The 72,089-nt window shown below is 36.4% G+C and overlaps 3 protein-coding genes across 3 annotated transcripts; 2 read left to right on the top strand and 1 right to left on the bottom strand.

The window, feature by feature from the left end:
• Positions 1–35,837: 35,837 nt before the first annotated feature.
• LOC131060321 (beta-galactosidase 8) lies at positions 35,838–68,000 on the bottom strand. Its single transcript, XM_057993498.2, has 19 exons — positions 67,375–68,000; positions 67,114–67,209; positions 66,582–66,694; positions 65,761–65,827; positions 65,490–65,582; positions 65,052–65,195; positions 64,628–64,716; positions 64,327–64,432; positions 64,064–64,151; positions 55,055–55,173; positions 53,442–53,606; positions 49,783–50,000; positions 49,357–49,466; positions 41,805–41,914; positions 39,033–39,143; positions 38,561–38,671; positions 36,915–37,126; positions 36,396–36,741; positions 35,838–36,267 (listed from the first exon to the last, which is right to left on the bottom strand). The coding sequence occupies exons 1-19, from the start codon at positions 67,552–67,554 to the stop codon at positions 36,160–36,162; spliced, it is 2,586 nt and encodes an 861-aa protein (XP_057849481.2). The 5' UTR covers positions 67,555–68,000; the 3' UTR covers positions 35,838–36,159.
• Positions 56,967–58,257, top strand: LOC131859858 (uncharacterized). The gene is made up of 3 exons (XM_059214051.1): positions 56,967–57,617; positions 57,733–57,965; positions 58,066–58,257. Exons 1-3 carry the CDS (start codon positions 57,529–57,531, stop codon positions 58,239–58,241), a joined length of 498 nt encoding a protein of 165 aa, XP_059070034.1. The 5' UTR covers positions 56,967–57,528; the 3' UTR covers positions 58,242–58,257.
• Positions 58,333–59,279, top strand: LOC131060322 (uncharacterized). Its single transcript, XM_057993499.2, has 2 exons — positions 58,333–58,725; positions 58,834–59,279. Exons 1-2 carry the CDS (start codon positions 58,336–58,338, stop codon positions 59,158–59,160), a joined length of 717 nt encoding a protein of 238 aa, XP_057849482.2. The 5' UTR covers positions 58,333–58,335; the 3' UTR covers positions 59,161–59,279.
• Positions 68,001–72,089: the final 4,089 nt, after the last annotated feature.

Genomic DNA, 72,089 nt, shown 5'->3' with positions numbered 1-72,089 from the left:
AAAGAGAAGTATAAGAGAATTTTCTAGGTGAAGCATAATTGAAATATCTTTTTGTAGTGCAGTTTTGGTAACTTTTTGTTACCCTTTGTCCTTGACGTCAAAGGGGGTAAATATGGAGAAATATGGAAAAATAAGGAGATATTATCTAAGGGGGAGTTATGGTTAGTTTTTGATGTACAAATGTATAGATAAAGCAGAGAATAGAGTATTGGTGTTTTGTCATTAATGACAAAGAGGGAGATTGTTAGAAATATATATTCGGTTGTCTTTGATGTCAAACTCGGTGATCCAGATTAGTCTAGATATTGTAAGGCAACGTTCAGAGTGTTGGCAGTGCAGAGTAGTGGAAGATACGTATGTATGTTGAAAATATGTTTTTCGGTAGATTATTGCTCTGGAAATGTGTATTGTCAGTATGTGGATATGTTTCTCATGGTGTCTAAGTTTTGGTTTTGGTTGTGACAATTGAGTTTGTGCTCTAGATGTATATTTAGTAATGACAATGTAGTCTAGCAATATTCACTTGACTTGTCTTAGGATTGCAGTGCTTTGCATTTTTGTCTTGTTGCAGATATGATAACACAATTTTGGTATGCTAGTAGGCAAATTGCTTAAGATTGTTGTATTTAAGTTTTGGTGCTCCGAAAGTATATTCGATTGTGTAGTATTTGATAGTTTTATGTGCTCCACATTCCTCCAGTTTTTGGTTTCTAATGATGATCTTTTGGTGATCTATTGTTTATGTCTTTAACTTATTTATGTTAAGTTGGATTATGCCCTTTGTGCTTTGAAAGCCTGTTCTTGCGGAAGTTTGAGGAAATGTTTATTCTAGGTTTGACCAACCTTGAATGTTTTTATCTTTGTTTTGCTCTAGTGCTTGTAGCATGTGATTTGATCGTTGGATTATCATTGGGGAAAGTGTCTTTGAAGCCGACTTGGTGTATATACCTACCGATATATATATATATATATATATATATATATATATATATATTTGTGTGTGTGTGTGCGCGCATTATGTTTTAATTGTAATATAGTATGTGGAAGGTGTGTATGTGGGAGAGATAGAAAAATGAGTATGAAGATGAGAGATTGAATTGTGAAGAAAAGGAAAAATTGGTGTGACAGTAGATTGGTGCGGGTGTATTTTGGATGAGTTGTAGAGATTCCTAGCCAGATCTATTGTAGGCAGTTATTGTGATATTTGAGCTTATCTGGAATTGAACTCATGCATATGTAGATGCAATTTTCTCAGTTCATATTTGTTTCTCTTAGAAATGAGCCTTCCGACAGTAATCCATTGTAATATGAGCAATCAACCCTCCAAGTAGTGAGCCCTTCGGCAGTGAACCTTGTAATCCCATATTATATTATCTTGAGAGTTAACCCTTTATGTGGTTTTTTCCATTTGGGTTTTCCACGTAAAAATCTGGTGTCTCTCTTATGGTTGTGTATCTCTTGCATTTTATTTATGTTGCATGTATCACTTTTAATCTAAGGTTAATTGAGATCAACTTAAGTTTCAAAAATTTAGTTTGTTTCAAAAGGGAGTACTAATTACCCCCCTCCTCCCTCTTAGTATTCTGGTTTGTTCAACAGTCTTCCAAAACTAGAGCTTGATCGTATATCACCACTGGAACTAAAGCTCTTGTTGAATTCTCTTGTATTTCCTTTTACATTTCCTTTTGGAAAATGTCTATTGTGAGTTGAAACTCTTGGCATTGCACCTCGAAATGTTGATTTGTATTATGAAAGCAACACCAACTTGGCAAAGCAGTCTTAGTGATAAAAACTTAATTAGTGAGTCAACTTTCGATATTTGGAGGAGTGTCTATGGGAGACGACACATTTTCATTATTGGGCATAGATTCCATGTCCTCCTTTGAAACCCTTGATTGTTACTACAAAAACCTCTATTGTTGTTTTGGAATCCTTGGATGCTTGATTGGTTGCTACCTTCATTTCCTTAATTATTTTGGTGTCCTTGGTAACTTCTTTGCATGTTTTGAATCTAATTATTCGGATTGCACAAGAACATGACCTTAGTTGATAACTTCTTAACTTGTTCAATTAGGTCCTTCATTTCATCCTTCTCTTCTTGAGTTTTTGAGGATGAAGTTGAATCCTAGAGATTTACTGGTGTAGCTAGTGCATGGTACTTGAGAAAGAGGTGCTCCTAGAAGGAGTACCAACTGATTAGTTGGAGTGGGAATTGGATTCATGACAAGTGTGTGATGAGCCAACGCGCGAATAATTCCTTAAATTTGGTTGGGCATAGTAGGAGTTCCTAAGTAATTGAGTGGTCTTGAGGTAGCTCCTACTCCCAAGTCATTGCTAATTATGATTGTTGCAGCATATGCTTCTTTTAGATTTGTTGGGGTCGGGTTCTTCATTTTGACAAACATCATTGTGAGGTGATCTAAGGTTGCAAAATAAATGAGTAATGTTGTCGCATTATTCAAATTGTATAGATCTTGAAACCTTGTATAGGCCTTGTGAAATATTTCATTGAAAGTATTGATTGGTTCATTTTCTTGTCTTTTTACTTCTACAAACTGTCTATATAGATTCGTTGGAGAAGTTGGTGCCTTGAATTTTCCCAAGAAAGTATCCTTCATTTCTTGCTAATTGTGAATAGAGTCTATTGGTGGTTGGATGTACCAATATGATGCTTCATCATCAAAAGTAGATGGAAACAACCTGCAAACAACATCTTCATCTTGGATATTCCTATTTTGAAGGGGATCTTCAAAAATCTTGATATGTTCATCTGCAATACAGTCCTCATGTCATTATTGTAGAATTTGGAACAAAAATGCTCTTGGTTCTTGAGCATGTCATGGTAGACAATAAATTCCATAGGAGATGCATTAGTCAGACACCACGCCATTGGGACGTTTGCTTGATGTACTCTTGCTTGAATTGGAGTTTTTTAAACAACTGTTAGTGGAGCTACTTCAACTAGAATTTGCTAATTGTTTAATTGGGTAGCTCTTGGAATTGAAATTTTAGGAGGTGGAGTTTGGAAAAAACTTGAAATATGGAACACGCTAGAAATATCCTCTCCACTTGGTACTTCTTCACTTGGTGGAACTGATTCTTCACTTGACAAAACTATCTCTTTCCTTTGCTTGGGCTAGGTAGAAAATTCTAACTCTACAAATTTTATGAGGTTGGAGCAGATCTTAAAACTTTTCAAAATTTGTCGGGTCAAACAAAATTATTATGATCCAGCATGACTTTCTTCAATTCTGTTAAGGACACGTAGGAGCTGGTTGAGGTGCTTGATTTCTTTACAAAGAGAGTTCTCTTCAAAGAGCATATTTATTGCCTGATCAAAAGAGATTAGTCCAACAAGTCATAAATGCACTTCTTTATAATAGTATAGGCGCACAATCGATGAGAGATAGTCACAATAGACGAATAACTATAGTATATAGTTGATGACCCTTACTATTCATAGGCTAGAGCCAAATTCTATGAGTAACATGCCCCCTCCCCCACCCCTCTCGCTTAATTAATCAGCCCCATAGCTCATCAAATTTTATGGTAGGCCATCCTCAATGTGTTGTGTCTTTTGTTGCTCTTCTTCAAGAATGAAGCGCATTCACAACCAGTCAGGAGTGTTTCTCTTACTTCTACACACAAGGGTGTACAATTCTGAAATGACATCTTCATGTTTCTTATAGAAACCTAAATTTGGTTGTAGTACTGGAAAAATGCCGCTACTTGGAAGAACCATCTTGAACCATATTGCAAAATCTTCAATGATTTGATATTTCTCCTTAATGGCCCTCATTCTAGCACCAATTTTGTTTATGTGTTTTTTATGCACGCACAACTCAGAATAAAATACCGAGAGATATCCTATTCTTTGTTGATCAAAATATTCTATGTGCTAAACAGATGGATTGTGTGATCTCAAAGTCAACTCTAAGGTTCCTTATTCATGTGGATAGTCTCAATTGGTTCGTTATGATATGCTAGTAATCTCAAAGGGGACTTGCACAATTGTTCGAGGAGTGAATCAATCAAAGGATTCTATTGATTCCTAACTTCCTTGTTACTTTCTTTTTTTTCCTATTTGTTGGAAAATTTGGAAGCTTATATGGGCATCTTGTGAGTCCTTGAACTCTCGGATACCTACTTATCAAATCCTTTGCTTCTAGTGTTAACCTTTGATGGGTGCCTCCTTGAATTGTCATGGTGATATACATAAGGATGCATGATTAACTCTCTTGAAGTGGGATTTTTCCTACATATGCAATTATGGATAGAAATCATATGCCTTGAATGGACTGTCTTTGTTTCCCATAATGCCTTTGCAAATCAATCCCTTATATCTGTAGCCCCATGCAAGTACATAGATGATATAGGAACTAATGTAAAAAGACTAGGTATGTTCCAAGTTCCTTAAGTGCTCATCAATATTGTCACTGATTATTCTTGCCCAATTTATCATCTTGACATCAATAGTGACTTCATCAATGAAGTGATACATCCAGGGTTCGTATAAGGAAGCTTGAGGACATTCGATGACCCTGTTGAGTAAGAGAATGAGGTTCCCATACTCTTCAATAAAATTAGTTTGAAAAAATTTCTTTGGGACTTTGGTATAGTGAGGTCTTGGTTTAAGAAACCATTGCTTGTTGATTTTTTCAGTGCAAGAGATGGGATTAGCTTCAAAGATAGCTAAGGTTTCCTCCTTGATTTTGTATATGGTAGAATGGTAATTGGGAATGTTAAATGCTTGTTTGATAGCATCTTCTCCAAGGTAAGCCTACACTCTACCATCAAGTGCTACAATTTGTCTCTCTTGAGTGTCGTAATGTTTTACACACTCCACCATTAGCTCATAACACTGCAGTGTTGGAGGAAATCCAGCTACTTGAACAATTCTATTCTGCATCATCTTATGTGCAAGTGAGGAAGGAAGGTAATCATTGAGTCTGTACATCCTTTTCTAGAAATCCTCGAGCTCAACATGGCTAAGGTTAGTGTCACTAATTTTCTTCCACTTTGTCTAAATTTTAGATTCCAAATTTGGTCCATTTTTATTGAACTTCATCTGAACTTTTCAAGAAATTCCTCACTATGTTGACATCAACTGCCTAAAAAATATGGAAATTCCTAAGTTAAAAAAATACACTTGACGTTTACTTGAGGAATTTTGAAGGATAACTCTAATTTTTCTCGTCAAATGATTAAAATGAGACTAAGTTAAGTCTGAAAATGAAAAATAAGAGTTAGAAAAACTTTGTAAGTTATAAAATTAAGTCTAATTATGAACTTTAGGAGAAAATCAGACTTAAAAACATTATGAAAACTAAAACTAGACTTGGGAATTTTTGGAAATTGTGAAACTAAAAATTTGTGATGGAAAACCTATATACAGGTTTGAGAATCAGAAATTCAGACTAAGGAAAGAATTTTGAATGACTGAAATCTTGACAGTCTACCTTGAAAATGTTTCTAGACCTGAAAATATTGAAGAAATTCTTCAACTTGGCCTGATTTCTTCCTTAGAAATTATCTTGCACCTGCAATTTCACTCTAAAAATCTACCTCACAACCTGAAGGAAACTCTTTGAAGAGTTCAAATTTCTAAGAATGAGTTTAAGCAAGTTGTGAATTGGTGCAGTCATCGGCTAGGAGGGACCTCAAAGAGATCAGTCTGGACCAATCATCAAGACTAAACACAACAAAAACACAAAGATACGATGGAGGCAATGCATAACAGATTGAATTATATCATGAAAATTGATTACAATCAACCGATAATAATCGGGTTACAAAAACTAGCTCATGTGCATGCTAAAACATGCTCAATTACAGATTTGGTCACTATCAGGACCTCCAGACAAAAAATTTGTTCTATGTTTTGTCTAAAACCTTAGATACATTCTAATGTCCAATTACAATGATTTATATGATCCAAGTGGATCTGATCGGCCCAAAAAGGGATCAAAACCTGAAGAATAAGACCTAACGTGTAAAACCAACAAGGTCAGCCTCCACCAAAGAAATCCTTCTGGAAAATCCAAAGGATGAAGTGAGAATCAAAGGGAAGGTTGGCCACACGCCAAGGAACATTGGAATCAATGTGAAAGCTACAGAAGGGATCTGGTAGATCACCAATGCAAATAGGTACAGGCAACCAAGAACAGAACAAGCAACCGGTAACATAAAACTGTCATGGAAATCAGTAGCGATAACTTGTCGAAAAATGATCCAAATGCTCCATAGTTTGGGATAAGAAATATGATCAAGTCTTCAAGAAAAATCCAACTCCACAGGTTCCGGTGAGCCAAATCCAAGAAATACATAAAGAAATGTTGAAGCTGCAAAAACAAAAAGGAAAACAGAAAGAAATATTTTTGGTTGATGCAAAATTGCCAAGAACCAAGGATGCTTCTACATCAGACATCTGGGGTTGTTGAAAAAGTGAGTCTCTCACTTTGTTGGGGTCAGAGGAAAACCAAGGCGGTCTACCTCTACCTCAGAAATCCAAGATGAATCTTCAACTGGTCTGTGTTTCCACTTCACAAGGTACTCCTTATACTAACTGCTCCGGGTATTACGCCCAATCCTACTATCCAAAATGTCTTCAATCTGATCTGGTTCCTTCTAGGGAAACCGTTTCTCCAAGTCTGCAATACTATTCTCATTGAATTCTAAGTCATGATACTGATGTAGATCTGAAATATTGAATATAGGTGAAATACTCAAATCATTCAGTAACTCCACTTCATATGCATTTCCAAAACTGAATTTCCTCAAGATCTTACAAGGTCCAAACTTCTTCATCTGCAACTTGTTATAGGTTCCAACCAGGAATCTCTCTTTTCTTGGATATACCATCACTTCATCACCAACTTCAAATTCTTTATGTCTCCTCTTCTCATCTTCTTTCTCCTTATACTTGTTGTTCATGTCTTCCAAATGTTGCTTAACCTGAATATGCAAGGTTGCCATGCGATCTGTAAAGTCTTCTGCTTCTGAACTTCTTTGGTCTTCACTACTGATATCTCTCAATTCTGATATACCTCTAGGGTGTGCTCCAGTAACAATCTCAAAAGGTGTCCTTATGGTACTCATGTTCGCTGAATTATTGTAGGCAAACTCTACTTGTGCTAAAATCAAATCCCAACTTCCGATTTTGTCTCCAACTAAACATCTCAGTAAATTTCCCAAGCTCTGGTTTACTACCTCTTTCTGTCCATCAGTCTATGGGTGAAAAGTAGAACTCAATTCCAAATATGTCTTCATCTTCTTCCAAAGTGTCCTCCAGAAATAACCAACAAACTTAGTATCTCTGTCGAAAACTATGCTTCTAGGTAATCCACACAATCTCACCACTTCCTTGAAAAATAGGTTTGTTATGTGCACTGCATCTGATGTATTCTTACAAGGTATGAAATGCGCCATCTTCGAGAATCTATCCACCACTACAAATATAGAATTCTTCCCTCTCTATGTTTTAGGTAATCCAAATATTAAATCCATGCTTATGTCCTCCCAAGGTCTTACCGATACTGTCAAAGGTTTGTACAATCCCACATTCTGACTACTCCCTTTTGCAACTTGAGAAACTCCACAATTTTGTACAAATTTCCTAACATACTTATGAATCTGATGCCAAAATTAATGCTCACTCACCAAAGCTACTGTTTTGTCAATACCAAAGTGCCCGGCTAATCCTCCATTATATTTCTCCTTTATCAAATTCTCCCTCGTAGAACTCCTAGGTATACACAACTAAACTCCTCTGAATAACATCTCATCCTGAATGAAATAATCCAGCCACTTACTCCTATCTGCCATAACCGGTTCTCTACATGCTTTCCAAGGTTCTAGAAAATCTGGGTCATCATCAAACAAGGTCTTCAACTCCTCAAATCTTAATATTGTCACTCTCATCTCTGTCAGCAAATTCATCTTTCTACTCAATGCATCAGCAACTTTGTTAGATTTCCCACTTCTACACTTCAACTTGTTAATTCTTGTAACATCGATCGTACCATTTCTGATACATGAATTAAATATATGTTAACATAAGTAGTATACACATTAACTATAAATTATAAATAAATATCAAATTGTGCTAAGTGCCACCGGTCACACCCCGTCATTGTTATCAGGCTAGGAATATTATCGGTTACACCCATTAATGTTTACGGGCTGGGTTAAACAAATCATGATATGTTTGTTAATGTGTTGAGTGGTATTTAGGGAATGATGTGTCTTCCCACATGGGAAAACATATGTCTTCCCTACTTACCCTCTCATTCACTTAGATATATAACATGCATACGATGGGGAGGAAGACAATACCAAAAATTAATAAGTGTTGTGCTTCCTTCATTCACACAACTGCAGTTCAAATTTAAATTCCAGACTACATCTTTATCTTTCTTGTCCTCTTGATCACAGAATTGAATAAACTTAACATGGTATCAGAGCGAAGTTAAGGAAGATCAAATTAAATTTTGTAATGATCTTATAGATGTTCACCTAGCCCTTAGTAGATCACATTCCTAATAATCCTAATGGCAACCGGAGTTAGGTTTGAAGATCGATTAGATGGAGCATCAAATTTTGTATCTTGGAAATTCGGGATCATGCTTGTTTTAAAAGAAAATATAATTGACTTCCATGTCAAAAGTGAAATTCCTGAACCCTCTAATGATACAGAGAAAATTCAATGGAGTCAAGATAGTGAGAAAGCTCTTAAGATAATTGTGGATTCAATGAGAGACCACATTGTGCCAGTTATTTCTAAATATGAGACGACTTTTCAGATGTTCAAAGCCCTAGCCAACATTTAAGAAATCAACAACACTAGAAGGGCTCTCACATTAAAGAATCAACTACACCATATAAAGATGAATAAAGGAGAGATAGTTACATCATATTTATTGAGGATCACTGAGCTTAGGGATCAACTATCCACTATTGGACATCTAGTAGACAACAAAGAACTTGCTATGATGGCTCTAAATGGACTTCCTACCTCATGGGAATCGTTCATTCAAGGAATCAGTGCTCGTTCTAAATTTCCTAAGTTTGATAGATTGAAAACCGATTGCATTCAAGAGGAATCTCGGCTTGTCACAAGAGGAATAAAACAAAACAATGGTAATGAAGACATTCAAGTTCTAAACTCTAATTCCCACAAGAAAGGAAAGAAGAAGAACTTTAAGAGAAAGAGGGACAACACCTCAAATGGAAAGAGGTCTTCAAGGAAGAAGAGAGACATTTCTGAAGTACAAAGTTTCAGATGTGACCAATATGGGCACTATGCAATGAAGTGTCAAGACAGAATCAAGCAACAAGCTTCAATGGTAGAAATTAAGAAAGGGAGTGATTCTAAGAAACTAGTCTTCTACTTAGCCCTCTCTAGTCAAGTCACCTCCAGTTCCAACACATGGGTGATTGACAATAGAGCATCTTGACACATCACTGGATTTCGTGAGCACCTAGATACACTTGTGGAAAATTCAAATGAAGAAGTGACAATTGGTGATGACTCAAATTATCTAGTTATGGGAATAGGAACCTGCAATATCAACCTAAATTCACGCATATCCCTACAACTGACTGGAGTTCTATTTGGACCTAGTATAAAGATAAACCTTGTCTTTATTTCTGCACTTGAAGATAAGGGTTACAGATTAACCTTTATGGAAGGAAAGGTGCTTGCTTGGCCAAAGAAATCCACCATCAAAAAAGCCCACACCATTGGAGTAAGACAAGGGAGCCTCTACAGACTTTGCACCACTCCACCACAAGCTTTGATTCATGAGACTCCAAATTCGAATGAACTTTGGCACAGAAGATTAGGGCACCTTCATTTCCATGCCCTACCTAAGATAGAGAAGATGGTGATTGGCTTACCCAAGCTAAGTCAAAATTTTGAAGCAGCCTACAAGGGGTGTGCCTTGGGAAAGAATACTAAAGGGTCTTTTAATTCTAGCAACAGTAAATCCAAAAATGTATTAGAATTAGTTCATTTTGATTTATGTGGACCCATGTTTGTACCCTCCTTAGGGGGGTTTTTATATTATGTAATATTTGTAGATGATTATTCTAGGAAGACCTATATATATTTTCTGAGGTACAAAGAGTCTGAAGAAACCCTTTCTAAATTTAAGGAATTCAAAGCTCTTGCAGAAAACATGATAGGTAAGAAAATCATAACCTTAAAAACAGACAATGGGGGGGAATACACTTTTGATATGTTTAAACATTATGGTATAAATGTAGGGATTAAGGGGGAGTTAATTGTACCTTATAACCCACAACAAAATGGGGTAGCTAAAAGAAAGAATAGGACTATAGTAGAAGCTGCTAGGGCTATGTTGTTTGACCAAAATATAGAAACCTCATTTTGGGTTAAAGCATCTAGGACAACTGTGTACATTCAGAATAGATGTCCTCATTCTCTTCTTGATAATAAAACCCCTGAAGAAGCCTTTACTAGTAACAAACCCGACATAAGTCATCTCTGGATCTTTGGGTGTTTAGTCTATATTCATGTCCCCAAAGAAAAGAGATCAAAGTTAGAACCTTCTGGAAAGAAAGGAGTATTTGTTGGGTACAGTGAAACCTCTAAGGCTTACAGAGTATACATACCTGGTCAAAGGCAAATTGAACTAAGAAGAGATGTCATCTTTGAAGAGAAGACATAGCATTCAAGAGGTCCAAAAGCTCTAATGAATTATAACACCAAGATCCTCCTACAAGCATGGATGAGGATTCCACCCCTAAGATTCAGAGGAAGACCCTTGAAAACGTTGAGCATGAAGTTCAAGGCTTACCTTTAGAAGAACATTATCCCGAAACTAGGAAGAGACCACTTTGGGCTAAAAAGATGCTTCAAGAAGCTGAAAATTATGCTTCTCCAAAGGGGACCTTCAGATAAAGTAAGAGACCTAACCTATTTTCCAGTTATACTACCTTGATGAGTGAGATCATTGATGCAGAACCTTCCTGTGTTGGAGATGCTCTGAAGCATCAAGTTTGAAAATATGCTATGTCAGAAGAGTATCATTCAACTCTGAAAAATGATGTCTGGGATATTGTGCCTAGGCCTAAAGGCAAATTTGTGGTATCTTCTAAATGGCTCTTCAAAATCAAACATGTAGTAGATGGAAGCTGTAGACACCTAAAAATGGTCAATGCTTGCAAAATCATACTTTAACATTTGCGCATTGCCTTATTTTAGGGTTTTTGCGTCACATTAACATTTCTCCTATGTCACGCACTTGGTATTTATCATTTGCGAGCATCGAGTCATTCTTCTGTATTCTTCATTTATCTCACTTTCGAATTTGGTCTTGTCGATAACAATATTTGTCATTATTTTGGTCGGTCTTATCTTGTCGCATCAATGTACGTATTCATTTGTCATTATTTTGGACATCGTCAATCCTAATTAGGGTTTTGTCCTCCTATCGATCTTGTCATCTTGCAATTGATTTGTCATCGATCGTTTTCCTCCTATCAATCTTGTCATCTGGCAATCAATTTGTCATCGATCGTTGTTCTCTTTGTCAATTTTGTCATTTTGTGATTGGTTTGTCATTGATCGTCGTCTTTCTCAATTGTGTCAATTTAGATCAATTAGTCATTGTTCCTCGTCAATTGGCGCATTCATCAATCAAATCATTTATCAAGTCAGAATCATGATCAATTCGAATCGACATCAATTATCTATTGTCAGGACCTAATTGTCATTCTTGCATTTTCTAATTCATCTTTTAGGGTTTCATGATTTTATTCATTTAACCCTGTTTGACATTTTCCCCCTCTAGGATTAATAAATTATTTATTTATCCTAGGTCTTCGTGTCACAATTAAATGTTTAATTTAATTGGCTAACTAATTATTCCTCTTTTTGTGAATTAATTAATAAATGACAAATTATTAATTGATTTACCTAATTTCTCCTAATTTCCTAATTTTTCATCAATTTCTAAATTCCCTCTTTGTGAATTAATTAATAAATGAAAAATTATTAATTAATTCACTAAATTCCTAATTTCCTCATTTCCTAATTCCTATTTTCCAATTTTCTAATTTTCCTAATTTCTAATTCAATTTCCTCCTATTTTTGTGAATTAATTAATGAATGGGAAATTATTAATTAATTTACCTATTTTTCATCAATTTCCTAATTTCCAAGTCATTATTTCCAACTTAATTTTCTAAATTCTCCTAAATTCCAAAATGTCTATTTCTATTTCAAATTCTTGTCATAAATCTTTGCATAGCAATTTGTCATAAATTGTCATAAATCGTCATAAATCCTTGCATAGCAATTTGTCATACACATGTCATAATTTTGCTATTCTTGATTTGAATCTCCATTCGAATCATTTTCATGCCAATCTTGTCTTTTCTCCAATTTATCTATAAATTGGATGAATTTCTTCAATCAAGACTAATCACTTTTTCGAATCAATCACGCTTCGAGTATTCTTGCGCTTCTATCTTGTCTACTTGCTTTCATCTCATGTGTATCCTTTAAAGTAGCACAAAATTGAAATGGATTAGGATCTCCTGGAATTGTTATCTCAGTTCCATTGTAAGGATATTTTAAGCATTGATGATAGGTGGATGGAACTGCTTTCATTGCATGGATCCATGGATGGCCAAGAATCATATTGTAAGGGATCCTAATGAATTGTTAGATGTTGTCAAAGGAAAATTGAAGATACAGGACCAAGGATGTGGAGAATATTCAATGGATCAAACATTCCTCATCGGGATTTTACCAATATCTCCAAAATCATATGGCAAACCACATTTATTGCAAATGGAACCTAAGGTAGTTATTCAATATCAGCGTCCCACTACATTTACAAGATGGGGTGAACTTGACAAAGAAACTTTAGATGATGATGTCATAGATTGGCTTTATAAGGATCCAACTGAGACCCCACCTATCAGGTTGCCAGTGGAACGGTACGACAAAAGATTTACTATGCTGCAAAAGAAAGGATATGACGGCTGCAGTGGCTTAGGCCTGAACAAGAATGGAAGGCTAGAACCTGTTATACCCAAGAGGCGACCTCCAACTTTAGGGTTAGGTTTTGTACCATTGCGAATTGGATCCTCATCTACCAAAGTGACCACATTTGGAAAAGGACGTGACTCTGATGATGAAATAACACCTGAGGATACCCGACCCGAAACTGATTCCAATGAATGGGAGTGGAGTTCTTTCTCTTCTAGCTCCTATGCCCTTGACAATATGTTCCTTAACCCTGATAATTTGCCTATGGAAGACAAACATGAAATAACTCCTCTTCCTAAAACATGTCCTAATGCTTGGATAGAGTCATTCTGGGACCCAAGCTCCGAATCAGATACAAGCAGTTCGGATAGTGATACCACAGATGTTTACATCTTTACCATATCCATCCTCTCTCTCCTTAAAACCGATGATGACATGCCCCTCGTCTATCCCCAGCTTATCCAATATGACCAACAAGAACCACTCACATTGGACTGTTTTCAAAATGACGAAGCAATTGCAGAATTCCTTGGACTACGGGAAGGCATACCACAAGGTGATCATAAGACAGGATTTGCTATTGACCTAGATTCCACAACATATTTTGGGGAGTCAACTCCATCTTCCAGTCATCAAAATGAACAAAGAAAAGAAAAAGTAAAAAATCAAAAGAATAGGTCTTTGAGTGAAAACCGTAAGGCACTCTCTGATCATACAAAAGTATAAATAAAAGATGTACCTGCGGGTGAAAACCTCTCAAAGGCGCCCAAAGGTGGAAGAGTGGACATGCCCCTATCAAGTCAGGATAAATCAACATTGCTCGTGGAAATGACCGAGGAAATCAATTTGGGTACACCTGACAACCCTAAGGTCATTCATTTTGCTGCTTCTCTATCAAAACAGGAAAAGATAGATTTTGTCAATTTCTTTCTTGAGAAGAAGATCAGCTTTGCATGGTCCTATGCAGATATGTCTGGCCTCGATCCAGAATTAGTCCTTCATCACTTTCCATTAAAAGCAGATGCCAAGCCTGTTAAACAAAAACTCAGAAAGATGCATCCCCAGGTGGCTCTTTTGGTCAAGGTAGAACTGAAAAAATTACTGGATGTGGGCTTTATCAAACCCATCGATTATGCAGACTAGATTTCAAATTTGGTACCAGTTAGCAAGGTAACTAGGGGCATCCAAATCTGTACGGATTTTAGGGATCTCAATAAAGCATGCCCTAAAGATGATTTTCCACTGCCAAATATCGACATCATAGTTGACATGACTGCTGGATATGAGATGCTCTCATTGATGGATGGTTTCTCCGGCTATAACCAAATTTGCATTGCTCCTGAAGATCAGCATAAGACTGCATTCACATGTGCTTGGGGTACCTATTGTTGGAATGTGATGCCCTTCAGTCTTAAAAATGCAGGCGCAACATATCAAAGAGCGATGACGACAATTTTCCATGATTTCATGCATACTTTGATGGAGGACTATGTTGATGACTTATTATGCAAATCTGTCACAAGAGATAGTCATTTAGCCATCCTGGGCCCAATCTTTGACCGAATGGAGACCTACAAGCTCAAACTCAATCCAAAGAAGTGTGTCTTTGGTGTCACAACTGGCAAATTACTAGGGTACATTGTTTCTCACAGAGGCATTGAAGTCGACCCTGCCAAGGTTAAAGCAATAATGGATATACCTCCTCCTGCTAATCTCTGTCAACTACGAAGTCTGCAAGGAAAGCTCCAGTCAATCCGCCGGTTTATAGCTCAATTGGCCAACAAATGTCATCCATTCCAGCATCTATTTCATAAAGGTGTCGCTTTTAAATGGACTGAGCAATGTCAATCAGCCTTTCAAGCTCTCAAGGACTATTTGTTGTCGCTGCCTATTCTAATGCCTCCTATAGAAAGAAAGCCATTTATATTGTATATTTCTGCAACTGAAACGGCACTAGGAGTTCTCTTGGCCCAACAGGATGAGAACAGCAAAGAGCGAGCTATTTATTATATCAGTCGGACACTAGTAGGCTATGAGCTGAATTATTCAACTATTGAAAGGGTATGCTTAGCAGTGGTATTTGCAACACAGAAGCTCCGACACTATATGTTAAATCACCAAACATTGTTGGTTGCAAAAATTGATCCCCTAAAATACTTGCTTAGCAGAGCAGCTTTGACGGGTCGCCTAGCAAAGTGGGTTATGATCCTCAGTGAATTTGATATTGAGTATATGGAGCGAAAGGCGATAAAAGGACAAGTCATAGCAGATCAACTTGTAGAGGCTCCTATTTATGATGATCATCCCATGTTGACCGATTTTCTAGATGAATTAGTCTTTGCTCTCACATCTTCTAATGAATGGAAGTTATACTTTGATGGATCCCATACCAAGTTCGGGTCCGGAGAAGGCATCTTGTTTGTCACCCCTCAAGGTGATGCTATTCCCAAGTCCTACAGAATAACTTTTCATTGTACCAATAACATTGCAGAGTATGAAGCACTGGTCACAGGACTCTGAGTAGCAGTCCACTGGAATATCACACATTTGCAAGTCTATGGAGATTCTCAATTAGTCATCCGACAAGTGAATGATGACTACTAAATGAAAGATGAAAAGCTCATTCCCTATAAGCATATGGTAGATTTCTTCAAGACAAAATTCACGGCTATCCATTTCAGTCAAGTCCCAAGAATGCAAAACAAGTCGGCAAATGCGATGGCTATGATCGTTTCCATGTTAAATATGCCAAACAATATGGACAAATGTGAATTTTTGGTTGAACAGTTGCTTGTCCCTTCTTTTGACATTCCGACAGTAGATGTGATGTGTGTTCTTGTTGGTCCCAACTCCCCGTGGTATAATGACGTATATCAATATTTGAAATCCCAAACCTTACCGCCTAACCTTTCCACTAACCAACGCCGAGCCTTCATCCAATAGACAGCCAAATATGTCATCATTGTCGACACCCTTTACCGTCGTTCCTTTGACCATACCCTCCTCAGGTGTTTGGATTCTGACGAAGCACAAACGGCTTTACACGAGGTTCACGATGGTATATGTGGGGGCCATTTCAATGGTCTGAGCTTAGCCAAAAAATTGATTCGTGCTGGGTATTATTGGCCCACTCTAGAAAAAGATGTTCATGATTTTGTTAAGAAATGCTACAAATGCCAGATCCATGGAAATTATATTCATGCACCAGCCCAAGAACTTCATTTTGTCATATCTCCGTGGCCCTTTTCTCAATGGGGATTGGATCTTATTGGCAAGGTTCACCCAACATCTGCAAATGGACACAAGTTTATCATTACAGCCAAAGAGTATTTTACAAAATGGATCGAGGCTATCCCCATGACCTATATCACTGGTGTGCAAATTTCAAAATTCCTATTGAATTATATCATATGCAGATATGGGATTCCCCTTGCCATAGTCACAGATAATGGTCGTCCCTTCAAGAATAAAGATGTCAAGGAACTTTGTGCAAAGTTTCATATCCAACACCATTTCTCCAGTCCATACTATCCACAGGGTAATGGTCAAGACGAAGCATCAAATAAAACCATTATCAAGATCCTGAAAAAGGTTGTCAATGACGCTGGTCGAGACTGGCATGTACAGTTGAATCCAGCACTATGGGCCTATCGCACTTCTATCTGCACACCTTCTAGTGCAACACCTTATTCCTTAGTGTATGGTGCGGAAGCCATTTTACCCTTGGAAGTGGAAATTCCTTCCTTGCGTGTTTCCTTGCAACATCTGCTTGATGATGAGACGCACAGAGTCTCTCAGTTGCATCAACTTGAGATGTTAGATGAGAAACATCAAACAGCCTTGACACATTTGCAAGCATATCAAAATCGTCTCCATTGCTCTTATAATAAGAAGGTCAAAGGGTGACACTTCGAAGTGGGAGATCTGGTTTCAAAGGCAAACCCTAAGAATGCACAATCTACTGACATCATAAAAAGCAAGTTTGAACCTAACTGGGTTGGGCCTTTCATAGTGACTGCCGCCTATGGCTCGGGGGCATATCAGCTTGCCACTCCAGAAGGTGAACCTTTGTCTGATCCTATAAACAGCATGCACCTTCGAAAGTACTGGGCATAATTTTCTATCAGCACTTCTTCAAGTATGATCCTGAAAAAATACAAAAAAAATCAAAAAAGCAAAAAAATACAAAAACAAGTGAAAAAAAAAAAGCAAAAGAGGAAAAGAGCAAAAAAAGTAAAAAGAAAAATGATTCGCCCTCTAGTGAAAACCTGGTAAACAGGCGCTTTGGGCAAGTACCATGGTGAAAACCTGGCAATCAAGTGCCATGTGTAAACGAGATCATTGCTCCGTCATCTGTCATGACTTCTAGCTATGCTTTCTCTCAGCCGGTTTATCATGTCTATCTTTGTCTTGACCCAATGTTCTGTTCCAGGCCTGTGATTGGTCAACATCATTGTCTTACATACTCTGTTTCTTGTGCATATGTTTTGGTCCTGGTCACTTTATATGTCTTTCCGATGTGCATTGGGTGCATTCCCTTTGTCATGATCAATCACTGGAACTTTTAAAAATTGAAAAATGTCCTGAAAAAAATCATTAAAAAATTGAAAAATGTCCTGAAAAAATCCAAAAAATAAAAAAATAAAAAAATGTCCTGAAATAATCCATAAAAAATTGGAAAATGTCCTGAAATAATCCAAAACAATTGAAAAATGTCCTGACCAAATCATAAAAATTGAATAATGTCCTGAAACAAAAAAATCCCTAAAAAGTCATATAAAGTCCTAAAAAAATGAACACAAAAAAAATTGTAAAAACTTGAAAAACGAAAAAAAAAAATTTATAAAAACTCGAAATTACTACAAAGTGAAAAACATCAAAATCCAAAAACAAACATTTTGCATTTTGTCAATAAATGATCCCTTTGTGCATAGACAGATCGCTGAGCATGCATCCAACGACATGCAATCATACACTGTGCTTTAATGAAATCACGCTTAAACAAATAAACTTTTCAATCAAACTAGTCATTCAAACTGATCACAATTGTCATCTCAATCAACCTCAAAATTATTTGTCCTTGTCACTACTATCATGGGTCTTATACAGGGTGTGGTATACTCGAAACCAGACTGTGTCCTGTCGGGGTACCGCATTCCCTGAAACCAGACAGCATGATCATCCTATCAACACTTTCAGCTTTTGACAATGAAGATCAAGATGTTTGTTTGACTTGTTGGAATTTGTGCATCTTATCTTTTTACTGATTTATCTTTGGCTTCGATCATGTTCCTGTGTTGCTCGATGATGTCACTGAGTGATTTAGAGTGACCGGGATGGTTCATGGTCCATTTCTTTTTTTGATGTGATTGCTATTTGTCTGTGATGTGTCTGTCTTTTGCAAAAAGGGTTGCATTTCAGCTCTGGCCTTCAATGCCATGATGCTACGCATCCATTTTGTTCCATTAAAATAAAGGTTCTCACCTACAAAGTGCATTACTGAAAGCAAGTTTTTCTTTGTCTCTAACTATCTTCTGTCTCATTTTCTTCTTACTAACATTTCTTTTGTCAGTTCGGTCTAGTGCTCCGATTTCCCCAAACATATATGTTGCATCCTGCATTCATTGGTTAGTATATTTGCATTACATCAAGCCTCACATCAAGCATTTTATCCATTTCATATTATAAATACATCAAAAAACACATTAAAAAAAATGCATCCATCCATGATAAACAATGCATAAGTCATCCATATATGGAAAATAAACATAAGTCATCACACATTGCATCCCATCATATCGATGCATATCCTATCATATGTCACAATAATATCGGAGTACAAAATTGGACTGTCTGTCCTAAGTATGGCTCGTAGGCTGACTACAAAATGTCAAACTACATTTGTCTCTGTCCTAAGGAGCACGTGCCTCTATCACTGGGTGCTCCCTCTATCCTCCTCATCCCTGCCATGTCTCACAGTTGATGTCCCTCCTGGTCCTGGCTGTGGTGGTCTCATAGGTCCACTCACCCCCATGCTACTCAATGACCTCCGAGAGCGTGCCCTGCTCTCTGTCCTTGATCGTGCCCGATATGAAGTTGCTCTCTGCTCTAGTGGCACTGCACTCTCATATAATGTCCTCCAATGGCGTATCTCCTCTCCGGTCTCTACCAACATCTGTGCCATCTCCCATGCACTGGCATCCCTAATCGACCCAATATACTCAGTGACTCTCTGTTCTTCTCGTTGTGCCTGGGCCATTGCTGTATCTCGAGCCACTGTAAGTCTGGCTATCTCCTCTCTGAATTGATCCTGCTCTATCCTCAAGATGGCATTCTGTCTCTCTAATGTCGCAATATGATCATGTTGACTCGCTATGGTAGCCCTGCACATCTCCATCTCCTCTATCCTATCTGTCTCCGGCTCTATGGGTATATCCTGCAATGGCTCCTGATCGGCTACACCTGGCTCATAATCGTCATCCCCCTTCTCATCTTCGTCCTTGTCGTCCTCCTCATTCTCATCACCGCCCTCATCCTCCTCGTCCTCATCATCCCCCTCCTCTCCTGTGAGTGGGAAGTCCTCCTATCTCCTCGGTATTGGAATATCAGGATCTGTCAATGGCACTGGCCGTCGTCGTGCAAACCATCTCTCATACTCCTCTGTCATCCTGGCATCCTCCACATCTGATCTCCAATCCCATTGTCTCTGTTGTAGCTGTGAGAAGTCAGCATATGCTATGTGTAGCTAAATCATACTCCCCCACTGACTCGTCTCTCTGTGAGATCGGGCAAAGTGTGCAGTCCTCTTGGGTACATCCTACCTCTCTCCAAACTGTCATCTGACTCTCTCCAGCAGGTACATCTCAATCACTCTCTGGTGATTCACTAGTCACCCAATCAGGTACCTCTTCTGTCTACAATACGGTAGCTCCTCACTATCATCTAACCATCCAGGGCAATCACGATATGGCCTCCATGTGAACTCTCTCAGTCTGTCTAGCTCGTGTCGCCAATATAATATGTATCCAAAAGGACCATGTCTTAGTGCTCCCCCATAGCAATACACATATGGTCAGTGTGGTAATACCTGTCTCTCTGCAATCGGTCGACATATGGATATGTGCTCGAATGCCAATACCTGTAACAATGTGACTCCACAGCTCAAAGTCTGAACCCCCTGATATGCTATCTGATGCAACTGAAAATATAGCATAGCCAGTACACATGGTCCCCATGCGTACATCGTACCCTCTGTCACCATCCGCTCTAGCACTCTTCCCCATCCAATAGGGAATCCATGTCCTCGTCTATCCCCTGCTAGTAGGCATGCTATAACCACGACTATCACCACATATCGTCGATCATACTCTGATGCCATGGTCTCCCAGCCAATCTCCCTCTCTACGATATCCAGATCCTCTGCGTCACACTCAAATAATCTGCACAAAGCATCTCTCCCTGTCACTGGGTCATACTCTACCATCTCTCCATGAATCAGAATGTGGAGGATACGCCATACATCCTCTAGTGTCACAGTCGCCTCTCCAATCGCCAGATGGAATGAGGAGGTCTCTGAATGCCATCGCTCTGCCAATGTGGTAAGCAGTCCTGTGTTTGCCCTAATCTCGGGCATGAATGTGATATAGTATATCCCAAGTCCTGCTAATGTATCTTTGTCTGTGCTCCTGAGTCTATGTCATAACATGAAGCAGTCTGGTCGGTTCTCCCGCGTGAACAATGGATACTGTCGACTCTGCATCACAATTGGGGCATATTTTGTCAGTTTTAGGGTTTGCTCCTACAAGTTGCATTTCCTCATTTCATGTCCACATCAGGGTGTTTTTACTTTATTTTGACCTATCCTATTCTTATCCCCCTTTTCGAGATCATTCGCATGCCAATTTTGACCAAATTAGGGTTGCCAGAGCACAACTGCGCCTATGTGATGAGTCCTGCGCCTGTGTCCCCCTACACAAGCATAGAAGACCCTACACAAGCACAGGATTCGCCCTACACAAGCGCAAAAGTCAGTTTCTGCATTCCCTGTGGGCCCCACAATGTCCCGCAAGCAAGTCAAATTCATAAAATTGAAAACATGGGTTTTTGAGATACATACCGCTGCTCCTGCGTCATCCGGTCGTTTGAATGTGCGTACATGTTCTCCGAGGTGATCTGCCATTGGAATGTTCGCCATCTCTCTACAAGTGTCCTTTTCCAAAGCAACAAATCCTTCTCTTTGGCTAGTGCAAATGAGCTCTTTTCACCCTCTTTGTCTCATTTATAGATCTTTGTCAGTGCATAGATGGACGTGCACTCTCTCCATCTTATGTTGGTCGCGATCTTATGCACCTTCAATTGCTTGTCCTTTGTGTGTCCGCTCTCTGATTGTCGGTCCGTTCGATCCTATCATTTTTATCGATCAATTGGCCTCTTTTCTGCATGTTTCCGGCCAATTCCTCGAGGGGGCATGCATATGTCATTGTCAGTGTCTGGGGCATTTTCATTATTGTTCTTTGAAACAATGCTTAGAATCGCATTGTCTCAAAGAGGGGCAAAATGTAGACACCTAAAAATGGTCAATGCTTGCGGAATCATACTTTAACATTTGCGCATTGCCTTATTTTAGGGTTTTTGCGTCGCATTAACATTTCTCCTATGTCACGCACTTGGTATTTATCATTTGCGAGCATCAAGTCCTTCTTCTGTATTCTTCATTTATCTCGCTCTCGAATTTGGTCTTGTCGATAACAATATTTGTCATGATTTTGGTCGGTCTTATCTTGTCGCATCAATGTACGTATTCATTTGTCATTATTTTGGACATCGTCAATCCTAATTAGGGTTTTGTCCTCCTATCGATCTTGTCATCTTGCAATTGGTTTGTCATCGATCGTTGTCCTCCTATCAATCTTGTCATCTGGCAATCAATTTGTCATCGATCGTTGTTCTCTTTGTCAATTTTGTCATTTTGCGATCGGTTTGTCATTGATCGTCGTCTTTCTCAATTGTGTCAATTTGGATCAATTAGTCATTGTTCCTCATCAATTGGCGCATTCATCAATCAAATCATTTATCAAGTCAGAATCATGATCAAATCGAATCGACATCAATTATCTTTTGTCAGGACCTAATTGTCATTCTTGCATTTTCTAATCCATCTTTTAGGGTTTCATGATTTTATTCATTTAACCCTGTTTGACATTTTCCCCCTCTAGGATTAATAAATTATTTATTTATCCTAGGTCTTCGTGTCACAATTAAATGTTTAATTTAATTGGCTAACTAATTATTCCTCTTTTTGTGAATTAATTAATAAATGACAAATTATTAATTGATTTACCTAAATTCTCCTAATTTCCTAATTTTTCATCAATTTCTAAATTCCCTCTTTGTGAATTAATTAATAAATGAAAAATTATTAATTAATTCACTAAATTCCTAATTTCCTCATTTCCTAATTCCTATTTTCCAATTTTCTAATTTTCCTAATTTCTAATTCAATTTCCTCCTATTTTTGTGAATTAATTAATGAATGGGAAATTATTAATTAATTTACCTATTTTTTATCAATTTCCTAATTTCCAAGTCATTATTTCCAACTTAATTTTCTAAATTCTCCTAAATTCCAAAATGTATATTTCTATTTCAAATTCTTGTCATAAATCTTTGCATAGCAATTTGTCATAAATTGTCATAAATCGTCATAAATCCTTGCATAGCAATTTGTCATACACATGTCATAATTTTGCTATTCTTGATTTGAATTTCCATTCGAATCATTTTCATGTTAATCTTGTCTTTTCTCCAATTTATCTATAAATTGGATGAATTTCTTCAATCAAGACTAATCACTTTTTCGAATCAATCACGCTTCGAGTATTCTTGCACTTCTATCTTGTCTACTTGCTTTCATCTCATGTGTATGCACTTGTAGGTGAGATCCACAACAAAGCTATTTGAAGAAGAAAGAAGAATGGAGCCACATGAAGGAGACATTCAGATTTGCATTTGGTTTGCTTAGTTTTTAATCTTGAATGTTTTGCTTTCATGTCTCTATTGGATGTAATTAGGATTGATCATTGCATTTGAGCTTTCGTGATTGAGCTAGATTACTAATATTGAATTGCTTGTGATGATTTTCGATTTCCTATGCTACAGCAGCATTGAGAAGCACAAAGCAAGGTTTGTTGCCAAAGGTTTCTCACAGAAAGAAGGTATTGACTATGAAGAGAGATTTGCTCCTGTTGCCAGATACACTTATGTCCGAGCAGTTTTGGCTATTGTAGCATCTAAAGGATGGAAAGTCCATCAAATGGATGTCAAGACTGCTTTTCTGAATGGTAAGATTGAAGAAGAATTTTATTTGGAGCAACCTGAAGGTTTTGTGATTCATAAGGCCGAATCACGTGTCTGGAGATTAAAGAAAGCTTTATATGGACTGAAACAAGCCCCTAGAGCATGGTATGAAAGAATCGATCACTATCTCTTGCAATTAGGGTTTTCCAAGAATGAACCAGATCCAAATCTCTATTACAAGGTAATCAATGATGAATTATTAATTTTAATTCTTTATGTTGATGATCTACTAATCACATGAGAGGATAATTGTATTTCTCGATGTAAGAAATAATTAGCCTCTAAGTTTGATATGAAAGATTTAGGAATTCTTCACTACTTCCTTGGATTGGAAGTTTGGCAGCAGGCAGATGGTATAATCCTTAATCAAAGAAAATACACCATTGATATACTCAAGAGATTTGAAATGATGGATTGTAGATCCATGACCACACCTATGGAGACAAATCTGCACAAGCTAAAGGAAGCAGCTGCTGAATCAGAGTTTGCAGATCCTACCCTCTACAGACAGATTATTGGATCTCTGATGTATTTGGTAAACACAAGACCTAATATATGTTATGTTGTTAATGTACTAAGTCAGTTCATGTGTGAACCTAGGGAAATACATCTTGGTGTTGCAAAACATATTCTGAGATATCTTCGAGGAACTATTGGTTTTGGTCTGAAATATAAACATGTAGACCTTGACCTACATTGATTCACTGATTCTGATTAGGTTGGAAGTGTAGTTGACAGGAAAAACACATCAAGATGTTGCTTCAATTTAGGATCAGGAATGATCTCATGGATATGTAGAAAACAGTCTTTAGTTGCTCAGAGTTCTACAGAAGCTTAATACATTGCAGCCTCCATGGGAGCAAGAGAAGCAGTATGGCTCCAGAAATTGCTTTTAGGATTGTTTGGTCAGCCCTTAAATCCTACTGTCATCTATTGTGACAATCAGAGTTGCATCAAGCTTTTAATGAATCCAGTATTTCATGACAAGTCTAAACACATTGAGATTCCTTATCACTATGTTCGCAATATGGTGGAAAGGAATGTGATCTGACTGAATTATATTAGTAAAGGTGATCAGATTGCAGACATTTTTACCAAGCCACTCTCCAGGATCAAGATTGAACACTTTGGAGATAAACTTGGTATGGTTGAAAATGTTAATTAATTTTGAGATAGAGTCTCATTTATTTTGATATACTAATATATTTAAAGATATTTAATGTGTAAACTCTTTTATTTGTCATGTGTGTGACTCCATGACTTCATGGACCCTCTATGAACATTATTGAAGGGTGACGAATTTTCAATAATGAACACTTGTTTCAAATTGATATTGTAAGGTGATGATTTTACAATTATCAAGTTATCTATCTTGATGGATATCATGTGACTTGATATCCGTGGACATGTCATGATAGTATATATATATCTCTAAGACATTATGGTAGATATCAGTTGGTCGATATCATTAAATAAATCATAATTATGATAGAGATATTCATGGTGAATATTATGAACATAATATTTGTGGACATGCCATGAATCATTATCAGTATGGTAGGCATCATGTGACTTGATGCCAGTGCACATACCTTACTTGATAACTATGAGTTATGGTGAGTATCATGAGACTTGATATTCATTGTTGAACCATATCTCTGAATATCACTATGGTGTGATATCTCTTCTCTTCACGATCAATGGATGAATTGTGATGTTTTATCTAACATGAAATGTGTCCTCCCTAGTTAAAAGGGAGTGTTAATTCTTGTAACATCAGTCGTACCATTTCCGATACATGAATTAAATATATGTTAACATAAGTAGTATACACGTTAACTATAAATTATAAATAAATATCAAATTGTGGTGAGTACCACCGATCACACCCCATCATTGTTATCGGGCTAGGAATATTATTGGTTACACCCATTAATGTTTACGGGCTAGGTTAAACAAATCGCAATATGTTTGTTAATGTGTTGAGTGGTACGTAGGGAGAGATGTGTCTTTCCACATGGGAAGACATATCTCTTCCCTACATACCCTCTAATTCACTTAGATATATAACATGCATACTATGGGGAGGAAGACAATATTGAAAATTAATAAGTGTTGTGCTTCCTTATTCATACAAAAGCAGTTCAAATTTAAATTCCAAACTACATCTTTATCTTTTCTATCCTCTTGATCACAAAATTGAATAAACTTAACACAACTCAAATGTGTAACTATGCGAAAAATCTCCCCATCTCATTTGTCTCTGATTCAACTTACTCTGACTGTTTAAATACTGCAAGGCTTGATGATTTGTATATAACACAAACTCCTTAGGCAACAAGTAATGTCTCCACTTCTTCAAGGCTTGAACTGTGGCATAGAATTCATGATCATACACTGAATATCTCCTCCAGCCATCATTCAACTTATCATTGAAATAAGCTACTACTCTTCCTTCTTGACTCAAGATTGCTCCAATTGTTGTTCCACTTGCATCACAATCAACTTGAAATACTTTGTTGAAATCCGGTAAAGCTAACACAGGCTGCTCAGTCACTTTCTGTTTCAACAGTTCAAAACTTTTGTTTTCTCCGGTGGTCCACTTGAATTCCTTCATATCTCCTCTCATTGTCTCAGTCGTAGGGTTACAAATAGAACTGAAATTTCTAATAAACTTTCAATAGAAACTAGCCAATCCATGAAATGATCTTACCTCTCCAATGCTTTCCAGTGTAGGCCATTCAACAATTTCTTTCACCTTCTTAGGGTCCATCTTCAGTCCATCAGCAAATATCACAAATCCCAAATAGACTAACTCTTCCTTCATGAAAGTACACTTCTTAAGATTTATCAACAACTTCTCTTCTCTCAACCTCTGGAAAACTCGTCTCAAATGCAACAAATGCTCCTCTTCTGTCTTACTAAAAATCAAAATGTTATCCAAATAAACAATAACAAACTTACCCAAGAATTTTTTCAATACCTCATTCATTAACCTCATGAAATTACTCGGTGCATTAGTTAACCCAAAAGGCATCACCAACATTCATACATTCCTTCATTTGTCTTAAATGATGTCTTCCACTCATATCCTTCTCTGATCCTAATCTAATGATATCCACTCTTCAAATATATCTTTGTGAAATATTTGGCTCCACTCAAACAGTCCATTACATCATCCATCCTAGGCAAAGGAAACCGGTATTTCAATGTGATCTTGTTTATTGCTCTAGAATCGGTACACATCCTCCATTCTCCATTCTTCTTAGGTGCTAACATTGCTGGTACTGCACAGGAGCTTAGACTTTCTCTGATCAAACCTTTCTTCAACAACTCCTGTACTTGTCTATTCTACTCTGCATTCTCTGTCGATGTCATCTGATGTGCAACTTTACTAGGCAAACTAGCTACGAGAATCAAGTTTAGACAATGACAGATACTTCTTACCGATGGTAATCCATCAGGCACATTATCTGAAATGAGGTCTTCATATTCTGTCAACAACTCCTTTACCTCTTTCGGTTGTTCTCCTTCATGCTCCGGATTCTCAATCTTCTTAGGAACTAAAGAAAAACACAAATTCTCATGTCTCATTCCATCCAAGAATTTCCTTCCAACCACCAAACAAATTCTAGCATTCGTACAAACTTCACTATTCAAAGGCTCCTCTAGGGGTAACAAGGTTTGCTTCATCCCATTTGCCACAATAGTGTATATGATCTTCCTCCCATCATGCATTGTCTATCTATCAAACTGCCAAGGTCTACCCAACAAAAGGTGACAAATATCCATCGGCATAATATCACACAAGACTTCATGATGATAATTCCCAATTTTCAATTTTACCAAACATTGCTCACTTACTAACAACTTATGTTCATCCTGAATCCATGCTATCTGATAAGGCTTGGGGTGTTTCAAAATTTCCAAGTTCAACTTATTCACCATCTCCTATGAAACAAGGTTACCTGAACTACCGCTATCAATAACAGCTTTACAGCACTTACCAGATACCTTACATCTGGTCTTGAACAAATTTCTCCTCTACAAGGGTTCTTCATCTTCTCCGGTATGACACAAAACTCTCCTCATCATCAACAATTCTCCATCTTTCGAATTGTTAGCTGATTCGGTGGGGTTTTCTTCTACCATTGTTGCTCTTCCGATATTCTTTGTCTTCCTATATTCGAAAGAACTATTTCCTTCTCCTCCATGTATATAGAAAGTACCTCTAAACACTCTCTTGTCTTGTTTTCTATCATCTTTTCCAAAATTCTCAATCTAGTAGCCATCTGGCTCTCTCCTCCAGTAAAAATTTCTATCCTTCCAGTATGAATTACTATTTTTGCTTGCTTCCATGTCCTTGTTCTGATCTGTATAGGTTCCTCTTCCTTCGGTATATCCTCTTCCTCCTTGAAATCTTCCTCCGGTAAATCTTTCGCCTCTACCTCGCTGCCTTTGTTCATGTCTTTTGTTCAGCTTCTCTTCTGCTTTCAAGGCATACTGGTAAGCTTCTTCAACACTCTGCAACTTGATCAAACTGAGTTTGTCTTGTATAGACATCTACAATCCATTCAAAATATCTCGCAACTTGTTCAACTTTATCATCAACATGTCCGGATCTGATATTCAACTTGTAAAATGCTTTGGTGTACTCCTTCACACTAGATTCCTTTTGCTTCAAATTCTACAACTTCCGAAACAGATTCACTTGATAATCAGCTAGCATAAACTTTAGTTTTAACTTAGCAACCATCTAATCCCATGTCTCGATCTTTTCTTTACCTCTTCTCTGCCTATCAACCTGCAAATGTTCCCACCAAAGAGATGCATCACCTTTCAGCTGGGTACAAGCATACTTCACCTTCCTTTCCTCTGCAGTGTTCTCAAAATCAAAATACTTATCCATCTCAGAGATCCAATACATCAACTCATTTGAATCGAACTTCCCATCATATTCCGATAGGGTAAAATGTGATTTGGTATTTGCCCTACTCAAAACCCTCAAAAACCTCTCTTCATCCGGATCAACCGTCGATGGGTTTCTTTGTTCTGTCGGGGCTTCTTCTACTTCATCTTCACTCACATCTTCAATATGTCAGCCTCATCTCTAAGTTGTCTCAGCGGCTTCTAACCAGGCTGAAATTCCTCTCAACTATTCCATCACAATCGGGTTTACATTCTCACCCCAGTCCTCTGCAGCTGCGGGTCAGATCCATAATCCGCCACCCCACAACAAAATTTCTCAGGACAACGCAATCTCCGGAACGAAATCTCACTCTGATACCACTTGGTGCAGTCACCGGCTAGGAGGGACCTCAAAGAGATCAGTCTGGACCGGTCAGCAAGAGTAAAAAAAATGGAAACATAAAAATACGATGGAGGCAATGCAGAACAGATTGAATTATATCATGAAAACTGATTACAATCAACCGGTAACAACTGGGTTACAAAAACCGGTTCACGGGCCTGCTAAAACATGCTCAATTACAGAACAGGTCACTATCAGAACCTCCAAACTAAAAATCTATCTTCTATGTTCTGTCTACGACCTTAGATACATTCTAATGTCCAATTACAATAATTTATACAATCCAAGGGGATCTAGTCGGCTTAAAAAGGGATCAAAACCTGAAGAACAAGACCTAACGTATAAAACCAAGAAGGTCGGCCTCCGCCAAAGAAATCCTTCTGGAAAATCCAAAGAATAAAGTGAGAATCAAAGGGAAGGTCGGCCACACGCCAAGGAACATCAAAATCAATGCTCAGGAATCCGCAAGCTATGGAAGGGATCTGGTAGATCACTAATGCAAATAGGTCCAGGCAACCGATAACAAAAAACTGTCATGGAAACTAGTAGCGATAATTGCCGGAAAATGATCCAAATGCTCCATGGTTTGGGAATAAGAAAGATGATCAAGTCTTCAAGCAAAATCCAACTCCATACGTTCCGGTGAGCCAAATACGAGAAATACAAAAAGAAATATTGAAACTGCAAAAATAGAAAGGAAAACAGAAATAAATATTTTTGGTTGATGCAAGATTGCCAAGAACCGGGGATGCTCCTGCATCATGAATAATCAATTGCCAAAGTTGTGTTTATAGGGAATTTGAACTTGCCTTCCCTTGTTTTTGTGTTTTAATGAGTTTTAAATGGAATGAATGTAGTCATGTTTTGCTCTCCAAGTCAAACTTTCCCTTTTGTTTTATTTTTTATTTTTTATTCAAAACTCATGTCAATTTCCTCTTTGCTTCCTTCTAGAAGCCTTTTCTTGATAAAACTTCATCCATTTTCAATTCTTTTTGCTTTATTTCCATTACTCTTCCAAGAATAGGCTTAGCCGAATTCATTCAAAGTTCTTTTTTTCCAATACTTCAGCGAATTCTTTTTTTTGCTTGGATTTCTTTTTCACTTCTTCAACATTTGGGCGAATTTTGCTCTTGCCTTTGACTTTATCCTTTTCACCTAACCAAGTTTTTTCCTTCTTAACTTGGGCGAATTTCTCCTTTTAATTGTTTTTTTCTTTTCCTTCAATCAGTTTGCCAAATTCAAAGACTTTTCCTTCTATGACTTAGACAAAAAATTTCATGTGCTTAGCTTTTTTTTGTTTTAATTCATTTTCGAACTCTTTTCCTTATCCACCAACGACATACTTGACGTGGCATGAGGAATTCTCACCAAGGGGGTGGACTTGACATGTTGACAAGGAACTATTCCAACCTCCCTAGGCGGACTTGACGGTAGGATAGCAAATTTTTACGATGCCATGGGCGGATTTGTCATGAGGTTGAGGAACTTTGTTATGAGACAGGGTGGACCTTGCTAGCAATTGGGGAAGATTTCCTTCACCTTGGGCGGAGTTGATGTGTGGATAAGGAACATTTTACTATGCCATGTGGACTTGGCACATGGAAAGGGAACTTTCACGTTTCTCAAGGGCGAACTTCATCTTGACTTAGGAGTTCTTCCAATCTCCCTAGGTGAAATTCATCTTGGCTTTAGAAAAAAAAAATTACCTCTTTATACTTAGCCAAAATTCTAACCTTCCCCTTCTCAAAGTGTCAACAGACTCAACGTAGCCATTTTTCTTCACCCACTCCTTGGGCAGACTTCACACTAGGAAAGGGAAGTTTGTGTTGTCCTTGGGTAGACTTTGCTTGATGCCAAGGAACTTTTCACCTTGCTTGGGAAAACTTCATGATAGGAAAGAATTGTGCACACATCCTTAGGTGGACTTTGCTTTCTTATAGGGAACTTTTCACTTGTCATGGGTGGACTTTATCATCGATTGAAAATTTTCACTATGGACAAGTGATCTTGGTGATTTTAACAACGAAATTTTCCAATCTTAACTCCAAAATTAGCCATTTTCTCATTATCTTCAACTAGCTTTTTAGGAATTATCCTCTGGACTCAAAAGCCATTTCATACTTCATTTGTTCTGGATGAATTCTTCTGATTAAATATTTCGCTTGGCCTTTAAACCATCCATGATCTAGTTTTAGAAAAAAATTAACTGAAAAAGCAGGTTCCTAGATTGGCCCCAAAATGCCAAAAACAAAACCTTCTAAATTTAGAAAAAGCATAAAAGCAAATTTCCTTAAAAAAAAGGAAGTTGTGAGAAGTGACCCCGAGAAATTGAGATTTTACTCCTTCGGCCTACTGAGCCCATCTATAGCATCAAAACATTCTTTCGACCATCCCTTCACTTTTTCGACTTTGGTGACTCCTCTTGACTCATTTAAGAGGCTTAGAGACCGAAGGCAAAACCCTAAGACGCCAAAACCCTAACTTAAAAAGCAAAAGAGGGGTCACCATTTGCAATGGGGCGATGTGTGATTATGTCACAATAGCACTGGAACTAGTTTTGATATTAGTGCTAGTGTTGGTTTTGATCCCTATGTCTCTGCTTCTATGCATAATCCGCCTTTGCCTCCTCCACCTAGTATCCTATCCTTAATACCATTATAAAAAACATGGGATAGTTGCAACAATAACTCACTAACCTCACATTTGACACTAAACAATCTTTGCTCCCATCATATTATCGACGTTGTCTGCTTGATTTACAAATCCTAAACACTAACCTTTTCCAAGGGGCTGATACAATAAAGTTTGATCGATACAATAGAGATGGAGATCCACATGTGCATATTGATTCTTTTATGACTTTGTACAATGATTATCATAATCTGGACTATGTTTTACTGAAACTATTATCTTGGTCTCTTAAGGGGACTGTGTTAGAATGGTATAGTTATCTACCATATCATTCTATTCCGATATTTGATCAATTAATGGATGCATTCTCAAACAATTCCAAGAAAACATTGGCAATAAGGTCAGTATTGAGAACCTTGTTCATTGTAAGCAAAGACCAAATGAGAAAGTCATTGACTTTATCTCATGGTATCAATCTATATAAACTAAAATTCCCTTTTCCCTACTAGATAGTGATCTTCAAAGACTGTTTATTGAGAATTTGCAACTAATATTAAAGGAAAAACTCACTCTTAATCAATATTGATATTTTACTAATCTTTGTTATGTACTCATTAACTATCAGCATATGTTGACTCAATTCAAAGATTCTACTTTGAATTATCATGTTGATGCCTTTGGAAGTGCACCTTCCTCAAGTGGGTCTAGAAAGGGAAAGCGTTGTTTAACTTGTTTAGTATGGTTGTTATTGTGAAGAAGCTTGGTTACAATTTTGTTGTTGGTTGGCGTTTTAGGACCCCTTCAAACCCTATTTTACCCAATAATAAAAAACCAACATTCTATATGGCCTCCACCATCTTGTTTTAAGTCAAGCCACTGGTGACTACTCCCTCAATCCACTCTTGCCAGAGTAGTCGAAAACTCCTTTGTCCCTCCCTGAGTGCATGTATCCCCATTTCCAAAACGGATACATATCTGATACTGTACCCACACGTACCCAAAAAAGCTTGATTTTTCAACCATACTGGATACTATGTGATTTGATTTTTTATAAATTTGGTGTAACTCTTGCTAAATTTAATTTAAAAAAACTTCATTCATGCATTTTGAAAAAAAAATGTTATAAACAAAACCTACACCAAATGAGAAAGACAAATGAAATGTTTTTCTATTTCAGTGACCCATTTTTGGGGTTAGCTTCCAATGCAACTCTACTATTTTTGCATATTGTAAATTGTTAACCCAACTTATTATAGCACTTATGTGTCTATATTGCTTTTGAAGTAATGAAAATCTCCTCTAAATTAAAAAATTGTGTTAAATATGTGTGTGTTTTATGTGAATGTCATATCCAATAATATCCATATTGGGGGTCTTAAAAAATGATCGTATTTGTATCCAATACCATGTGTCCACGCAACTTGATTCTTGCAAGTTCTTCATAAGGGGAATCATACTCATAATTTTATTCAAAAGCTTATTCAACCTAGCTTTCTTAGCCTTGAACAAAGGCAAGTCGACCAAGACACTTACCAAACAATATTTAAGATCATGCCTTAAAGTATTTACACAAAAAAATGGTATTCTATGAGGCCTCAATGGAAGGACTACAAATGGTATGTCAATACTGTTGGATTGTTGGCATTGTCAAAACCGGTCAATCCAGAGAACCGATATATGTGCTAAGATTTGTCATTGATGTCCAACACTTACCGGTGAAGTGGTATAGGTAGAGTGGTGTTGTTTTTCAGTAAGTAAAAGTGATAACTTATAATACATGGAAACAACATTGGTGTTGATTGATCAAAGGTTCAATCAACTCAAGGTAAGATAGACTAAGCCAACCGGTCTATCATTCAAGAAGATTGGCCACTTTGATGATGATGAAGTCACAAAAGGTGACTCGGGCAAGAAAACTTGAAGTTGTATGCAAACTGGTAACTCATTGGCAAATGGGGGAAGAGACTTGATGCTAACACAACAAACCGGCAATTAAAGGATGAACCGGTAATATAAAAGTGCAGTGGCATACTGATACACCGATATGAAAGACATGTAATCACCATAAGTCTCGGAGCGGTGATCGGTTATTCAGTTGCGGTGGCAAATGATGAGTTGGTGAGCTTGTGTCTAAGCCAAATCACACGTTGGTAAGGTCGACTTTCAATTATCATGCAGTCAAGCATGATTACATGCGGATTTTCTAGTTCGCACTTATTTACTTGAACATGACTCAGAAGTTTCTATCTTTGGGAGATGCGGTGGCAGAAGTTGTTGAACACTTGGCAGAATTGTTGTAAGGTGCGCAAAGAAAGAGAGGGAGATTTTGAATTTGAATCTTCTGAAATCCGTGATTGCTTTGATTGAGGGAATGCCTGAAAGTGTCGACGGAAATTGTATAAAGTGTTCTTGAGTTCATTCAGAAGTTTTTTTATCGTGAAATTTGAAACAAGGAAATCTTGTTGGAGGCGATCTAAGGTGAAGAGCAGAAAGAGAGGAAGTGCTGAGAGGTGTTAGCACAGTAAAGTGTGTTTGAGGTAGATCGACTAAGTGTAAAGTCGAGAGACAGAGAACCGGTTGAGTGCAGAGCCAAAGGACAGAGGACCAATAGAGTGTAGAGCCAAAGGTCAGAGGACCGGCAGAGTGCAGTGCCGAGGGATAGGTGATCGGCTAAGTGAAGAGCCGAAGGTGTAAGAAGAAAACCGGTGTTGTGCAGAGAAGACACAACCAATGTGTATTGAATGTGATGTATATTGAGATCTGATCAAGCTATCAGTAGCTAATTCAACAGATCATCCATCTGTTGCTTTCTAACTACTGCAACATAAATCCCTTAACCGGGTGAACTTTAACAGGTCCCTATTGTAAAATCCTTTAACCGGGTGACATCTTAATTGATGTTCTAAATCCTTTAACCAGGCTACTCTTAATAGGGTAAAGGCACTAACCGGCCTTGAACAAAATCCCTTAACCGGGTGGCACCTAACAATGTCTTTGTAATCTCCTAACAGGGATGGCTCTTAACCGGGCGTACTTCAGAAGAGTACAAATTTTGTGAATTTTTACTCATCGTGATTTTCTCCCATTTGGGTTTCCACAAGATAACTTCTTGGTGTCACTGTCAACTTCTCATGCTTGCATATTTTACTTCAGTGATTAAGTATATTGTTGGATTTTAGATGAATGCAGATTTAAGTTAAAAGTCAAATTGTGAAAATTTGATTAAGTGTTGATTCACCCCTCCCCTCTCAGCACCAGTTGGGACTAACAAATACACCCTTCTATTCCTCACCAACTTGTGGTTTCAAAATTGATTAGGAGATTATCTTCAAAATCCCCCAGCTTCATTTAGGCTAACACGTGGCTAAAAAGTTTCTAACAATTTGGAAAACATTGTAGAGCCCAAAGTTGCGCAAGTTGTTTTGTGTTTGCTTTACCAAGTCTTTATATTGGCCCTTGTTTGATACATCTTGGCATTCCTCACTTATGATGTCCTTTTTACAAGCAACCCTAAACCCTTTACCTTTTATAATACTACAATCATGCTGAAAACACTTTGGAATGGATATTTGATTGGTTTCAATTTCTTGGCCAAATTCCCTATTGAGTAAAATCCCCAATTGTAACACTTTCAGATTGATTATTCTTTTTTGCATCAAAAAACTTTTTAAAATTGCTATTTTTGTTCATTATATTGTGGATACTAATTTTGCTATATACAATAAATCATAACTGATTACTAATGTCCTCATGCAAATTCAAATTCAAATTCAATGGATTGATGAGGGAACACCACCATGGCTAGGGTGATTTTGAATATGTGCATCCATATTGAAATTCAAGCTAGCAAGGTTGGGCTTGAAGTCTAGCAACTTCAAACAACTTCAAACTTTGCTGAATCTCTAGGTTAACGCCCCTTGCACTATGGCCATGGCTTTGCCTTCACCCAAATCCCTTTCCAAGAATAGAGGGGAAATACTCGAGTCCTCACATCACCACTTATGCAACCACTAAAGAGCCAACACTTCATCACCAACGAGGCAACATTCTCGCTCCTTCATGTCCTCTCGAAAGCATGGCCATGCCCCTCCTGATTATGGAAAATTCCATGAATTGGGGCTCATGCCAATCAAGCCTAGCAAGAACCTAAAGATGGTGACAATGCTGCTCATGACAATCAGAGCAAAAGGACAATGGTAAGGATTTGCTATGTGACAAGAGCCCCTTGGCAATACTAGCGTGTCCTTGTGGCTTAATTATATTGGTTTCCTTTTGTTTATGGTCTAGTAAATTGATAGTTGTTTCTCTTGTGGGGCCATAGGCTTGCTCGGTTTGTAGCTTTTCCCTTTTTTGACACCACGTGTTTGTTTATGTTCCCAGTTTTGCCAATCTGATTTTGTGACATGATCCCATGCCACCCACTTTTTTGAGTTTTTGGCTATATACTTAGACTATGGGTTTTAATATATAATCTTGTCATCAAAAAGATATAAATTTGAAATTTGCTGCTATTAGAGGTCATTCAAAACATGTGACTCTTCAGAGGCCAGATATATATTGAAATTATCGATACCTTTTTGTGTTCTACATGGAATTTATGTACATTGAGCACTGTTTTCTGTCAATTAGTTGACACAGGCCAATGCTAGCATCAATGCTAGTAAATAATTGAGCATTGTGCTATACGAGAGTTTTGATTTTTTTATTAATATTAACATTATTCAAAGACCAAAGCTAGCATCAATGCTAATCAATAATTAAGCATTGTGCTGTAAGGGAGTTTTGATCTTTTAATCAATATTCACATTATCCACGATCAAAAGGATAGATATTTTGTTATTCAGGAGCAGCTAGCTTCCACTGCCAAACTTTTGGTAGTGCCTGTACAAGGATCTCCAAATTTGTCTATTGAAACCTCCACTGAGCAACTTTGTCGTCCAATGCAGGCCTGCAATGAACCACATTAAAAAAATCAAATAAGTGAAGCTTTAAAACGATATGTTGTTGATGCATTCTTATGGTGTAAATGATTCAAAATTTTGATTGAAGGATTAGGTGGAAAGGCAGAATTAATACCTGTTCTACAACAGACATTGCAGTATCGGTCTTACAGTGACCATGAATGAAGCTACCACATTTCCCTTTGGGTGATCCAAAACTTGCAAACTTGATGGATGAGATGAGTTGGTCAGATGATGGGCAATGTAAACGAAGTTCTGGCTTTGGTTTAGTCCCTCCTGATCCAATCTCTGCATTTAATTGCCACAAATCTACAGGTGGAAGATGCGTCTCTGATACATGGGCGCATAAAGATTTGACACTCCTTGTCATGAATGAGATTTGAGTAGGGTCTCCACCCATTTCTTCAAAGAGCACAAGTACATTTCCAGTTGGTTGAACCCAAGAACGAGGAACATGATAGCTGGAAGCAGCTGTTTAGTTAGCAAACATATTTCTAAATGCCTTTTTAAACATATTAATGAAAGAGAATCGCTTACATTCAATGCTAAGCAAACTAAATGTACATTTTTACTCCAAAAGTACGATTGAAAGCATGGGCAATTAATATAGGAAAGGAGGGCTGGACTTTCTTACAGTTTTTGAGATGGTTGACCACAGTTTGTTTGACATTTACCAGAACTGTAAGCTCCTCTATAGTCACAGGAATCAGTACAACCACTTGCAGGAGCAATGTAGGCCGGCCAATATCGTCCAATACTCTGCCCATTCACCCAGGCAACACCCTTGCCCATGCCCAAGAGGTTTAATGCAATAGGATCATTACCATCCGGTGCATCAAATGCGGTCTGCCATGAAAGTGATGACACATTAATGGCCTATTACTAGAAGCTTCCAATGCATCTATTTTACAGAGTAAATAGGATATTAAGCTCAATTGCGCAAGTTCATAATCCACATGCAAGCATTGAATTAGAGATGCAGATTTACAGTATGTTGAATTCAATTTAGAAAATGCATTAACTAAAATCTTCAGAATGATACACCAGAATACCACAATCGCATTTGGAAGAATGATACAACTTTCCAACATTTAAGTGTTCAGAACATTGGATTCCTACAAGCCCACAAAAACCTTTCAAGAGCATCCCAAAATTAAAGCGCTCCCTTTTCTAACTTTGTTGTACCACATATTTCTCATGAAAGCACCACATCAGAACTTTGTTGTACCACATGTTTCTCATGAAAGCACCACAGCAGTTAGACATCTACAGCTAATGTACAAAGAATTAATGGAAGAAGAAATGAATAGGAAGCAAATAAGGAAATGACTCCTTCAAAAGGCAGAAATTATGAAGGGTTGTACTCTTTCAAAGGGTGGTAATTGTGAAAAGTTGTGATTCTTTTGAAGAGCACTCAGTTATATTGAGGGGAAGGGATAATATATTTTCTACTTTTTCAAATTTAATATCATAAGCATATCAATTTCACAATATCAATAACATAAGATGCAACAATTATGCAACACAAGTAGAACACACAATTTGCGTGGAAACTCTTACGGAAGAAAACCACAGCAAAATATTACTTATGCAAGAAACTTATTACAATCTTCGTAGGCACAAACCCAAAGGAGACACCAATCCCCTTTAGATGATTCCTAGGCACCCAATGGAAACACCAATCCCCACAACTGAGCACCAACTCAGCAAGAGACACCAATCTCCTTAAATACGAAGCACCAACCTCCAAAAGAATAATGTGATGATTAATTGGCCTTCTTGGATTGGAGGTACTTTGCGATGCCCCCTTGGATTTTTCTTCTTCTAGCTTTACTAATAGCTATGGCTATCTAGAAGTCAGTATGTTCTAAATGAATGTAAAATTTTGTTTCTTAATATATTTTTATCCTTACTGCCAATATATATAAATATATAAAAGTTCCCCATAGACTTCCTATTGTCATGGACATGAAAATTTTCATTTTCTTTAGGGACTAGTTATGGATTTCTATCTCACGCATGAATACATTCCTGAGAATTAGAATTATAAAGTGGATGTAGAAAACAACAAATTCATTTTTCTAACATGCTAGATAGATAACAAGAAATTCCCAGGCACATGCATCACACAGAAACAAGAAATCAATACTCCCAAACTTTCATGTAATCTCTGATAAACATTTTGAATGCTACTAATATGATATTAATAGTAAGGTTATCGGTTACTAGCTGCTTAAATCTGAAAGGCATATGTATAACTGAATAAATTGTTTTCCTAACCTTGTACCATATCATAGGTTGCTTCTTAGGAAGATCTGCTCCTGAAGTCCATGTTGCGGTAGCTGTGCTCTCACCCGTATAATACTTTAACTGCTCACCTTTCAATCCAATCTACACTTGTAAACGAACAAAATGCAGAGTGAAATCATATATCACAGGTGATAACAAAACACGATTCTTGAAAGATAACTGCATTATAAGATACGACTAAAATTAAACTTCTAATGTACTCTTCCAATTCTAATGTACTCTACCAATTAAATTAACATACAAGTAGTGCTTTTTTTTTCTTGACATAACTGAAACAAAGGTTGTTGCAAGAAAAAATGCACATATTGAACACAATAAATTCACCTCACTGTTCAAACTATGTAGAAAATATAGTCAACTCAAATTTATTCTTTTATCACTCTTTCAGCTCATGTCAGAAACATAAACGTAATCAATAAGAGTCGAAGATTTAAGATGAGACCTGATATGTCCACTGCTGTGAGGACAAATTTTTGTCCCCACCATTCAAGCCTTTTAATATCACTGGTCCAGTGATTCCTGCACCCCATGTATCGAAAAATGATCCATAGTTCTGGACACATGAAATAATAGTCAATCAGTATTGTCAAAATGTAGTATTGACTAAAAGTAGCATTGGTATTTACTCAAAGCATTATGTCGAATCCTCTAAGAATTCTCATTAGAAAAACTTAAGTCGAAATGAAAATCAACTTTAAAGAGAAGCTATGCATATAACTTCAAATTCCTTTCGTTCAGTAAATGAAATTTAAAACCATCTGTATGGCTAACAACAACTGTGATGGAAATCAGCCAAAACTAAGCGTTGAATCTATTTGTATAGAATGAAGAAGGGGAGGAAATAATACACCACTCCAGCACACTAGGGAAGTGAAAAAGGTGGAAATTGTGTCAGACTGGGAATCTCTAGAAATCGTAGAGCTAAATAGTTATGCTTACTAGAAACCCAAGCAGATATTTTTGTAAGAAAAATTGACAGCAAACAAGTGGGTAGACCCAAGTTGCTTTCCAAAAGAGATAATTAATAATTTTTACTAGGTTGCACGGGTACGGGGTACTTGGAGACTTTGGAGACTGGTGCTGGTACTGGTACGGCTATTTTTTCAAAATAGGAGACGTGGGTACTTGAAGACACCAATTTCTTTTAAATATAATTTAATAATTTATAGAAATTCTGAAAATATAATGACATTGAATATTAAATATAATATAATAATTTAGTGATGGCTGTTGCAACATTTTAAGAAATCCTTGTGACCTGCATTTGTTTTGAGCATTGTTTTTTTTCCATTTGTACTACATTTTTTTTATTTTGTTGCCTGTGCTTTGCTTTTTTTAACATTTTAAGGTTTCCTTTTTTTTTTGTTTGGCTTGGAGACGGTGGGAGACGGGTGGAAAGTCTCCTCTCTATGGAGACGTTTCCAATGAAGTTTCCGGTGCGGGAGACGCGTCCGAGTCTCCGGTACGAGTACCCATGCAACCTTGAATTTTTAAGGGAAAGAAAAGGATCTTTTAGGCCAAATAGCTATAAATACAAAGGAGGAAGGGAAATGAAGGACAAAAGAAACACATTGTTCAATAAGCTCATAAAAGTATGTCAACAGAATCATTTGATAGGTAAAAACAAAATAGTTACAAGCTTGAAACTGATAGCTCTTTAAGTATGGATAGCTAGCCCTATGATACTGTAGATCTGGTAGAAAGCTTACAGGAATTCAATGAAACAAAAGCAATAAAAAACAGATTTATGAAATCAATTGAGAATTTCACTTTATAGCATTGTAATCTTCTATTTCTATAGTTGCTCAGATTTCCTGTCAGTTCTATATTTTTGTAACATTTCAGCTTCAAATTTTGTAGAGTACGTGACAGCTATATTAGATTCAAGTTGGACTCCTGATAGAATTATCTCTTCTCATTCTTAACGTAAGTGGCCTGCAAGTAATATACATTCTCTCTTTCTGCATGCCCCACATGAACGCACATTGTATCCCTGTTGTATCATATCCAAGGTTTTCTAAAAATTTGTAATATCATCTACCAGTATCTATAGAGAAAAATAAACCCATATCTGTATCCAAGTAACTTAAGCTTGCATGTCAATGTTTCGCCATAACAGGTTCTCATTATACATGTATGTAAATGCGGGGACAGTTTGTAATGGTTAACGACGAAGCGTACATGAGTCTTCTATTAAGTCTTAAGATATTCATTTGCATTAAAAAATTTGCATGAGAAATTACGATGGTATGAATCATTTGTGCTCTGGAGTTTGTCTTATGACCAACGCTGGGATGTTGAGATACTTCAAGGACTCATGTATCAGATCTGAGGCATGGGCTGCAATTCCAGAGCTTCAACTCGCACACACAATCAGATCTGTCACAAAATTTGTGGAATTCAGCAAACTTGTGAGTCTCAACTGTCAGACTTGTCCAAGTCGTCCAAAAACCACAATTCAAGTGAAGTGAAAAAACACAACTTGTTGAGTTTACGTTGAGTCCAAGTTTCAACAATATTATCAAAAAAACTAGCGAAAAACCTGGGGAATCTGTTTTAACTTTTTAATGAAAGCATAGTAAAAGCTAAATACCAATCTAAGACATGACATTACTGTAATCTACTTGACTGTTATGATCATAACTAAAAGTCAAACAAAATATTAGAAATTCAATTGTAACTAATTATCAGTATAGATATCTTAAATACATCTATCTAGAAAAATGTCAACAGATACCAATTTGAAGCACAAAAAAGTTATTTTATATTACTTTAGAACTATTTTAATTACTATATATTTAGAGACATAAATTTTATGTGCTACTTATTTGGAAATATTATGTTTATTATTAAATATTAATATTTTAAGTTTAACATATAAATGACTGTCAAATTTAACATGAATGATAAAAGTTTTTGCTGCCTTAGCATTAATTATTATTGACTTAAATGACAAGGGGAAAAAAAAAAAAAAAAAAGAGATTTGGATGCAAACACGTCATATTATAAACTCTAATATATCCAAATTTGAAAGAATAAGAAAAGCAGAAAATACCAAACCTAATAAATACATTATACTTGTAAAATACACTCAACGAGTCCCGATGCCAGAGAGGATATGTTTATATTTGATCCAAGGAAGAAAAGGTCTCAAACCTAAAGAGAACTGAAAATTAAGTTAATGAAAAAAAATGTAATAAGTTTAGATGAGAACCTGTAGGCCAACTGTCATACTTAAAAGAGCAATATCATTCATTCCAGACTTCAAAGCAATGGGCATCTTCAGCGTGAAACCTGACTGGCTGCTACTCCCTGTTTGACTTCCTACAAGTATAATGAAATTATTTTTAAAAATTACTCAAATTATTGACATACATGCAAAAATTGCAATTTTTACAAAGAACGTAACAATTATAATATTTAGATGTTCTGAAGACTTGTAAAAAGCTCCTTTGGTGCCTACCTACCATTAAAAAAATGATCAGGAATCAAAATTTACAGTTCTCATTACCAATCAATGCTCCTATTTAAGACATCAATAAATATACTTCAAAATGATCCTAAAGTAAACAGTTGCAGCAGAGAACAGAGTAGTTGCATGTAAAACATCAAGATGCAACGTAGAAAGAAAAACTGATCATAGCCCATCCTATTAGATTAAAATATCATTACAGATTAGCTTGATTAGAAATCCGTACATTTGTTGGATTAAGTTATACAAGAATATCAAAGCCACTACTTGTGATACATGGGTCAAAGTAGATTGACTTTAACTTAAGCAGCTGAAGGGACTTATCAAGAAAACCTTGTGATAGGATGGAGAAAAAGCTTGGGAACCAAATAATGGGGATTACAAATAAGAATTTCCAGAAAAATATGAAGAACATGTATTTTACACTAAGCTATTGGTTTGGTTTCAGGCTTGGGTTGGATACACAAACGGGGTTCGTGGGTTCGGGTAAACATTTTTTGCCCTTTGAGTTTGTGGGTTGGGTTTGTCTACACATAGAGACAGATATATATACACACGTATATATATATGTATGTATGTATGTATATGTATATATATATTTATGTACGTATATGTATGTGTGTGTGTGTATATATATATATATATATATATAAATTTAAAGAAATATTCAGAATTATAAAACTAAATACATTTAATAGTATGTTACTTCATCATTGAACAATGAGTGAGAGGGACATTTTTGGGTTTTTGCATGCAAGAAAAGGTCAAAAATGTCTCTTTTGCGCTCAGCGCCTTTGGATACGTTTGGTTCGTACCTAGCGAACCCAAACGCTTAGGTACGTGTTGTGACGTTTTCACACATCGCCCCATTGCAAATGGGGACCCCCTTCTTTTTAGGCCCTCCCGGTTTTTTTAGCTTGCGTTTTTGTGGTCTTTTTGCAGCAGTTTCGTCAATCTATCTGCTTTGCAAGTGTTTGGGGGTCATATTGATTAAATCTGCTCTTTGTTTGAGCGAATTCGACTAAGTCTAGGACTTGTTTTGTGAATTTTAGGGTTTTTGCCTTCTGTCCTAGATTTTAGGGGTTCCTATTAGGATTTCGAGAAAACTAAGTATACGACTGGAATCAGGATCCTTCAAGGGACCTCCCAGTAAAATTTGAGCCCAAGCGGAGCAACTTTCTATTTTTAGAAAGTCCCTATTTTTAGGGATTTTCCGAGTCCTAGAATGTCGCCATTTTGCCAAAAATCAAACTTACTATTTTTAGTAAGTTTCTATTTATAGTAAGTCATTCTTGCGTCCTGTTTTAGGCTCCAACTCTGACATTTTGGAAAGTTTCTATTTCGGGAAAGTCTATTTGTGGTAGGATCAAGCTAGCAGACAGCGAAGAATCAACATGCACAATCACTTCTAAATCTGGAAAGTTGAAAGCAAATAGGCAGGGGTCTAAAATGGCTAAGTATGAGAATCATCCCTGAAGTGGAAGGCACAAAATTGTTCTGAGTCTGGAAGATCCACCTTCAAAATCCCAAAGTGGCATCTCAGCACAGACAGTGGTCAAAATTTGGCTAAGTTTGGATCTCCTATTCCAGAAGAGGAAAGCAAGCATGATCATCCAAGTCCAGAAATTCACATCAATCCACCAATGTCATCCTGATCCGAAAATGGCCTGAAATTTGACTAAGTCTGGAAATTTGGAAGATCTTCCAAAATCCAGAATTTGCATTATAATTCCTATGGACCTGAAACTACTCTCAAACATCCTGAAAGTATATATGAAATATAACTTAAAGTATACTTATACTTAAATGTTATATTTCATATATATATCCTGACGAAGAGCCTGAAATAGTGGAAAAATCCACCTCTCCATGGACATCTCCAAAATGCGCCCAGGTATGGGCTAGGGCGCTAAAACCAAGAAGTAATTCACAAGTGCAATTTTCCGCCTCTCCATGGACATCTCCAAAATGCGCCCAGGTATGGGCTGGGGCGCTAAAACCAAGAATGAATTCACAAGTGCAATAATCCACCTCTCCATGGACAGAGCCAAAATCGCCCAGGTCTGCGCTGGAGCGCTGAATCCAATAAGTCATTCACAGAGAGAAAATTCATGAATCCTTGGCGTGGTTAAAAAAAAAAAAAAAAATTCGTCCAAGCAAAGAATTCAAAACTCTACCTAAGGCACGGAATCCAAGGAGTCAAGGAGGAATAAAAAGAAGAATTCCCCTCGGGCGAATTTTCAGTTATACTATTTTTAGACATCAAATCCCGGCCAAATATGGAAATTTTTATAGATTCAGAATCGGGGTGAAATTCTTCATCCAATGAACCTGGCTCCTAAATTTTAGGAGGATCCCCAAAAATAGGGATGTTGAAGAGGAGACATGTGAAAGTTTGGCTAAGTGATGGAAATTCCTTCCTTCAAGACATAATTCCAGGAAAGGTAAAAAATTGACTAAGTGTTGGAAATTCCTTCCTTCATGACAAAGTTCCTGAAAAAGGTGAAAATTTGGCTAAGTATTGGAAATTCCTTCCTTCAGGGCAGAATTCCAAGAAAGATGAAAATTTGGCTAAGTATTGGAAATTCCTTCCTTCGGGACAAAATTCCAAGCAAGGAAGAAATACACCCAAGGATGAATTGAACATAAAATTTCTAAGGCAAGGAAGGAATCAAGGGATGAATTGAACAAGAAATTTCCCCTCCAGGGAAAAAATTGAAAAAATCCTTTCTCAGGCATCAAATCACATCCAAATTTCAAAAGTTTTACAGATTTGGATTCGTAGGAGAATTTTCTCTCTCCTGGACCGTGGAACCCTAATTTGGAAATTTTCCTAAAAAATAGGAAATGTGCAGAATTGATAAAAAAAAACCTTCTTCAAGCAAGGAAAGTTGAGGAGACTTCAAGAAAATTCTTCCTGAATCGAATTTTCCCTCCAACAATTCCAGATGTGCAGGAGCGGATATACGATGGCAGAGTCCATTTGCATGGCGAGGATCTATTGAACGCATGGCAGTATGGTGGCACATTCATTGCCGGAATATTTGACCAAATGGCAACCTGGTCATTGCATGTTGAATTTATGGCAGATTACTTTTGCATGCAACCGCCGCATGTGGAAATGATGGAGCATTTATGACATAATGGGGTGATTTTTGCATGGATGAATATTCAACGCATGTTGGGCGAATTTGAAGGAGGTGGTGCATTTAATGCGCAGTGGATGCTATTTTGGGTACTTTTGAATTTATTGTATATGGGCATGATGGGTTATTAATTGGAGATTCCCACCTTGTTGCATCATGTGTGGAGAATCTTTTAGGGAAAACCCTAATTAGGGTTTGCATGTAATCATGGCCCGAGGCCTATATAAAGGGGTGACCCCCTCATTTGTAAAGAAGGGAGCTTTGTATGAAATTGTTGCGATAAGTTTTTGAGAAAATAATAGTGAAACATTGTTCTCTGATGGTGTCCACTTAAATTATTTTTTCGAAGCTTGCATGGTTTCACCTTCCTCGCTTAGATTAGAAATAGTGAAGTGCTTTGATTTCAATGGAGAATGTAATGGTGTTTGATGAATTTCCATGGTTCATACTTTTTGCATCTGATTGTAAGTTGCAGTGTAAAGTTAGTCTGAGCCCCCTAAATTCGTGCTAAGTTCAATTGTGGATAGTCATTTGGATTGAGCCGTGTTGGGTATTCAAATGTACTTTCTCGATATGAAAATCCTCCAACATCCTCAGAAGATTGCACCGGTTCCTGCGGAGTTGTAGTTTATCTTGGCGAAGCAGAGCTTGGTTTATTTGGAATTTGTCCACCAGAGCACTATTCATTGTTATCACTGCCCTTAGGAATAGATTTAGATCCTTCTGAACCCTTTCCCTTTTACTTTCAGTTCATTTTATTTCATTCGAAGCAGCAGCATCGCAGAATTGCCATATCCGATGATGGAGTTCCAGCCACAACAAAGAAGTGAAAGAACGATGCACACGTAAGGCCCCTTGGATTACCAGCGATCACATCAGCCAACTGAGTCACGTCCACGCATCGAAGGAACCTTGGAGTCGATTGTTTGAACTTCTTCCAATCTTAGCATGCAATCGTACTTTGATCAAGAGAGAGTGAAGTGACCGTTAGGCAACTTTATTCTGTGTTCGACGCTGTCATAAAAAACACGTCAACAGTACGTATCAAGGGCAAACCCGGTTCGGGTGCGGGTGCGGGTGCGTGGACCAAAAGTGGCAAACCCAATAACATAGATTTTACAAGCTTAGGTCCAACTTTGAATTTTCCACAAACAAGTCAGCATACAACAACATATAAAAAAATCAAGAGAATTGTTAGCAAAGCAAACTGTGATGAAAAGTACTAGAAATTTTTCATAGAACCTTACCAAACATTTTCAAAAGAATTGTAACAATTTAAAATAATTGTTTGTTTTTATAAGCAGTAAAATTTAATTTTCATGAGGCTACCAGCTCCACAAATTGCTGCTAAAAAATTTGAGCAGCAGCAGCTGCTAGCCAAAATAAGCTAAGCAGCCCATGAGGACCTGCCCTTAGTTCGAAATTGTGACCCTGATCTGAATAAGGAGCAAACTTCCCTCTCATATTTCTGGAAGAATAATAAATATGTTGCCCATGTGATTTACAAATATTAAATGCAAAAATGCTTTCATCGCCACTCTCTTTGTTTGCAATTCTACCCCATATCAAAAGGTAACTAAACAGAGAAAGGAGATATCTGAACATGAAGGGGTACGCAAAGAAACAGAATACCCTGGTTGACCTTTGAACCCACTGCAACAACTCTGGATTTAACCATCACACCTGTAGACATATAATTATCCAATCACCCAACTTAGTTGATGTATAAACAACAAATTCGTTTAAAACCTTTCTAAATCCCTTGGATGCTTCAGGTGTAGGTGTATTGGCAATATCCAGTTTAGTCCAAGTGCAATCATGAGATTGAATCTTGGGGCTAGAAAACTTAAACAATCTGTATGCTAAAATCATAAATGAAATAAATCCCCTTTTGGGCTTCCACGGATGGGGCCTCATAAGCCAAATTGGCATCTATCTTGGTCAAGTCTAAAAACGAAACTTTACCTTTATAATGTCTTGTGGGATGTATAACTCTTCTATTGACTTTGGGACAAAGTTAAACGAGGTTTCCAAACTCACTTTGAGTTCTCCCAAAGTTTTTACATCAAATCCTTCCCCAAGACATCAACGTGAAGGTGCCTCATGTAGCTATTTGGACAAATCTGAGTTCTTGAACATCTCTGTGGTTCTGGGTAACAACGCTTTCAACATGTCAGACACATATCGGGTGATTCAGGCCCCAATCCCTGGCATCTGATAATTTTATTGTGTGTGGCCATTCTAGCTAACTGGGTTACATATAATTTTCTAATTACATTAACAAATAATTTTTGTTCTTTTCTTGCCCTTGCTTCGATGAGATTAAAGTTGAATGGGTTTGTAACGCTTTCAACTTCAAGATATTAAAGGCATTACAATTCAAACAGGCAGAAATTTTCCAATGAGACCAATGAAAGGGACAATCTCCTCTTTATTACACGTGTCATATACATCTATTTTAAATGTCAATGCCATACAGATGAGAATCACATATATTGTAATATATACCCAGAAACAAAAATTAAGAAATCAACTGAAGTCTGAAACCCAAGAAGGCTGGGATGTTATTTGTAGGTTTTTGTCAGGAATAAATTAGAAGTATGCAGAATATTTGAATTCAGTACACTGTATAAGGAAATAAAATCTGAACCTCGAGTAGTATAAATCTTGAAAGTTGGATGAAACTAGAACAAAAGAAATAACGAGAAAATAAATTTAGATCCTTCATTTTCATATTTATATGAAATTAACAAATCACAGAGATAACAATCACACGATAGAGAAAGCCTATTAAGCATAACAATGAAACCAATGGAAATGTTAGGACCAAAGAAAGGGATGATAGTAACACCGAATCCTGCTTCCTTGCTGGAAAACATTTGGCATTTGTAATCCCTCAGGAACCACCTCTATCTCACAAATATTATTTAGATATTTATTTCTACCATGTATTAATAGCTTGTAAATTAACAAACATCACATAAAGAAAACCCACATCCGAAGAAAGCACACAGTGCATGGCACCGAATGCAAGTATCAAGAGAGGCATAATGCTAACATGTTAACGTAGGAATTTGTACCCCAAATCTTGCTTCATAGTTGGTAAAACTTCTAGTGCGTGTAATTTCTTCTTAAACGTATTTTGCTCACAACTGTTATCTATATGGGATTATTAATGTCTTTGAATGACTAAAGTAGGCCCATGGGGCTGTAAGTATAGCAAGCTACAGTAGCAAGAAGGAAGGTCAAAACGAAAAAGCATAATTAGAGAGGGTGAATCCTACACAAACTGGCAAAGATGAATTTTTACGACATGCAAGTAAAAATAACAATGTGACGAGGAAAGTCGCTTTATAAACATGAAAATGGAGTGGACTGAGACCAAACCTTGCTGGAAAGCATGGATGGAAAGCAAAGCTGGTTCTAGTATGTGCTCAAATCCAAAGCAGAAGAAGGACAAGAACCTTTATCATTAACTAAGAAGAAAGAACTAATACAAGCTGATGATGTCCATAGGAGAATGACCATGGCTGAGTGAATACAAAGAAAGGACTCACCAAAATGGACAATAATAGGAGGAAGCAAGACTTGCATAGAAACAACTTTGGGCTTGAAATATACTTTATCGGCAATGACTTTTGCAAGAGATGATGGTTCATGAAATATACCCATAGACTAAACCTCGTAATGCAATTCATACAGTGGAATAACACAAGCAAGAAGAAAATGAAGCTCAAGATTTGAGAAGAAAACCTGCAACGGTAAACGGATACAAATTCAGCAAAAACTGAAGGAAGTAGCTTGATATACCCGGAAGGTTTAATAGAAGGATTAGATTGAGCCATTTCTACTAAAATACAGATTTGAAAAGGATATCCCTGATAAAGGGATACAAATCCATGATACTCAAACTGAAATCATCCCATCACTTATATCTGGCCCTGAATATATTTTATTCCTTCATTTAATATTCTCTCACTATTATTCCTGCACTTGCCTTGAGAAGCTAGTTTGAAGAAAAAGAAAAAAATAAGTTATACGGGCTCCCTCATAAAACTCTTATGCACTCCAGGGCATTATGATTAAACCTCAGGTCTTCTTGTTTTGCCATATAAAATTTAAGATTGATAAGCAGATCTTCTAATTACCTGCATACTGCTCGTTAATGAAAACGTGCAAATCATGACCCAATGTTTTCACATTAAGAATTGGCTGTGTCCCATCCTTAAGAAACACTTCATTGTCATCAACTTGGACACTGTCAAAGCAAATTTGTCATTTTTAGTACAATATAGAAAAGCAAACAACAATGGAAGTGATTACCTGCCTGTACATACCAAGCTTAGTTGATTATTAACATTTCAAATATTACTTGAATATTATTCTCACTATTTTAATATGAGCAACTATTAGCTGATGAGCATTATGCATTTTCTTTTCCTTTATAAGACTCTCAGCAAATCCTCTTGTTCAGGCATTAATATATCTTATTTCTTTCCCTTGTTTCTACTCTCTTGAGTTGCAACTAAGATGCAAATAAATTGAATGTAACAGTTAAAAAAATTCCTTCTTACCTCGTTGTGTACCATAAGTAGTCACTAGAATCTGCCGTTGTAGTTATTTGCTCTAGCAAGCCAGACTTGGAGAATCCTTTGCTTCCCCAAACGCCTATTGGCTCCTGCTGCCAAGTCCAATTTGGGCTTACCATCTCTATGCCTGCAATTTTCATGGAACGGGAACCGGCCAGTGTTGAATGTAACTTCATTTGCATAGAAGTGGTCTGGGAGCTAATCTGCAATCAACACGTACAATATGAAATATGCATTAGCATTCCACCTCCAGCTAATGTTAACTTCCTTTACATTGTAGAAAGGTAGCAAAAATTTGGCACTATCCGGAATCCAGATTTCCTATCGTCTCAAATTTGCAAGGTTACAAGAATAGGAAATCAACGTGATTCTGCAGGAATGGGACAGTTAGAAATCAGAGAATCAAATTTTCATAGTATGACATATATTGAAATTGTTTTTCCACTAACATGGATCAACTGTTCAGTTTAAAATAATTTTCATTTGTAAAATTCAGGATGTTTGTTGTGGATTTTTCTTTTCGTGCAAACCAAATGTTTATGTTGTTCCCTCAAAACAGGGTACAGGCCAATTGACTAAGACAAATAGCTCCAGAGGATACAGAAAAGTCTTTCAGTGGACCACATAATTATTAGAAAAAAATTATTTTATTGATGTCTACATGGCCAAAGGAGGTCAGTAGAAACATAGTTTAAAAGATCAGATTCCACAATTATTCGCTGACCCGAAAATTTTAAAAACTCGAGATTCAGCAAAAACTCAGAAGAAAATTTGGCAGATCTATCCAACATTAGTAAAAAATACATAATTTTTTTAAAATACGCTTTAAAAAACATACATATTACTAAATTTATGGACCACATTAGTGATTTCCTTCATATATAGATCAAAGCTCAATACAGTTCATAAACCAAAAAAAAAAAAGTGAGTTCAAAGTTTCAAAATATCAACAAAATTTTAAATTAAAAAATCATGAATTTCTCCTACAACCATACAAATATTTAAATATATAAATATAATATATTTAATATAATTTATAATATAAATAGATAATTTTATGATTAAAGCTAAGAGGCATTCTATAATGACAGCAAGAGATGGAGTGTAATGGTACAAGATTGTAAACAAAAACTCCTACCTTTTATTTTAAATTTGATAGTCATTTACAATAAAAATGTTAATTTCTTCTAATAAACATAATATTTCTAAAATAAATAGCACATAAATAAATGATTTTTTAAATGTAGATATAATAAGATCTATGTGTCTGTTTAGTAAATAGAATAGTTTCAACCTAAAATAAAATAACTTTTAAGTCAATAAATAAGCTCCAAATTGATATCTAAGATATATATTGCTAATATTATAATACAAATTTAATATATAATTTAATTTAATTTATAATTAAATAGATAATGTATAAATACAAATATAAATCAAGATGTTTTAGAAAATAATTACCAAATATCACCTAGTGCAAGTACTTGCCTTTCTATATTGCAATAATAGTGTTTGTTAGCTAGTTGATAGTGATTTCTGGCTTATGAATTTAGGATGAAAAAATTGTGAATCGAAACAAATATTGTGGATGATAAAATTGTAGCCAATCAAATTCATAAAAAATAATTTATAAATTATCAATCTTACATGTTTACTTTAAATTAATTAAATTTTTACTCAACATTAAATAAATATTACTTTTAATTTGTTATAAAGATGACTATTAATCACCAATTAAACAATACTAATTCCGATAATGTATGCATCATGCAATTGCAAACCATAGATCGACATCTTTACTCCATGCAGCATTACGAATGTGCCCTAGCCGTCGCCGTCAGCAAGTAATGGCGTCCTTTACCGTGCCCTAGCCATTGCCAGTGTAGGGTTCTGGTTCACTCGCTCGCGTCTGAAAAAATTGTTCAAAAATAAATAAAATTGCAACTCATTATTTATATAAAATTTTGGACAAGTTTTTTCATGAATTTTTTGGTGACTTTCGGAATTTTGAGCACTTTTTAAAGAAAAAATCGCCGCATCTTCTGTTAAAACCCGCAGCCAAGTTAACTTGCCCCAATTACTCATGGGAGAAAATTTCTAGGGAGTCCTGCAAGTATTCGCCAGATTTTTCAACTATGACTGTAGAGCTGGAAGAATACATTGAAACAGTTTATTATTGTATCATTTTTCATTAATGAAGTATTTGATACTGAATCCATACTTGAATTGTTATTTTGCAAGAGTGGATATTTCTTCTATAACTTTTCGCTTATGTCTATTGGTGGTTATCTTGAAGCATGGGAGCAACTTCCAGGATCAAAAGCCTACCCAGGTGTTAAGCCCCAGAGAATTATTCCAAGCTTTTGTTGCTAAGGTTTTACCCATCAATCGTTTTGTTGAACCCACTGCTCCAAATCATCCTAGAGCATACCAAAAATCTCCTTTCCATGGCAATCCTGTTCCCTTTCATTCTTCTGATCTGATAAACAGAAATGTCTCTTTTGCCATTCCAATTTGCCAACCTACCCCCAAAAGTGACAATATTGTGCACCCTAAAGAACCTACAAACATGGGCACCAACTTATACTCTCCAACGCTAATGCAGCAATCATTCAATTTGCCAAATTTAGACTATCAAATCAGAATAGAGAATCTTATGATAGCCTCACAAAAATCACGATCAATTTGTTGTATCAACAATATAATTTTATCTGCCAGCTGCAAAAGAGCAACAGCAAGCTGGTTGATTTTGTTGACTACCTTTCCTTCGACAAACCTAAATTGTTTTACAATGCAAAGGCAATTGAACCCTTTTCACCCTTAGAGAAGCAGAAGTGTGAATTACAAGAGGCAATGAAAAACGTTGTTCCAAAAAGACTTGTTACCGCCTCCAATACAACGGAATAAAGCAATATATCTCAGCATTCTCTGAATAGCCTTTTCAAGCCTACTGCACATGCCACACTCTCAGTTTGGAGGGCAGTACAAAGAGACAATGGTCCTCATGAAACTGTTGAGGAGGCGTCCTGGGCGGCCATGCACTTTTTCGATCCATCCTTTTTGCCTGGACTTGAGTTCTTCCCAGATTTTGTGAATAAGGCAAGTTGTGTTACCCTTTAAGTTTTTGACCTAATACAAAAATGTTTATGGCTTTTATGAAAAACAATGAGCCAAGGCAATAAACCAACACTGATACTAGAGAGAAGGATGCTAACACATTAACCCAAGCACATGCATCCCCAAGTCATGCTTTTGGATTGGCAAAAGGTTTTAGAGCATAAGATTCCTTATAAACCTACCTTGTCTAACAATTAGTGCCAGTACAGGACAATTAATAACCAATACTTCCATAAATTTCAAGTCCAAATATGTTAAACAGTTTAAGTAAAGATAACATAAGTACAGTTCAAGGGTTCAACTTTAATACTCTACATTGAATCCTATCCATGTCTCCTGGAGTCCTACGCATTTGGCTTGAAACCATTATAGGTCGAAGAAACAGTGTAACAAGATACATAACTCACTCTATGATTTATGAAAGTACACATGAACCCATAGGTCAAAGCTGTCAAAAAAGCACACATGAAACCATAATATAACTATAAGGTATGCATCATAGCTATAGTATGAGTTTGAATCTATACCTTCGCAGTATTTAAGACAACATTCGTGCAATCTGGAAGGATGCTGACAGACCAAGCAGGCAAATGATAAGAGGTTCCTCTGAATGTCACAGTTGCATCAGAATGGGTGTCTATATTAGCAAGAAACGCAGCACATGTTCCTGATCCTGCTGAGTAAACATGCGCCTGAAAATTCAAAAACAGATGTTCCCAAATTTAGTATAAACATGCTGTGACTTTCAACAAGCCTACCAAAAATCATATGCGCCTTTAGAAGGTTTACAGTGTCATTGTGTAATCAATATGAAATTACCATGAGTTTTAAAATTAGATTGGAACTAAGTTCAAAACTAAAATGCATAACGGCACATTATGACATGTAAGTAGTTAAAATTTAGTCCAAGATGAAGCTTTATTCTTTATGCTACACAATATACTAAAGCTATTCAGCGTTCACCAAAATGGATCCAAATTAACTCGAGCTTGGAATCCTATGTTAGAGCTTTAGTTGCCAAAATTAGGACCATAAGCAAACATTACAGGTTAAATATATCTACTCGTGTTAAAACTCTTTCAAGTTAAACATCTCTCCATTCAGATTTGTACTCTTAGTTCAGCTCAAAGACGGCACAAACTAAAATGCTCTAAAATTTACTTTGTAACATCTAATAGTTAAATAGTTACAGCTTTCAAAACGCTCAACAAGGATGTTATCATGAGAAATACTCAAGTCTGGACTTACATAAACAACATATCTCATTATTTCTCAACTGAAAATAATCCTTCATGATTTTATATATTATCACTCCCTTCACAGTAGATAAGACATACTTGGAAATCATCAATTACTAATTAAAACTAAGGAAAATTCTCATAATATTAATGAATAAAACATTATACTAGCAAGATATAAACCGAGCCATGTGAAACAATGGACCATAAAATGCCTAAGACACTACTATTTACACCTGCTAGGCCCTTCACATTTTGATTTCACAAATAGTCCAGCTCGTGTATGGCTGTATCTTGAACAAATGCTTCTTTACGTCTAGTCCACTAATGAAGTTATGACGGAAGACTTGTTACTTGTTTTACAAGGATAGAAAGAACCACCTTCACTAGACCAATCAGTGAACAGGCTACCATAGGATTGGATACACTGTGCTGCTTCTCAAAAAGCCAATATGACTGAAAACGCTCTCTTTTTTTATCTGTTGAGCTGCATAAGATCATGTTGATTCACTTTGTTGTCTTTTTCTACTCAAAATCGTTCATAGTGTAATGGGACTACATCAAAACTTTTTCCTATAGAGGGAGGGCTTGATTAAATAGTTATTCTTTCAAGTTATATGTCATCTTCTGAATGACATTAATTATAGGCAAATTTCTTGGAGTACAAGTGTTTTGGAGCATCAAACTTTATTGTAAAAGGTCAACACCCCATTATATTGCAATATGATAATGACTAATTTTCAAAGTTAACCCTTTTTATTGCTGTCCTAACTTGAACATGACATTGCACTTGCTATAAGCAAAGATATTGTATGTTTGATAGTTTTACAAGTGTTCCTATTTGTGAATAATCAGGAAATATTATGCATGAACAACGGAAACAAGGAAGAAATGAACCTTACCTCTTGTGCAGAACCAAGTTTAGTGTACGCAGGTTCTGCATTTATCAAAGCCGCTTCACAAAGTTTAATGGCTTTGTGAACCTCCTTAAGGAACCCCCATTTAGGTTCTCTCAAAAGTCCTGCACCAAGAACATACGGAAGATTGCGAGTTATAAGGAGTATCCAACCAGTAAGTGTGTTGCTTGAAAATATTTCCCTCGACATTTGCATTCTATTAGTTTGATATTCGGGATAACTTCACATGTTTCTACTCCATTGTGTTTGGTGTTAAAATTTTATATTATAAAGAAGAAAATCAAGCTTAATTAATTCATATAAGCTATAAGAAAGAAGTAAATAGAAGTTCATAGTCGATGGAAAATATTGGTAAGGGAACTACGCATGAAAACATTGTGCATCTTCACAAAATGTGGATTTTATCTTTAAGGTTCTACAGTCTACAAAATAAAGTCCCAGATTTCCATCATCCCATTCATCATAATGCAAAGAAATAGCACAAAATAAATAAATGACTAAGATAAAACTACAATACAATATTGTTATCTTCACATGACCATTTAGATACACCATCAAAGAAATACGAAACCATTATAACTCCTGTTAATTTCCCTTTTGAATAGGAGCCAACATCTTCAACATGAATCTTATTCTCATTACACAATTAAAGCTACAGACGTAGGGAAAAACAGTTGCTTTATTCCAGATCTTATTTCTCTTTCAATATAGGTTAAGTTACTAGGTCCGCCAGGTATGGTGCCTGTACCCAGCCCAAATAAGTCTGGGTCTGGATCTTGGCCCAGATCCATCCTAGGTTTTCTTAGACTGTGCCCTACACAAACCCGGAAGAGCCCAAAGAGACTCATGGGCTGCTGGGCCCAAAACATATTTTAAAAAAACGATTTCTTGTTAAAATCACCAAAAACTAAATTTTAAATCATTAAATTGACTTAAAGTGACTCAAAAACCTTCATTTCATAAACACAAGCCACAAAACATCCACTATCATTCCAAATTCCCATTGTCCCCTGCTCAAGGTTGCCGATTTTGATTTTGTTGGTGAAGGATTGCAAACGCGCAAAGTGTGTTGCTAAATGCTATAGGAAACAACCAGAGAAACGGGACTCGCCCGAAATCGCCCAGACTCGGCGAGTCCGAGTCCGAGTCCGAGTCAGGCTGGCCGAGTCCCAGGGGCTCGGACTCAGACTCGCCGAGTTGGCGAGTTTGGCCCAAACTCGCCAAACTCGGCAAGTCCCGAGCCCTAGACTCGGCCGGCTTTGGCATAAGTTAAAACGCCAAAAAAAATTAGTTTGGAAAGTTTTTTTAAATCCGTTTTTTAATGTTAATTGTCTTCTAGCCCTAAAAGTGACTTTCATTTCATTCACTTGCAAAAAAAGGAAGAGTAAAGTGAGTTGGGAAAAAAAACAAGGGTGCACAGAAGAAAAACCAGCAAGGAGGAAGCTCAAGTTTTCTTCAATTTGTCACATTGGAGCTGCATTGTGTTTCGATTTGGTGCATCAAGAGTTGAATAGGAAGAGTTTGCAGCTCATTTCAAGCTTGTTGTAAGAGGTAAGATTGTTTTTTTGAACATTATTTTGTTTCTTATATGCAAAAATTCCATTTTCTATTCATTTATTTTGAAAGTTTTACATTTTCTTGTATGCAAGATCTTTTGTATGTTTGTAATTTGTATGTAGCATGCAGTATGTAGTTGTACTATGTAGGGTTGTATGTAGGGTTTGTAAATTTTTTTTTTTAAATTGTAGGGTTTGACAAACCCTACAATTTTAAAAAAAAAAAATTTACAAACCCTACTTTAGTTTTTTTGAATGTATGTATTAATTTTATTTTGTATTTGTAATGTTTTATTGCAGCAAACTTCACTTTATTATTTGCCTCAATTTCAAGTTTCACAAAACTATCCTAAAATGTCTACTTCAGCTTCTAGACCCCCCATGAGAAAGGACCCTGCTTGGAAATATCATGAGGATTTTCCAGGGCAAGGAAAGGGGCAAACAAAATGTATGTTTTGCAAAACAATATTCCATGGAGGTATATATAGGCTGAAATACCATATTGCTGGTGTGCGTGGACATGATGCCAAACCATGCCTAAAAGCAGTCTCTGAGGCCGTACGTGATTGTTATGTAATGGTTGAGGAGATCGAAAGAAAAAAGAAACAAAAGGAGGATTGAGCGGCCATTGGGAGAGAGACAGTTTTAGGAAGAGGGACACAGTTAGGTTGTGTTGGAGGCCCTTCTTCCTTACCTCCATATCGTCCCACTCAGTTTGCTACTGCTGGTGCTTCCGTTTCTGCTTCTGCTTCTATAAGTGGCAGTGCCACCGCCACTTCTCATGCTCCTACCACTAGTAGTTGTAGTGGGAATGTTACCATTGGACCTAGGATTCGTAAATCTAGGTTGGATTCCTTCTTTGTGCCTCACACTACTCCTGGGTCCCAACCGTCGCTTGAGAGCATGGGTTGGAACAAGGAGGTCCATGATGCTGCTAAAATGGCAATTGGCAGGTTTTGGAGCTACAGCTGTATTCCATTCTTTGTAGCCAGGTGAATGTTTTACTAACTTTTATGTTTGATAACTTTGATTGTTTTAATTTTTATACTTAACTTATCTCATTGAATTTTTATACTTAACTTATCTCATTGAGTTTCTTTGCGACAGGTCTCCTTATTGGCAACAAATGGTTGATGCCATTACCATATGCGGGGCGGGGTTCAAAGCCCCTAGTGAGAGTGATTTGAGGGGACCCATTTTGTCTCAAATGGTGGATGATGTGAAAAAGGATTTAGATGAACAACGCCACATATGGAGCACTAAAGGTTGCACCATCATGACTGATGGTTGGACGGATAGGAGAAATAGAACTCTCCTTAATTTTCTTGTTTCTTCCACAGGTGATTGATTAATTTTAGTTTCATATAGCCTTTAATTTTTTATTTTTTATCTAATGGTTTATTGAATGATCATTGACCTAGCTTTATTTTTTTATTTCAGGGGGCACCATTTTCATCAAGTCCATTGATGCCTCCGCCCATTGCAAGAATGCCACCTACCTATGTGAGCAGATAGAGGAGGTGATTGAAGATGTGGGTGAGGAGAACATGGTACAGGTGGTGACCGACAATGCAGCAAATTATGTTGCTGCGGGTAAACTTTTGATTACAAACTAATTTTGTTTGCAAATTAATTACTATCTTGTAGTTTGTACCTCCATTAATTACAATTTACAATGCAACAAATTATGTTGCTGCAGATAGACTATTGATGGAGAGGCACCCATCTATAGTTTGGACTCCATGTGTTGCTCATTGCATTGACCTCATGTTGGAGGATATTGGAAAAATCCCATGGGTCAAGAGATGTGTAGAAAGGGCAAGAAATGTCTGCAAATTTGTATATAATCATTCATGGGTGTTGGCTCTTATGAGACAATACACAGAGCAGAAGGAGTTGCATCGTCCAGGAATCACAAGATTTGCCACAAACTTCCTCACATTGCAGTCCATGCTTAGGTCTAAGTCTGCCTTGAGACGTATGATTGTTGGTGAGGAGTGGTCTTCCTCATCCTATGCTACCACCCCTGCAGGGATAGAGATGGCAGACTGCATTTTTGATGAGCAAGGCTTTTGGGTCCCTTGTGATGAGATAGTGAAGGTAATTTTTTTATAAATTCTACAATTTAACTTCATGTTTTATAACTTATTATATGTATTCTCTTATTTGCTCATTTTTCTAAATTACACAATATTTTCAATTTTGCAGTTTGTTAAGCCCTTGGTGGTTTTGTTGCGAGTTGCGGATGGAGATAAGCCCACAATGGGCTATATATATGAGGGCATGGATAGGGCGAAGGAGGCCATCAAATTCGTCTATGGAGTAGATGAGAGCAAGTATGGTCCCATTTGGGAGATCATTGATAGGAGATGGCATCATCAGCTTCATAGGCCCATCCATGCGGCAGCCTATTATCTGAATCCAACATTCCATTTTATCCCTTCTTTCAAGGCTGATGCGGAGGTCCTTAATGGGCTATATGCAATCATGGAGAAGATGGGACCTGCTGGTACTTCTCAGATAGACCTTTTTTGAGAGCTACAGATGTTCTCAGATGCACAAGGGGAGACCTTCTCTCGTCCTGTCGCCAAAGACGGTAGGACAACTATGATGCCAGGTAAAAATAAATTGTTAGGCTTAATTTTAGTTTTATTCAATACTATATTGTAACTTGTTAAATGAGTTCATGAGTGAGACTGATTTTATTTATTTTTCTCATTTCAAACTCAAATCATTGGTGGAACTTTTTTGGCCCAAAGACACCAAATGTTCAGAAGTTGGCCATTCGTATCTTGAGCCAACCATGCAGCGCATCAGGTTGTGAGCGCAATTGGAGTATGTTTGAGCACATACACTCCAAGAGGCGCAATAGATTATCTGTGGAGAAGATGAATGATCTCGTCTTTGTTCACTACAACCTCCGCCTGAGAATGAGAAAGAATGCAATAGTTGACATGTCTCCTATCATTCTAGATGAGGTTGATCTTGAAGCAGAGTGGGCCAATGAGAATCAGACAGCTCCTGGGACTCCTACAGCTGTATTTAGTGATGATGACATTGATTGGATCGACCAGGTAGATATAGAGGTTGAGGCTGTAGCCATGGCAGAGGAGGAGCAGAGAGCACGAGCAGAGACAGGAAATACTGAGACTCAGAGTGACACAGCTGTTCCTGATGTTGGTGAGCATGACACAGCCGTTCGGCCCATTCCTGATGTTGGTGAGCATGGCATGGTGTCACGGGGAGCGACTATGGCTGTTGAATCATCCAGGACCTACTTTAAACGCCTTCGCAAGGGGCCAGGGCGAGAGGGTGCACGGCCCTCTGAGCCATAGGCTTGTACACTTGTAGTTGTATTTAGTATTTACTATTTACCTTTGGTATTTGTATGAAACATTTGATGATGATCATATGATGACATGGATTTTTTATTCCATGAGTTTTGTAATATTGTATACATTTGACAATATTTATATATCTATGTTTGTTATTTTCTTCAGCTACAATTTGCGTTTATGCTTATGTGATTGATGTATACTTGTGTATGTAATCAAATGAGCCGAGTTTAATGATGTTTTTGTGTCTTTAAGGTGTATTCAATAAAGGGTGTCTGAAACAAGTTTTAAATCTTTAAAAATCTCTAAATTTCTTGAGTTTTTCACTTTCCCGAGTCCAGCCGAGTCCCGAGTCCCGAGTCCGAGTCCGAGTCGGCCTTCCCGAGTCCGAGTCGGCCTTCCCGAGTCCGAGTCCCGTTTCTTTGGAAACAACTAGTTCATCCCAAGGAGATTTATCAATTGAAGTTAATTTATTTCAAGTTTTTGCAGATTTTTTCCATGCTTTATAGTTTACTTGTTAAATCATTTTTGTTATTTTTTTTCCTTCTAAATTAATGCACCCCGGGATAACATTTTCTTTTTCTTTTCATTTTTTATTTTCATTTTCCTTATAACAGTGTGATGCCCCAACTTTAAGGGATAAACTTGTGCATCACAACTCATCAGAATATGAACTAGTTAAATATATTTCAAGTTTTTGCAGTTTTTTTTTAATTTTCCCATGCTTTATAGTTTAATTGATAAATCATCTTTAATACTTTTCTCCTTCTAAATTAATGCAGCCCGGGGTTACATTTTCTTTTTCTTTTTCTTTATAAACTTGTGCATCACAATTCATCGGAATATGATGGTTTTCCTTTAAATGGAATACATCTTTCTTGCTATCAAGACATTTGTAATTCGTGGTGTAATTGTTGGCGTTGGTCGCCAGCTACTTCATATGGTAATTGTTGGTGTTGCTTCAGCCTCTGCTGCCTATAATTCTGTCGAATAATGGAAAAGAAGGGCTAATCTCAGAAGTCGAACTCCTGAGATTGCCTCATATTGACTAGCTCTATCTCTGCATAGATCCTTGATACCATTGAAAATGGACCCCACTTTTGGGTCATGCTGTCCGACCATGAATGGAGAGAGAGAGAACATTGATCTTTAAAAATTCTCGAAGAATTCAATCCGATAGCTTACAACATTGACTAATATAAACTGGAAATATTATGTATCTAACCTAAGAAGGGTTTTTTTTCACTTATCAGCTCATGAAGGTTTCGGTAGAAAGAACAGAACTGCCGCTAAAATAGTAATCCATGCTTTGTACCCCTTGTTTTTGCTCATTAAACCTCTTATATAGAAGTAAAATAGAATTCTAAAACCCTGTGCATTTTTTTATACATTCTCTTTTTTTTCAAATATCTTTACGCATTATATTTGACATGAAATAACAAATCAGTTCTCTTAAAGAGTCCATAAAGATTGAATTTGCAGCTTCTGAATTAATGAGTAATCTTAATTTCACCAATGTTTCGGATCAGCTACATGATCCATCATTAGGATGATAAGAAAGATAAGAGAATAGGAAGATGTGTAGCAGACCAACTGGCTAAATAGATGAGGGGAGGGAAGCATCAAAAACAAGGCAAATGATTTGATGGGAGAAAGTAAAAAAGGTTAATCATTACAAGAGGAAAGAGAAATTTGATGAAACCTTAAAAGAGAAAGACCAAGGGATTCAATTAATAAAGCAAGAAGATAAAAAGGTAAAAGGGGAATAAATGATGAAAGAGATATAGGAAAATAGTAAAAAGAAAATGAAAAAATAAATAAAAGAAACGAAACCAAGGAAGGGAAAGTGTAATAAATAAAGATGAAAAATTAGGAGAAAGAAAACCGAAAAGGAGGAAAGAGAGAGCCTAAACAGGAAGAGGGAAAGGTAAGAAGAAGTGGAGGAGGGAGACAGGGAGATCGAAGGAAAGGAAAGATTTTGAAGGAGAGAATTAATTGAAAACCTAAAACCAAATGAACAAAAGGCTGGGTGAGGTAAAAGAAAGAATAAGCAAGGGAAATAGAAACCAATTTAATAGAATACACGAGAAACCACAAAAATTACAAAGGTTGTAACATAGAAGAGGAAAGAGAGAAGGACAAACCAAGAAAGAGGATCGAACCAAAAAAAACCTTTAAAAAAATTTAGGAAGAAAGATAGGAAGAGAGGGGTAAAGGAACAATTAGGGGGGGAATCAGAGTGAGAGAGAAAGGTTTAGGGAGAGAAGATGAAAAAAAGAAAGAGAAATGGAAACCCCAGGTGAAGGGAAGAATGGAGAGGAGGGGCGAAACAAGATAGGTTCAAGAAAAAAGACCCAAGAAAGAAGGCAAGAAGAGAAACTAATGTGGGGAGAGACTTACCTAGATAGAAGTTTTGGGAGAAAAGGAGGGGACAAATGGGCTAAAGAGTGGAGGCGGGGCATGGAAAAAGAAGAAGAAAAGAAATATCAGAGAACAAGAGACGGGGCCAAAGGGAAGGGAAGGGAAGGTTCAAGAAGCAAGGAGAGAGTGGTGTCTAAGGAGAGAAAGGAGTTACCACCATCATGGTTGAGGTTGTAACTTGTAGGGATGGTTGCTGATTTCAATGGCCTCTTCGAGTTCTCTCTTAAATAAGTTATTTTCTTTGGCTAAGATTTGGATGTCTTCCAATGGGATGCAGTGTTTGGTTTTGGAGGAGTGTTTCACTAGGGCAGATTTTAGGACACGCTCATGTTTGATGTCTTCACAATGCTCTTTGATGGCTGATTTCAATGGCCTCGTTGAGCTATCTCTGAAGAAGTTATCTTCTTTGTCTAAGATTTGGGTGTCTTTCAATGGGATGTGGTGTTTGATTTTGGATGAGTGTTCCGCTAGGGCATATTTAGGACATCCTCATGTTTGATGTCTACATAATGCTCTTTGATTATGATGTCAATAGAGTGTTCTGTCTCGCCAATGTACGAGGTGCCAAAAGAGCAAATTACTTTGTAGACACCTGAGTTGACAAGGGGATCCCTGGGGTCTTTGGCTGAGGGGATGTGCTTTCTTATAGTGCAGAAGGGCCTCAAGGTGCAGCGGAGGCCTTTTTGGATGGAGAATTTCTTGGAAAGGCCTTCAATGAAAGGAAGGGATGCCACCAGGGGATCAGAAGGGCAAACATCTCTCGGGTGTTTTTTATGCCTCCCTCCCCTCATCTATTTAGCCAGCTGGTCTGCTCTCTTGCTTATCATCTTGATGATGGATCATGTAGTGTGACCCGAAATATTGGTGAAATGAAGATTACTCACACAATTTAATCCAGAAGCTGCAAATTCAAATCAGTTCTCTATTTTTATTAATATAACATTTTTTTTTATGTTTCCAAGCTTTTGTCTATTTTTTTCTGTTTTTAACCAAAGTAATTGAATTTCGTTTCCACTTTTGCTATGTAAATAGAAAGCTAACATGGCTCTCGCCCAGATTGCCCTTTGGATTGAGATCGTCAGCTATAATCTTTAATATCCCTGAAATAATATTATTCAATCAAGCAAAGATTGGATGCCTAGGATTTTGAAGTCTATATTTTGATCCAGATTTGCATGATTATGAAAGTTACAGAAATTGCTGATTTATCCCAATTAATTGCCACTCACTACCTTGCCAAATTTATCTCTTAAAAATTTGCAATTTTTATAATTTAGCTGGTCAACCCAGTTTTTCGGCAATTTTATCTGGAAAAATCACAATTTTTTAGGCAAAAGAATTAGCTTTTCTGGGATTTTTTTCTCATTTCTACAGCAATGTTTTTCTAGTCTTTTTCCTAACCGTAGCCCAAATTTTTCCCTAATGCTAAAAACAATTTTCTCCGATTAATTGAAAAAATATTTATTCTATTGGTTTGCTGATTTACTCCCAAGAAAGATTTTTGCTACAATAGTTGATAACTTCATATTACCAAGATAACTGTTAGATAAAGTAGAACAGATGTGCAGCCTGAGTTGGTCAGTTGGATTAATTTCATTTTCAAAGGCAATTCTATAAAAGAATCATTTTGCTGTCCAATTAGCAGATACAAAGAAACACAAGGTTTTAATACAAGCATTTACCATATTCATCAATAGGAGCATCATAATCGTAGCTTGTAGCGATAAAGGGACCTCCTGTTGTGCGACCAAAGTTTGTTCCACCATGATACTGCAAACACAGAAACATGGTGTGTAAATCATTTTAGTCTCATGGTACCTTCTATGTCTAGAATATAATTATTTTACATAGTGATAGAATATATATTATATCTGTATGTTAATAAAACTAAGAAATAGAGCTGCAGTTTTAAAGCATATAAATTCACTACATGAAACAAGCATACCATATAATAATTCTGAAATGTGCCCCCCCTTTGGTAGAACCGTGCAACAGAAAAGGCAAGGTCCTCTGTAGGCCTATAAGGAACACGACCCCCAAATGATAGAAACCTGCCAATAAATTGATAAATAAATATGTATACTTGATATATGGTACGAGTTTGAATACTAACAAGATGGCATCGAATACAAATTTGTGCACTTAAGGTAGCTATAAATGGCTTTCCTGCAAGATCTTGAAATATTCTACACTTTCTTGATTCATTCCCACTAAAAATACAGGTCCTAACAAGATAAGGATGATACCAGCCACTCCAGTTTTCTGTCCACATTGTGGGCTTGCTTGGAGAATTTGCTTTAAACCCATCACAGTAGAACCCGTTACAAGTGTTGATCTGTACATGCAAAAGCTCAAAAACATTATTTAATTTCCAATGCAATGCTCACAGAGAACTCTGTGGCAGAACATTTTTGCATAAACGTCTTCTCTATTTTAATGTGGTCTTGCCCTATGCATTTTACCAAATTCAAGCTGTGAATATCAAGAGTATATATCACAAGTTCTGCCAGATTAGATTACTCTCGAGAAAAAATATTACTATGATTACAATAACGTATAAATAAGATGCTTGCAAAATTAGCCTGATATAAGCACAATAACGTATAAATAAGATGCTTGCAAAAGTAGCCTGATATAAGCACGATCCAAATAGGTTAAACATAAACTCACAACTGGATCAGGAGCATCCGCTTGTTGACACATCACCCAAGGGACTCCTGTGTCTAGACCAACAGCCATGGACGCTGCCCATTTTACATATTGCTTTCCTGCTTCTCCATATGGTCCAGCAACGTTGCCATACTCATTTTCTATCTACAATATGAGATAAATTGCATAAGGATAATTACCTGAAAAACAAGCTATCTCGTCTTTGTTCTTATAGGCTTTCTCTAGTAAAGCAATGTAGCGGGCATGCACATTTTACCAAATGTACACTATTGAAAAGGATCCCCAATACTGAATCATTTGCAGACTAAACACATGCATCATTTATGGGAATATAGTGGGTTCTTACTTCATTTCGAAGCATGTCCGATAATGAACAGAGAGGAACACTAATAAAACATACTGAAAAAAAATTGATATTCATAAAGATGGAAAAATGACCTGAGATAAGATAATAGGCCCCCCTTGGGAGGCAAAGAGTTTCTCATCCTTCATCATGTCCACAATTTTTCTGGTAAAACGTTCCATCTCAGTCTACAGAAGAAAGCAAACAACCAAAAAAGAGAGAAAGAGATCTAATTTAGTTCTCGATGAACTACAATAGATTGAAAAAAGTTCACTTTATTCATATATCAGAGAGCTAAATTGCATACTGGAACTCAAAATAAAAAAACTTGCATCTAATGGATAGCATAACAAGACAGGAGCCAACCTTGAAGGGCCCATTATCCGTTCGGAACTGGATTCCAGGGATCAAGTGCAACCAAACCGGGAAACCTCTGTATCAAATTGAATCAATAACAATGTGATTTCACTGATCATTCCTTGAAGTTTTCTTAGCTAAATAAGATAGGTTGTCGATAGTGTATGTGCATGTGTGTGCCAGTTATCAAAGCACATTTCAGTCAAGTTGATGACACCATGTGTATGTGCAACATAGAATTATGGCCTCAGTTTTAACTTATGGTTTGAATGAGTGTGTGAAACATACATGTATGGAAGAAAAGAATAAAAATGAACTATGAAAAAAAGGGCAAAACTGATACATTGCAACAACAAAAAAAAAACTGAATTATGAATAGAGAAACTATATATAGAGATCTCGCTGTGGAACGTATTGGAGTTCCTATGAGGAGAAGACTTATCCTTAGACATAACAGGACCTGCATTTGACATAAAGCAGTTAACAATTTATTTGGCAATAGCCCATAGTGATTCCACAAAGGAAGGAGCTTTCGGTATGTATATTTTTATGGGGTCTACTGTGTAGATGTTGATGATGAACTCACAGAAAGGCTCGCTTTCAAACAGTGGATACCAAATATACAACAAAACATTCAAACAGCATTTGGTCTTTAGAAAGATCTTTGACGATAGTCTTAACAAATCTTGTAAAACCTGAGGAATTTGTCTCGACTTCACCATCGCCATACAAAAGAATTAAACTACCAAGGCAATTTCAGCCTAAAACTAGTAAAACCAAAACATACAGAAAGAATGAAATGGGAGAGCAAAGAAGGTAAAGAGACTTACCCATAATTCCATTCTGCACATGCATAGGGACCGATGCGAAGATGAGCATACAATCCAGCCTGTTGAACTGTTTTTATGAACTTGACCAAATCAAATCTTCCCTCAAAGTTGTACTGCAAAACAAGTTGAAAACGATGAAGTTTTTAGCAAGCTATTAGCACAGCCATGGACACCTAGGCTGGGATATTTCTTTCTTTCAGTTTTTAAAAACGGCATTTCCAACCATGTTTTTGGGAGACTCCTGATATATATTAGAAACTTGTTTCCAATGTTACTAAGATTGCAATCAGACTATGTGCAGGAAATTAAGGCTCATTTTTAACATGAGGGACTGTGTCATAAAAAAATATTACTGCTCACGTCACAAAATCCAATTTTGTGGATAAACGCTGAGCATTCTGATCACATTTCAAAATCTGATTTTTTGGATCAATATTTAACATACTCATAAGACAGAATCTCAAGACCTAGTGGAAGAACTCAGAACTTTCTCTACGCTGAAGTATTCCATAGAAATTACAGATATTAGCACCTGATTTTGTACGGGTTCATGGATATTCCAAAACACATAAGTCTCAATAACATCCAACCCTCCATCTTTGGATTTCTGAATAATATCAGGCCACATCTGCCAAACCAACAAAAGTAAACCCAGTTTTAAAAAACCCGCTTAAATTTGTTGAAAAAAAATAATAATTCTTTAGTATTTGATGCAAACTCAGTTACTATAAGTGTTCTATCTTTTCTCTTTTTCCAGATTTCAGTCGTAAGAGATAGAGGTAAATGTGAATACCTCTGGCGTGCTGCGAGGATAATGAATAGAACCAGATACCAGAACTCTTCTCTTTCCATCAATCACTATAGCTCGGCTATCGTAGCTAACAGTTGCACCATAAACATGTTGTATTTGAAAGAACTCATTCAAAACAAATGCCCAAAACAGAGCTAACATAAGCTTCCTGGGCAGTTCCATGGTGGGAGCAAAATAGCGTGGAAATCAATACAAACCCATATATAAACTAATAGTCCTGTGCAAAACAATGTACAAAGTCAAACAACACCTCTGTTCAATGCCCAGTTAATGAAAACCTCTGTTTAGTGCCCAGTTAAAGAAAAATCGATCATTAAGTGCCCAGAACTTGAAACTGGGATTGTTCAACCCTGTACAAACAACTCCTCTTGAATGTCCAGTTAATGAAGAATCATGAATTGGGTGCCCAGAACTTCTAACTGAAAGTGTTTGAAGATCCACAAGAATGGAATGGTAATGTCATTAAATAATGATGGGCAGGTAATGCAGAGGTGAGTGTAGAGTGTGCAGGGGTGTTCTTATGGTGAGAAATGGGACTTGAAAAGTGGATATCCTTCACCTGATGAGTTTGCTGACGGTGGTATCGTGTTTTGTGCAATTGACGAGTACCAAACGCCATTTCACGGAGTGGATATCCTACGAAATTTGCTTCCAAAATGATGGACCTTTGATGTGGACTGCTATTTACTGTGGGAATAGTAACATGGCATCTTTTTTTCATTGTAGAGGGACTGGGACGCTATACCAGACATTCCTTTATTAGTTCAACGCTCTGCTCCAACTATACAATTTCCTTGTCAGAAATGGTGTGCTCCAGGACGGTGTAGATGCACTCCAAGCTCTATGGAATGCAGACCAAGATCTCTGGATTGAATCTGCACCTTTCCCGTTTAGAAATTATTATTGAGGTATAGGTAGATTTTCCTAGGGAATTCTACCTTATTATTATTAATTTGTTATCTGAAATTTGGTGAAAGGGTTATTTTATTTTATATTAATTAGATTTTATCTATAAAAAAAAAAAAGTGTTCACGTGATGTTTCTGTCAAGGTCCTCTCTATCATGTGGAAATAAAGGTTTACATTCTAAGTAAAAGTTTGCAATTTTAAAAAAATGTGCTAATTAATATTAAACGCTCATCATTGTTTATTAAGAAGACATTGAAATTGAAAATTTGAATAAAAATCTTACATTCCATCTCTAAATTTTTTCAATATTACATTTTAAAAATATTATCTTATTGTTTCTCTATTTTTAATCAAAGAAAACCTTATAACTATTTTATGCATAAATTTTATAAAATTTAAAATTTAATACCAATACTTCCATGAAAAATGCTTTCATTTGATACTTAGCTTACTTGCAACCAATAACTTTTTCCTAATATTTATTTATTTTAAATTTAAGGTGGCATCTTTTTTACATAAAGATATGTATGATCCAACTAGGCAAGCAAAGCAAAGGACAGAGTATGGAATTGATTACACGCCACTCTCCATTTTGCACACAATGTAGTGAGCAAGACATCATCTCTATCTTTGTTGTGGACTAAGTCTTTTTTTTGCCCCTTTTCTTTTTGTCATATATACATGTGTTGTTATATATGCATTGCTTTTTATGCTGAAAATTTTATGTGGGGACAAACATGAGTGGCACACTTTTTTTTATTGATCAAAGCAAATATAAGTATTATAAAAAATTAATAAACAGTTTAAAATTGGAAGAAAAAATTTCAGATTACAAAAACAATGTAAACATTATAACAATTGTCTAAAACCTACAACCACAACCAAAAGAATTACTTTTTTAATTATTATGGGGTCTTATTTCCAAGATTTACATTAAATGAAGATTAATACTTTGGACTGGATTTATGATTTACGTTTATATGTAGATAAAATGTATATTAACATATTTTTAATGAAAATAATAGTTTTTGATATTTATTCTTTTTAAGTGTGATAATATAATAAATAAATATGAATTTAAAATTATCATTTGATTAAATTGTTACAAATAGAAGAATCAATCTATAATAATCATTCAAAATCATTCAAGAGTTGAGTTTGACCCACCTAATCACATTTCTAAATGATATATACTTTGATAAAGAATATAATTATAAAACATGCCATTATTTTACTAATTATGCTCAACCAAAATAACAACTTCAAACATTAAGACAAATAGTTGGAAAACATTTAACTTATCAAATGAATTAAAAAATATTTTAAAATATAGAATATAGCAACATTGACATCTTAAATGTATGTGAGTCACCTCATACCATATATTAAACCTTTTAGCTCATTATAAAAGGAATCTTCATTTGTGTTTAGCCTTCACCTAGATCTTCTTGTTTATGATAAATGTACTTTGTTGTGTTTGTTTCTAATCAAAATAATATATATTTCATTCAAAATAGTATTAAGTAGTGCTAAAAGATGTATTTGTTGACCAACAAATGAGTCATATTTTTGATAATTTAATATAAATATAATATTATAAAAAAATATATAAAGTATTTTAGGTACTCTAAATGTTTTGGTTCTCCATAAGTATTGAAATATTTATGTGTTCAACTTATTTTTAAGTTAAGTTGTTTTGATTCAAGATTCATGTTGAGGATATAATTTTGTTTTTTACTTTAAATGGTTCATGCAATGTATGATAATATTAGTGGACATTTATGGATCTCTTCAATTGATTCCCTCTAAAAAGGTGCAACTGGTTGAAGGAGGACATTGTAAGATACATCAATAGTAAGCATGCTATTATGTAAAAAAGGTATGTGTGGATATCATTCTAGAGAATTCATCATGATAAATCCGTCATATCATTGATAGTATACATCAAATATAGAAGATCGTAATCATAACAATGTAAGAGTTCAATTATGAATGATAAGAATGTAAGCACGAGTAAATAATCCAAACATGTAAATAAATAGTGATCAATTCTATAAAAAATCCTTATGTGAACCATAGTTTAATATACTAGAGAAGGTTCATTACCCCAATAAAACTATAGATAATACTCTACTTATAGAAAAACCTAAGTGGATTAATAAATATGGTGAAGATTATGACACATTATATTTGGTTATATCTCTCATTATTTTATTTTGTGATGAATCTTTTTAATTGATTTCAATAAAATTTGGTATTAATTATATACTTATGTGGGGTCTCAAGATCCTATGAGAATCAATTAGATGGGAAATAATATCATTAAATTTGAGCCCAAATAGTTTTCACTATTCAAGACTTCTTCAATAAAATAAAATCTTTAAGGTTGCTACTTAAATAATGTGGAATTAAAAAAAAATGAATATTTGGTCCTAATTATTCTCTCTAAGCATGGTTCTAACTATTCAGTCTTTATTTATACCTCTCATGCCACTAAGAATGCTCTAGGAACTTGGTTCATAATCTCATCTTAAGATGACTTTGTCATCTCTCTCACTGGAGAATAAGATGAACTCATCTAGATGGACACTCTCAAATACTCTGTCACTTCTTTTGCTTGATAAAAAAGAAAAGAAAAGAAAAGAAAGGATTGGGTAGCAAGGATAAGAAATAGAAAAACAACCATAGAAAGGATAAAAATGATCTTGAACTTTCTACCTCAAAAGCAACTCTAGATACCTCTTCTTCAAAATGGACAATCCTAAGAAGGAGAAGGTCAAGTGTGCCTATTTCAAAATACCTAGTCATGAAGAACATAAGTATTTAAAGAAGTAGGTAGATCACCTGACACATATTCTAAAGAATAATAATAGTATTGTATATGGTGAAAATGGATAACAATAATAACGATATTGAAAGGCTAAATGAATTCAACCACAAAACCCTAACCTAACAACAACAAAGATCCACCATAACATATGAAGATTACCTAAGACAATGCAAATCAAATGAAATCACAAAGATTATACCATCACATGTCCAATAGGGTTTGGATCTCCATTCTTCCTATCTCCATTGATCTTGCTTGATATATTTGCTCTCAGATTTTATGTGTGCACAAGAGCTCAACAAAGAACGAAAATGTGGTTGCAAGTAGGATCGCATATGCCAAGTAGTCAATTGATCAAGTAGTTAGAATGATTGATTAGGGTTGATAATGAAGGAAGCATCCTCTTATATAGAAAACACTATATGAAATGGAGGGATAAGATTGAGAGGTGTAAAAGAAGGTCGGCTATGATTAGAGGGTAGGTAAAAGAAATAATAAAATAATGAAAGGGGTAGGTAGTGTATGAATTAAGAGATGAATGACATGTGTCATAGGTAGAAAAGGTTAATGAATTAATTAAATAAATAAAGATTTATTTAATTAATAGAGGAAGTGAGATAATTAAATAAATAAAATTTATTTATTTTAGGAAAAGGATAATTTAAATAAATAAATGTATTTATTTAAATGAGAAATAAGGCTAGAAGAGGATAAATGAATTAATTAAATAAATAAAGATTTATTTAATTAATAGAAGAATTAGGCTAAAATATTTATTTAATTAGACTGGACAATTTTGGGTGTCTACATTTTGCCCCTCTTTGAGACAATGCGGCTTGTCGCATTGTTTCAAAGAAGATAATATGAACTGATACAAAGTTGCCCCAAGATGAGAATGATATGCCCCCTCGAGAGATTGGATGAAAATGTCTGGAAAGATCGCAAACAATCTCTCGATA

The sequence above is a fragment of the Cryptomeria japonica genome, chromosome 11 (genome assembly GCF_030272615.1).
Source record: "Cryptomeria japonica chromosome 11, Sugi_1.0, whole genome shotgun sequence".
In the NCBI taxonomy this organism is placed as follows: Eukaryota; Viridiplantae; Streptophyta; class Pinopsida; order Cupressales; family Cupressaceae; genus Cryptomeria; species Cryptomeria japonica.
This window is presented reverse-complemented; position numbering and strand designations above follow the sequence as displayed.

What these genes read in the sequence shown, in the direction of transcription:
- LOC131859858 (XM_059214051.1), top strand. Translation starts at nt 57,529, where the DNA reads ATGGGTTGGAACAAGGAGGTCCATGATGCTGCTAAAATGGCAATTGGC. An exon ending in ATTCCATTCTTTGTAGCCAG is followed by an intron (nt 57,618 to 57,732) that starts GTGAATGTTTTA and finishes TCTTTGCGACAG; the next exon opens with GTCTCCTTATTGGCAACAAA. An exon ending in TTTTCTTGTTTCTTCCACAG is followed by an intron (nt 57,966 to 58,065) that starts GTGATTGATTAA and finishes TTTTTATTTCAG; the next exon opens with GGGGCACCATTTTCATCAAG.
- LOC131060322 (XM_057993499.2), top strand. Translation starts at nt 58,336, where the DNA reads ATGGAGAGGCACCCATCTATAGTTTGGACTCCATGTGTTGCTCATTGC. An exon ending in CTTGTGATGAGATAGTGAAG is followed by an intron (nt 58,726 to 58,833) that starts GTAATTTTTTTA and finishes TCAATTTTGCAG; the next exon opens with TTTGTTAAGCCCTTGGTGGT.
- LOC131060321 (XM_057993498.2), bottom strand. Translation starts at nt 67,554, where the DNA reads ATGGAACTGCCCAGGAAGCTTATGTTAGCTCTGTTTTGGGCATTTGTT. An exon ending in ATGAACCCGTACAAAATCAG is followed by an intron (nt 66,695 to 67,113) that starts GTGCTAATATCT and finishes CTTGTTTTGCAG; the next exon opens with TACAACTTTGAGGGAAGATT. An exon ending in CGGATGCTCCTGATCCAGTT is followed by an intron (nt 64,717 to 65,051) that starts GTGAGTTTATGT and finishes TTGCATGTACAG; the next exon opens with ATCAACACTTGTAACGGGTT.